Here is a 72,089-nt window from a genome sequence, read left to right on the forward strand (position 1 = left end):
GTTGTCGATGTAGTCTCTTTTCTAAGCTTCAGATTGTCATATGTCAATGGTGAGTCACTCAACTTTTTGGTTGATGTAGTTGTTTGCGTCGTCATTGTCATTGAAGAACGGAGATGATGTGCTTTCCCTAGCCATCATAAAACTCGAGAAAAGGTGAGTAGGAAATGAGATAAACAATACTAACATATCGTTCCCAAAGTTGAGGATGTATCCCATTTCACTCAATGTGAATTGAGAGGATAGTGCAATTTGTATCGGACATGTTCACTCACACCTACAAAGTAAAGCTTATTGAGTTGCTCGGTTAGGACAAGTGGCACAAAATTCAAGCAATTGTTAATCAAGATATTAAAATGTTGAGGAAGATTCACAAAATTGCAATGCAAAGCAAATATATCAATAGCTATAGTGGCACTAGGAACACACGCTCGGATAGATAAGTGGGATCCGCACAACCAAGGAATGAGCACAAAATATGAGACCCAGGAAAAGCTCGTGTTGCATGGATTTTAGTGAGACAGTAGATCGATTACTCAAATGGATTATATACTCGCTTGTGCACCAACCTAAAGAGTAAACGTGTCGTCTTCAATCCCAAATATGCTATGTATGTATGATCCAGGGGTATGTACTATGCAAAATGGATCATTGTTATTTCTATTGCTTACAAGCTCTTTTATATTTCCTCTTTTGCTTAAAAGTTTTTTTTCTCTTCTCTTCTTTACTTGATATGCTTCCTTTGCGGGTATGCTTGATGTGCTCGAATCAAGATATGAGATAAGTATGTCCGATATGCACGGGAGAGACTTATGGTAAAATGTGGATAGCAAGATGTTTGCACACTTAAAGTAGCTATGCAGAGTAGGCATATCACTACCGGTGCACAAGTAATGTGGCCCGGCGATTCTCAGCTCGCTAGTCTCAATGGGTAAGGTACGCAATAGGCTTGAGGTGATCAAAGCAGTGGCAAGGAAATGGACAATGATGTCGTCCACATTACCATTCTTGCTTACGATTGAGGTGCCAAAATGAGAAGTGGTCGTTGTCGATGTCGAGGTCGAGGCGATGATGAGTGGCGGCGATGTCGATGTTAAACTGTCCCTAGTTAGACGAAATATCTTAGGAAACAGGAACCACAACTCAAAATCTCAAACAAAATTTGGTTAAGGTGGCAAAAGTGTATGGTGGGAAGGTTGTGTAGAAGTGTATGGTGGGGAGGTTATGCGGAAATACGGGCATTCATGTCCAGAACCGCTTCTCTTTTGGTGCTCTAGGACCGGAATGTCTAGCGGGGGGCGATGGATTTTCGAACAGAGGTTGGATGTCCAACCCGACTAATCGGATCACGATTCGGGACTCACGAACTCGATTTGGGCAAAACTTGAGCTCGGGGGTCATAATTGATGGGGAAAAGGAAATTTGGGGTGGGTTTCTTGGTGGGAAAACGAGATCCACATGCAAAACATAAATTCCATGGATCAAATTCAACAAAATCTCACAAGAACCAACAAAAAATGGTGAGGTTATTTTTTGTGGGGATTTTTGATTTGGGATAAAAACAAGCAAAATTAGGCTAGAAAATGAAGGGAAGGACTCCAAATTCGTTTCAACCAAAGCTCTGATCAAGGATGATATGGGTTGGAACCCCTAGATGTTGATCTTTCACGAATCGGAGGGGGAAACCTCAAAGAACACGAAGAACACCGAGAAGAATGAGTACAATTCACAAAAGGAAACCCTCAAGAACAAGTACAATGACACATCCACTAGACTCACACCACACAAGATCCACAAAGGTACATGAACAACAAAGGGAAAGTAAGATACATGGTAAAGTTCATCCCAAATCCCATAGGGAGATGATGTCTTGAATCCGTGATGTATCTTCCCTCGAAAGGGGCCTTGACATCCACTAGGGATCTTCTCTCATGGAGGTCATCTCCATGGGAAAGGAGGTAGTGGAAGGAACAATGCTCAACTAGTCTTGAGCTAAACCATTCTAACCCTAGAAATGAGGAGGGGAATGTCAGTTTATAGTCCAAGGCGATATGGGGGTGAGAGAGGGAGATACATGGGCCTTGGCCCGGTGGTGCATGCGTGCACAAGCTGGATGTCTGGGCTGGACGCTGGATGTTTGGCCCTTCAAAAGATGCCGAATGTCCGGGGAGATAGGACGGATGTACGATCGAAGGTTGGCCCAATTCGTGTAGATTGTGTAGTCTTTGGGACGGATTTCCGGGCAGGGGACGGATGTCGGGCGGAGCCGGATGTCCATCCGTTGTAGCTACATCACGCGCTGCTCTTTGGCATCTAACTTGGACTTGCTGTCGTCGGATATCCGACCGTTGTAGCGCCTGACTCTTCTTCCTTCTCCTTGCTTCGCTCTCGCCCAAAGCGTGGCCTTGGTCCTTGGGCTCTTCATGGTGTCCTCTGATGCAACTGAGTATACACAAGGTTTGCACTTGAGGTAGCATACATGTCTCGAGTGAATTAAAAGAGGGAGCAGTTAGGAGCGAGTTCATCTTATGTCCAATGGCACTTGGGGTTTGGGGAGTAGTCGGAGTGTACATGGGACAATGTCTGCACTTGATGTAGCATACATGTCTCGAGTGAATTGAAGGAGGAAGCACTTAAGAGGGAGTTCACCTTATGTCCAATGGCACTTAGGGCTTAGGGAGTAGTCATAGTGTACATGGGGATGACCGTAGGATGCTTCGCATCATCGTTGCTTGCTACATACTTGACTTCATTTGCTCTTTCTATTGTGTTGAGTGTCACACTATCTTCACTGCACCATATGCATATTATGTTTGGTTTGTATTAAACTCGACGCATGTGTTTAGACATTTCATTCTCTTTGGTGTTGTGACTGATTCTTATGCCTAGCATAGATCATTTGTTCAGCACTTTGTGCATGTTTGCTATGACTTTGTCGTAGATGCTTGTTCACTTGTCATGCATATTGACATCACTACCTCACATTTGCATAATTGGCCCCTTAGCATGATATTGATTCTTGGCCATGATTATGATGTCGTTGATTGTGCTCAAATTAAGGATTGTAGTGTGCCACAGCCCTTTGTCACACTATATGCTATGCATGATGACGACGGTTTTTAGGTGAATCACCACTTCAATGCTTGGTTTTGCACTAACGCTAACCACATTTGTTTTTCAAAGTGTTTGTTGTCTTGAGAGTGCCCACTCCGAGCTTCAAGATGATGAGTATTTGGTGATCGTCCACTTTTACACTGCGACACTATCTTTTTCCCATGGTGATTTGGTTTCTGATCCAAGTACTGATCTTTCCCAATGCCTTGTTTGGTTTGAGCCTAATCCACGTGTATCAGCAGGGTCCTCATCTCGATCCACGTGTATTAGCCCAAACGGGGAATAAATCCCGGTTGATGCCCAAAGGCTTGTTTGGTTTAGCTGGGGCATGGATGTTCCACGGCTCAATCCACCCTCTTCCACTCTAATCCATGGTGTAAAAAGGAATCGCCCTCCACACGTGGAAGAAATCCACGACAATTGACTGCAGTAGCGAGAGGGATTGGTGACAGGATGGGTGACAACCCAATCCACGCGCTGATCGAATCCACTAGGGGATTGATTCCCTGATAACCAAACAAGGCCCAAGGGGGAGGAGATGATGCAGAGCATCCTATGGACATCGCCAAGTCAAGAGTCCATTTAACAAGTGGCATGTGTGACATTTGCTTCACATACATAAAGGTGAATCATCTTCTTTATACGTGTTCACTTGACCCCTTCGAGGATGGTATACTACTTGGCACTCCTCTCGTGTGCATACATAGGTACTGATGGAGCTTCACGGATGACGATGAGGAGTGTGAGCGCAAATTACACTTACACCATGTGCGAGGGAAGCATGGAAGAGAATACGGGAGCAGGAACGAGAGGAAGTGCAAGTCCACTCCCAAACAATCCGGCCGATGCGAGGACCATCTGGACCCCCGCGTGGATCATCGGGCTACCGCAACAAAATGCAACCAAAACTTCACCGCAAATTCAAATCGTTTGGGACCACTCCTGAATCATATGGAAGATGTCCAGATCATTCGACCCTGCCTGTGTACATGACGGGCCACTTGGCCTTACATCCCTACCTAATTTACACCTTCACCCCTAGCACCTTATATAGACCTCCTTCTCCTCATTGTTAGGGTTAGCTAAGATTAGAACTACACTAGGGCTTAACTCATGTACATCCCCTTGTGGGATCTCTCCCACGAAGATCAAGACCTACATGTGACAGGATCCTAAGGGGTTCAAGGACTCTTCATGGGAAGATCCATCCATGGATTCAAGACCCATCTCTCCTAGAGATTTGGATGAACTACCTTGTATCTTTATTTCCTTTGTTGTTCTTGAATCTTGATGCTTGTGATTTGAGGAATACTTAGTGTAAACTTTGTCAAGTGTTTCCCATTTGATTTTTTCATGTTTTCCCATCATGTTCTTCACATTTCTCCTCGAAATCACCTTTCAATTCGTGAAAATCATGACAAAATCATCCACTAGAGTTTCACCCTACACCACTCTTTCAATTCGTGAACATCAGGACGAGATGATCAACTAGAGTTTCACCCTACATCACTTGGCGCCACCACACCTCTCTACACGGGCGCCACGCAAGTGCAGGGCACAACAAGGTGCAAGGTGTGGCAAGGCGCAAAGGCCCGATGAGGTGCAGGCGCGTAGCAAGGAAGAAGTTGGGATCACATCAAATTCGAAATTCAAATGAGCAAGGTATAAATGACTATTCACACTGTTTTGAGAGAGATCAAAAAACACAAAAACATCTTATATTGAGTTACAAAGGGATAATAATACTCAAGTACTCAACAAATTCCTTAACAAGCATTCCAACATGAAATCTATGGTACTCCATCGGTTTTGAGAATCTACATGCAGTGTAACTAAATTTACTCAACTAAAAAATCATACTAGCCAGTTGAATGCACAAGCTAAATCCACCGTCCAAACGGCAAACCATGTTTCAGTTGATATAGCCACCTGGTCAGTTGAATGCACAAGCTTAACTCCTGAAGATCTTACCACAATGCTACCTTTCTTGTTTACACGCAATACAACAATCGTTTCTATGCTGCCAAGGTACAAGTATAATTTTCTCATCTTTAAACACCAGTTAAACTATATTCATTCAAAAAGAAAGTGGCAAGAATCACAAATCATGCCACCACCGGATTTATTTATTTTTTGAAACAACCCTTTGAGGAAAAGAGAAAAATGAGCAAACTGAGAAACCCACAAAACCAAAAGCCTGCACGACTCCATTTGCTACTCATTCCCGGGTTCTCATGTGGGAGATCAGAATAAAACATACCTCCCGCTCATGGCTCCTTGCAATTCATGACATGCCAAATGGTTTTATATTTTCGGTTAACCTATCTTGATGGTTTCTTACGGGTAAGGATCTCCTCTTCTTTGAGGCGCTGTTGAAACCTTGCTAAGCGTGCCTGGAGACTGACCAAGCCAGACGCCTTCCGTGAAAGGAGAAAATTCAGTTGTGCCACATAATTGCCAATAAGGCTACCTGGTTGGTCAACTTCGGCTAAGAGGTTCATCTCCTGCAACACAACGGCAAGTGGTGTTAACCAATCATGTAGTGTTGAAATAACTGCAAAACTTTGACTAGTGTTAAGCGTGATCATCTGTAATCAGTGAAAAAAAATGTTTGAAGGTACATAATTTGTAACTCCAGTGGTTGCATTACAAGTTGATGTTTGGCTAAATAAGATTAGATCTATAGTAAGTAATGGTATGAGAAGAGTGTAACAGCTTGTACCCAATGGAACAATTATAGTCGGATGATTTCATAACTGTTGCATAACAAAGAGATGGGAGGTAAGCAGCAAATATTAGATTTGCTTTTATATAAGAACTCAATTAAATTGACGCGGACATTCTTACCATTGTTACACCCACAACCCTGCCACTACACATGTTAGGTTCTAGATAAACAAGGACCAATCCCTAGAGCTCGTGCACGCCAATTAAATTATTAGGTACTTTCCTTTCTCAGAACTACTAATATTGATGAGAATATGATGTTGCCTAAATAGATATGTTTGTATTTGCTATGAAGGGCCTAGCATGCACAAGATTGATGAGCATTGCAGAATGATCAAACATGGAGATGAAGGCGCATATTCCAGGACTTTCATCGAAGATGAAGGTGAGCGCAGCATCAGTCACACTGGAAGTGGGATCGTAAAAGTCTACTCCACCCAAATCGATAGCGATCTTTCATCGAAGATCGGGACACCCTTGCCCTTGTTACAAAATATACTATATGACTACTCTCCCTAGGATTGGAGGCCTCACAATCAATTGAGGTCTTCAATTGGAATTTGGTCATCCGATTTTGAACGGGTCAACAATTTATCAAACCCTTTCATTTAATTTTTTATACAATACACTATGCTTCCAAATTTTTATATCTTCACAATTAATTGAGGCTTCAATTTAGACTTTGGTCACCCGATTTTTGACCAGGTCAGCAATTTCTCAAAGAGCTCTTCTATTTAATTATTTTAATTCTCTATGCTTAGTAATTTTAAAACTGTATTCAATTTTGGATTTGGTTTATGATTTTGATCGGGCCAACGATTTTTCAAATCAATCAACATCAACTGGCATATAAAATCATGTCAACCCCTCGCAGACTCCTATCACCCATACGAAAGCGTCACCTAGTGATACTATAGCACGAATATAGTATATGCAACCAACGATGAAAAAATATCTCCACATAAACATGGGTTCATTAGCGGATAACAAAGAATCACACCGTGAAAGACCCACCAAATAACTGCATTATAAATAAACGTAAAACACACTCCATCGTCTGCCACACCGGCCAAACTAAATACTCCATCAGTTTCAATATACAAGGGTTATTAGTTTTTGGAAAGTCAAACTTCTTTAATTTTGACCAAGTTCAGAGCTAAAAATATGAACATCCACAATATTAAACAAAAAATATGAAAATTCATTTCATGATGAATCTAATAACACCGATTTGATATTATGAAATTTGATATATTTTTCTATAAATTTGATCAAACTTAGAAAGGTTTGACTTTTCAAAAAAGTAATACACCATATAATTTGAAATAGAGTGGGTAAAGAAATTTAAGAATCCTAACAGATTCAACAGCGCAACAAAGCAGCACAACCCTTCTAGTATATATGAACTATTGTTTGATCATGCAGAAGGGGAGCCTTGGCGCGGCAGTAAAGCTGTTGTGACCATGAGGTCACGGGTTCAAGTCCTGCAAACAGCCTCTTGCAGAAATGTAGGGAAAGGCAGGGTACAAAAGACCTAAAGTGGTCGGACCCTTCCGGGGGACCCTGCACAAGCGGGAGCAACGTGCACGGGGCTGCCCTTTATTGCTTGATCATGCAGAAGTTATACAACCTCTCAGCCAGCGATGTTTCTTTCAGTATCAAGGTTACAACATTTAGCCAGGGACCCGAAAAGTAGCCCGTGAACTAAGAGATATTCAAGCACAACTGGCACCAAACATTTCTGATCATTGACTGCCTGACTAGTTGAGACAGCTGTCAGGCATTTTTTAGTTTGATCTTCTATGCAAACACGCATACAATGCTTGACAAGACTGTAATAAGCCCAATTACAGTTAGTGAACTGTTTATGTATCTAGTCAAGTGAAATTACTGTGTCCAGTCCTGTTCATATGGCAGGGCAGCACTACTCATGTCAGTGGTATGCCTAATGGTGCACCATTAGTTGGAAATCGAACACAGAATAACCAGTTCCCTTGTTATTTAGCTTTATTCCCTTATATAGGCACCAACGCCGATGGGCTGTTCGCGACACCAATTCCATTACCCGTGCTCTCGGCCATTGCAGCCCTGGTTGATCGTGAGATCCCTACAAGCTTGCAGGCCTCGACCGCCACTGCGACGCGTACAGAAATGACCGCCGCGTCATATAGGCCGCACCCGCTGCACCCTCCGTCGATCTTATGTTCATGGATCACAACCTTAGAATTGTAGCTTGCGCATTCGGCACACAGCCATACGATCGCTGTTGGACACCACTTCCGCATCCATTGTATGCCTACAAGAAACAAAAATGGCGTTGATTTGCTCGTCTGTTGTCCTCGAGACGCTAGGCTATGAGTTTGATGATTATACGTATCTCCCGGCACAAGGTACCCGGGGTGGCATATTGCTCGCTTGGAAGAGCCGGGCTGTGACCATCACGGACCCGATGTTCGCCACAAACGCCCTCACGGACAAGTTACCGACATCCTCCGGCACGCCCTGGTGGCTTTCTGTGGTATACGGCCCTCAGAAAGATGCCGACAAGATCGCCTTATTGCAGGAGCTTCGCGACATACACACAGACTGCCCAGGGCCTTGAATGTTATGCGGGGACTTCAACATGATACTGCACGATGAAGATAAGAACTGCGGAAACTTGCACCGCCGCATGATGGGCAGATTTCGCCGCGTCGTCAATGACCTCGCTTTGAAGGAAATATATCTCAACGGTCGACGATTCACGTGATCGAACGAACAGTCACCACCAACCCTGGTGCACCTAGACCGCGTGCTCTGCACCTCGGACTGGGAGGATGCGCATGGAAGCTGTCATCTGCGCTGCCTCGCCTCCGTCATGTCGGATCACTGCCCCCTCCTCCTCGACTGCTCGCCCACGCATGCGGCACACCGGCGCTTCCACTTTGAGGATTATTGGCTCAGGTTGGATGGGTGAATTGGATGGGTTTCACGACAAGGCGGACGCCACTTGGGGCTCGGTGCATGACACGGACCCCTTCCGTCGGCTAATGCTACGGCTCCAAGCCACGGCCCGCAAGTTGACGAGCTGGAGCACCAAATCCAAAGGGAACATCTGGGACAAGATGGTCATCTCCAGGGAGCTGATCTCACGCTTTGACAAGGCCCAGGAGGACCGCGTGCTCTCCCCTGCTGAAGGTTGGCTGCGCAAGCAACTTAAGATCACCTATCTTGGGCTCGTTTCCTTGGAGCGCACCATTGCGAGGCAACGCGCAAGAATCGCTTCCCTTAAAGACGGTGACGCCAACACAATGGTCTTCCACCGGCAATGCTCTTTTTGCCGGTAAAAGAACCACATATTCAGCCTCACCGTGGATGGCAACGTGATCACAGACCAGGAGGGGATGGCACATGCAGCCTTCTCACACTTCGAGGAGCTGCTCGGCTCCCCTGCCCCCCGCGACCACTTGATGGACTTGTCGCAGCTCATTGTATCATGCGACCTGACTGGCCTCGCCACACCATTCAGCCACGAGGAGATTTGGGACGCTGTCAAACGCCTCCCAGCCCGAAAAGCACCTAGACACGACGGGCTTACAGCTGAGTTCTTGCGGGCATGTTGGGACATAGTACGGCAGGATTTTCTTGATGCCTCCCAGCAGCTCTTTGAGCTGCGCGGCCGCGTTTCAGCAAACTAAATTAGGCCCTCCCGACCCTGCTTCCGAAGCGCGCCGACGCCTGCCAGCTTCGTGACTACCGCCCGATCTGCCTCATACACATTGTGGCCAAGGTTTTCACGAAAGTGATCTCGCCGCGTCTTGCCCCAAGACTTGGAGAATTGGTAAGCCGCAACCAGAATGCATTCATCCCAGGGCGGAGTCTCCATACAACTTCGTCCTCATCAGGCAATCGATGAAGCAGCTGCACCAGCTCGCTTCCCTGCAAGTCATGTTTAACTGGACCTAACGTGGGCTTTCGACTCCCTATCCTGGCCCTTCTTGTTTGAGGTGCTCCGCCAATACGGTTTTGGGATGCCAATACGGTTTTGGGCCTCGATTTCGAGAGTGGATCGCAATCTTACTCACCAACTCGAGCACCGGGATCATTCTCAATGGAGAGCCAGGGCCGCCTATATGGCACCGACGCGGGCTACGCCAAGGGGACCCGTGTCTCCGCAACTCTTTGTGTTTGTCGTGGACATCCTTGGCCGCCTCATCCGCCGCGCCCACAATTGTGGCATCCTACGACAGCTGCACCCACGACGGAACATCTCGGTTATCTCACTACACGCCGACGACGTCATGCTATTCTGCCATGCCACATCGGACGACATGGAGGCCATCAAGGGCATCCTCACCCTGTTTGGCAACACCAGCGGCCTACGAGTCAACTATGCAAAGAGCTCGGCCACCATCATGCATGGAGACCCTGACGCGACCACGATGATCACCCAAATGGGATGCACGGTGGTAGAGCTCCCCATCACCTACCTGGGCATTCCATTGACGTTGAGACGCCCCACGGCCGCTCAGCTCCAGCCACTTGTCGACTCGGTGGCTGCGAGGCTGCCGACATTGAAGGCATGGCTCATGAACAAGGTTGGAAGACTCACATTCTTTAAATCGGTACTCAACGCTATCCCGGTTCACCAAATGCTGGCATTTGCCCCCCCCCCAAAGAAAACTCTCAAGCAACTAGAGAAGATCCAGATAGGCTTTCTGTGGGCCGGCCACGTCGTGGCCAATGGCGGGCACTGCCATGTCAATTGGCCCCATGTGTGCCGCCCGATTGAGTACAAGTGGCCTGGGGATCCGAGACCTAGAGCGCGTCGGGCTGGCACTCCGACTTCGATGGTTGTGGTACGCCCGCACCAATGAAGACCGCGCATGGCAAGGACTCGACCTACAATTCTCCTATGAGTGAGCGTTATCCTTCCCATCCACTTCCATGGTCATTGTGTTAAACACCTGAAATACATATCAGGTTAAGATAGATACATATCAGGTTAAGATAGATCTAGAGATATACCAATGGTTGTTTAAACTCTGATCTGATCCTAACCGATGTAGCTTATCTCTTCCTTTCTTTCTTCTCCTCCAAGATGTATCTCAATCTTGTACGCGTATTCAGATTCGCCCCCCGCATATATAACACGCAGCTGTCTCCCATGATGGGTAATACTTTTCCGCCAACGCACATGGTAATCAGAGCCTTCCTACTTCCCATCTAGCCACCCTCGATTCCAATCGTGCCAAAGCTATGTCTTCCTCCTCCGGCGCCTCTCATCCTAGCCTCAGTGGGCAGGTTATTGAGAAACTCTCCCACACGAATTGCGTGCTATGGCGCACACAGATCACGCCACAGTTGCGTGGCACCGGTGTCTTCGGCTACGTCGACGGCACCGCGCCGGAGCCGACCAAGCATCTCGTCGTCAAGGACAAAGACGGCAAAGAGAACTTCGAGCCCAACCCTCTCCACCCTATCTGGGTCCGGGAGGATCAGCAGGTCCTTGGCTACCTGCTGAGCAACCTCTCCAAAGAGGTGCTCGTCACGGTTACCAAGGTCACCACCGCGCAGGCACTCTGGATGACGCTGGCGAGCATGTACTCGTCGCAGTCGTTGAGCCGTGTCAACAACATCCGTACCTCGCTCATCAATGCGCAGAAGGGTAACCAGTCCGCCGCCGCCTACTTCGCCTCCATACGGGGCCTTGCTGACGAGCTGGCCGCGGCCGGCAAACCCATCCAGGATGATGAACTCATCTCCTACATCCTCCATGGGCTGGACCTGGACTACCAACCTCTGGTCTCGGCCCTCGATGCCCGTGTCAGCCCCGCCTCCCTCGATGAGATCTTCTCCATGCTCAACAACTTCGACCAACGCATGGCGCGGTTCCACGGTGCAGGTGGCAGCAACTTCAAGTCTTCTGCAAACGCTGCCTCTCGTGGCCACGGTGGTGGCTCTCGCTCTCGTGGCACTGCACGTGGTAAGGGGAGGACCAACCGCGGTGGCGGCGGATGTTCCAACAACACGGGCCGTCGCGGTGGTGGTTCTGGCTGAGCTCGCCGTGACATGCCGCGCTGCCAGATCTGCGGTAAGCCGGGCCACACAGCAAAAGATTGCTGGTACCACTACGATGAAGACGAGGACTCCCAAGAGGACGACAAGTTCGCTGCAGCGGCCGACGGCTCCTATGGCATCGACACCAACTGGTATGTCGAGAGCGGGGCTAGCAACCACATCACCAACGAACTCGAGAAGGTGACCATGAAGGAAAGGTATCGTGGAAAAGATCAAATCCACACAACCAATGGAGAAGGTATGCAGATAGCTCACGTTGGTCATTCAAGTTTTAGTACCCCTCGTCGTAAAATTCATCTCAAAAGAATTATGCATGTCCCTAGTGCCGCTAAAAACCTCCTTTCTGTCCATCGTATTGCCATTGACAATCATGTCTTCCTCGAATTTCATCCCTATTTCTTTTTGATCAAGGATCAGGCAACGAAGAAAATCCTATATCGAGGTAGATGTGTTCGAGGACTCTATCCGTTGATCCCGGCGTCTCCAAGATTCAATAAACAAGCCTACGGTGTTGTCAAGCTCTCGTCAGCACTGTGGCATGATAGGCTAGGGCATGCTTCTTTTTCGTTAGTTGAAAGATTACTCAGGAAAAGTAAACTCCCGTTTGTTGGTGAGTATAATGAAACTGTTTGTGATTCCTGTCAAAGAGCTAAGAGTCATCAGTTACCATACTCTATATCCACTAGTGTTTCTACAAAACCCTTGCAACTCATTTTTTCTGACGTTTGGGGTCCTGCTCCTAACTCTGTTGGTAGACACACCTATTATGTCAGTTTCATTGATGACTTTAGTAAGTTCACCTGGATCTATCTTCTTAAACGACGATCCGATGTGTTTCAAGTTTTCCAAAACTTTCAAGCTCTTGTTGAACGCAAGTTTGCCAGCAAGATCATTGTTGTCCAATCTGGTTGGGGAGGAGAGCATGAGAAATTAAATTCCTTCTTCCAAACCCTTGGCATCTCACATCATGTGTCCTGCCCTCATGTACACCAACAAAACGGGTCTGCCGAATGGAAACATAGGCACATTGTTGAGGTCGGCCTTGCTCTTCTCGCAGGAGCCTCTATGCCTCTCAAATTCTGGGATGAAGATTTCCTCACGGCTGTTCATATCATTAATATACTTCTTAGCCATTTCATCAACAATGAAATTCCTTTAGAAAAGCTTCTCCATGAAAAACCAGACTACAAATCTCTTCGTGTTTTTGGATGTGCCTGCTGGCCAAACCTTCGTCCCTGCAATAAACACAAACTCATGTTTCGCTCTATACAATGTGTCTTCCTTAGCTACAGTCCCCAACACAAAGGTGTCAAATGTTTAGACGTCTCTACAGGTCGTGTCTACATATCTCGCGACGTTGTTTTTGACGAAACTAAATTTCCCTTTGCTGATCTTCATCCTAATGCTGGTGCGCTCCTTCGCGAAGAAATTCTTCTTTTACCTTCACATCTCACCGGTATTACTCAAGGGGGAAATAATATTGATGATCAACTGTTGACTAATTCTGCTAATACCTTGCATGAGATTACTGATGAAACAGGGATTCCCAGCGCCAAAACTGCAGAAAACAGCGCCCCAATCGGACGTTATTTCATGTGTCCCGGACCGGGAGACAGATCCTCCTCAGGATCACCACGCCGCCAGCAAATCGGATCCTCCTTGGGATCTGCAGCCCCAGGTGCAGGCGCAAGCGCTGCGGCTGACACAAGTCTGTCCCCTGCCGGCTGCGGTGGGACTTCAGCGCCGCACCCATCGTCGTCTGCCACGAGGCGTCGTCCAGTTGCCTCAGGCGACAGACGCTACCACGACCAACCCATCTGCTACAAGCGGCGGTTGCCAGGCTGCTCCAGCGGTTCTGATCCTGGTGCGGGGTACAGTACAGACGCGCCATCATTGGAGAATGATGGGCCGGTCCAAAGGCTGGGATCCTCGGCACCTGTCACAGATGCCGTTGGACAATTGGCTGGTGCAGGAAATCCAGCCGAGGCTGATCCTGATACACAGCCTGGTGGATCCTCTACGGCCACAGACTCACTATACCATCACCACGCCGCACACGTTTGCAAAAGGGAGTAACAAAACCCATAAATTACAACGTATAACCAAATATGGTATGGTCTGTTCTACAGGTGAACCAGGTGAACCAACTACGGTTGAAGAAGCACTTGGTGATGAAAGATGGAAGAAAGCTATGCATGATGAATACATGGCGCTTCAGAAAAATAAAACATGGCACTTGGTTCCTCCACAGCAAGGTAAAAATTTGATTGATTGCAAGTGGGTGTTCAGAATTAAAAGAAAGTCTGATGGAACCATTGATCGTTATAAAGTTAGGCTTGTTGCAAAAGGTCTTAAGCAGAGATATGGCATAGATTATGAAGACACTTTTAGTCCAGTCGTAAAAGCTGCCACTATTCGTCTTGTTTTGTCTATTGCTATGTCCAGAGGCTGGAGTCTTAGGCAGCTAGATGTGCAGAACGTGTTTCTTCACGGTGTTCTGAAAAAGGAAGTGTACATGAAGCAACCTCCTGGGTTTGAAAGTAAAAGTACTCCATCTTATGTGTGCAAGCTTGATAAAGCTTTGTATGGGTTGAAACAGGCTCCAAGAGCATGGTACTCTCGTCTCTGTCATAAAATGCAGACACTTGGGTTTGTTCCTTCTAAATCTGACACCTCGTTGTTTATTTACAACAAGTCCAACACATGCATATTTGTCCTCATATATGTTGATGACATCATTGTGACAAGCTCATCAAATGAAGCAATCAGAGGGCTCTTAAAGGATTTGAGTGCAGATTTTGCCTTGGAAGGACCTTGGAGACTTGCACTTCTTCCTTGGAACTGAGGTGAAGAGACACAAGGGTGGACTTCATCTCTCTCAAGAAAAGTATGCAACTGATCTGGTAAACAAGGCTGGTTTGGCAAATTGTAAGCCCTCACCTACTCCACTCCATTATCCAGCTCAGAAAAATTGTCTCTCATGGAAGGAACACTCTTGAATCAAGAGGATAGCACAAAATACAGAAGCTTAGTAGGGGCATTACAATATCTCACCCTTACTAGACCTGATATTTCCTTTGTTGTTAACAAAGTTTGTCAGTTTCTTCATGCTCCTACAACTGTGCACTTTTACTGCTGCGAAACGCATAGTCAAATATGTCAAAAACACCTTGAGCATTGGTCTAAACTTCAACAAGTCACCCTCTACTCTCGTTAGTGCCTTTTCTGACTCTGACTGGGCAGGATGCTTGGATGACAGACAGTCAACTGGTGGATTTGCTGTATTTTTTGAACCTAATTTGATATCATGGTGTGCTAGAAAACAGGCCACTGTCTCAAGATCAAGCACAGAGGCAGAATATAAAGCATTGGCAAATGCTACAACAGAGATAATATGGGTTCAATCTATGCTAAGGGTTTGTTCGGTTAATCCCTTCCACGAGGGGATTGGAGAGGATTGGAGGGGATTGACGTGGAATTTGACTTGCAGGGGATTTAATCCCTCCCAATCACCTCCAAACCCCTTCGAATGTGAAGGAACCGAACAAGGCCTAAAGGAACTTGGGGTGAAAACTAAACAAGCTCCTTGTCTATGGTGTGACAATCTTGGTGCAACCTATCTCTCTGCAAATCAGGTCTATCATGCTCGAACAAAACATATAAAGAGAATAGTAAAATAGGAAAAAACAGTAGCAGAATACGAAGATGCGACTGGGGCAAATGGCTCCGCTCCGCTCCTGCTCCGCCCCCGCCCCCCGCGCCTAGCCTAGCCTAACCTCGCCGCCCACCGCCACCGCTCGCGCCAGCGCTCCGCCCTGCTCCTCCCTCTCAGGGCCCACGTGATGGCCGCCCGCGCCGCCGCCGACCTCGCCGACTCCCGAGAGACCTCCGGCGAGCGCGTCTCCTACGGGGAGCACTGGAGCAGCTCGGAGGGAGAATCCTCGTCGAGATCGTACAGCGACGTCGCGCGCTCGCTCCCCACAGGACTGCCGGCCACCGCCGCCCCCAGGCGCGTCGCGGCAGCCCCCGGACGCGCCGCGCCCGCTCCCCGTCCCGCGGTGCAGGACCGCCTCGGCCCCCGCTCGGAGGTGCGCCGCGCGACGAGTGGGCCGGTGCTCGACGCGGACGGGTTTCAGCAGCCCCGTCGCAGGCACCCCCACCGCCGCCCGTGCCGTGGTGCTCCGTCCTGCCCGGCATCCCCGCAGCTCCGCCGCAGTCCGTCCCCGGAGGAGGTCGCCGGCCTCTGTTTCCGTTGCCTCGACCCCAGGCACCACGTGCGCGACTGCCCCAATGACGTCCGGTGCCGCCACTGCCTCGGCTCCGGCCACGCCTCGCGCGCCTGTGGCGGCCGTCGCGCCGCCGACGCGGCTCGACAGCCCGCGCGCACGGACGCCGCGCAGCACCACGCCAAGGACGCCCCCAGGCCGCAACCGCGCGCGCAAGCGGCCGCGGCCGCGCTACTCCCGCCTCGCGGCATGGTCGCCAGGATTCCCCCCGCCGTGCAGCCACGCGCCGCTCCCCCGGCGTCGGCTCTCCTCCCGGCTCCACCTGCCCCGTCGGCCGCTGATAGCCCCGCGCGTGTTATCATGGCGCAAACGACGGAGATGGACGATGCGGAGCTCGTCCTTGCCCGCGCCATGGTGGCCACCATCACGGGCAACCGGCCGCGTGTTTCTCCCGCCGAGGTGGCCGAGCTGCTCCTGAGCTCGCTGGACCTCGCCGAGGGCGACTTCACCGTGCACGCGCACCACCCAGAAGACTTTCTCATCATCTTCTCCTCCGTGGCCACCATGCGCCGGCTCAATGGAGAGCACCTCCTCTGCTCGCCGCGCTTTGCCCTCTCCCTGCGGCCTTGGTGCAAGCTGGCACATGCCACCGCAGATGATCTCGGGTATCGCGTCGAGCTGGAGCTCCGCGGAATCCCTGCTCATGCGTGGCATCTCTCCGTGGCTGAACATGTGCTGGGATCGAGCTGCTGGATCGAACGGTTGCACCCCCGCACGCGGTCGCGAGACGATCTCGCCGTCTTTCGTCTGTCCGGCCGCACCCACGACCCCGCAGGCATCCGGCGCGCCGTGGTGCTGGCCATCGTCGAGCAGCTCCCGGCCCGCGTGCCCTCGGAAGTCCCGGCCGTCAGAACCCTGTCCTACCCCGTCTCCATCGAGCTTACCAGGGCGGAGCGCATCAGGGCAGCGTCGGTTGATCTTCAGGCAACCGGAGGGCCGGCAGGTGACGATGCAGGCGAGGGCAGCAGGCGCGGCCAGGGCAATGGTCAAGGCCCGGCCCCAGGCCGCGCGCGCCGTCGCGGCCGCAAGCGAAGACGTGCCGACGAGGCCCCGGCCAGCCGTGCAGATGGCATGGCCATCGACGCGCCGGCATGGCGAGTGCGCCGCCCAGGCCGTGCAGACGGTACGGCCATGGCGGCCTCTTGGCCTGACGTGGCGGCGCCGCAGAGTGGCCCCCGTCCAGCCAGACTGGGCATGCTGGCCTGGCCCAGGCAGCAGGGACCCACGTACCGTCGTCACCACGTCAACAAAGCAGAGGGAGACCGCGTCACCAGCCTGCAAAAGGGAGGTTCGTCGGGGGCCCGCGCGCACCTACCTGTGCAGCCCTCGGACTGCGGCAGATCGGACCCATCTTCGGCGACAGCTGGCATGCAACTTGTGGCTGGAGACGCCCCAATCCTCCCTGCCGTTTCAAATCCCCGCGCCCCCACCACGACCAGCGCCATCCCGCCCGAGACAGCGCGTGCCCTCGCACCGAAGGCTGATTCGCTCGGGGCCACCACGGCTTCGGCTGAGATCACGTTCGCCAGCCTTCTGCCAAATCCCCAGCCAGACCTGCAAAACGCGCCGGTCTCGCCTGCTGCCCGGTCGGGCCAAAGCGGCGCAACACTCCCCGCGGCGCGGGCCCCGCCTGACGTCTCGGATCAGACGCCGCGGGCCAACGCGGGCAGCGCGTCGCCACGCGCGGGAACACCCTCAACGCAGTCACCGCCGGACAGCGCGGGCTTCGACCCGTCATGCGGGGGAATCCTGGCCATCACCGCCGTTCCGCCAGATTTGGCTCCTGGGCCCCCGCCCACATGCCAGCCCACAGGGACGTCCACTGTTGTTCAGAACTCCCCTGGGCCAGCCTCTGCTGGGCAGCCCTCCCCTCGGCCCACCCCTGCAGCGTCTGGCGAAGCCCCAGGCCGGCATGACCCAGCACCGATTACCATCCTGCAACGGCCCGCTCGTCCAGTTCGTGATGGTCCTGCTGTCGTGCCGCGCGCTTCTGCGCCGTGCCGGTTCGCCTCTCCTCCGATCACCTTGCGACGACCTCGCAGCCGGCCAGCACCGGATCCTCCCTCCTGGACGCTGGGGCAATTTCTATCTGCAGCCACGAAGCAGCTCGATGCAGCTCTGCCATCTCCAGGAAAGCGCCAGCGACCACCCCTGAACTTCAGCCCACGGCGAGGGCGGTCGGCTTCTGCTCACACAGCGGCGGCAACGCCGCCAAGGGCCGAGAGGCGCGCCCAAGTGCAGATCCTCCGCACCCTCGGCATCGTCGGCATCAACCAGCCCATCTCCGCTGCGGCGATGAAAGCCTACGACGATCTATTTGCCATGCCACTACAGATGTCGGTACTGCAGGCTATCGCGGCCCTCGTCGACAGAGAGATTCTGGCATGCCTGACGGCTGCTCGCAACGATGTTGCCGCCTGCACGAGTTAGCGGCGCCGCTCGTCACACGTCGAATCCTTGTTCATGGATCATGGCCTGCAGATTGTAGTTTGGAATGTTAGAGGCCTCAACTCACGCGCTAGGCGTTGTGCGATTCGTTCGCTCCTCTGTACCACCCGCGCATCCATTGTATGCCTGCAAGAAACTAAGATGGCTTTGATCTCGTCCTCTGTTGTGCTGGAAACGTTGGGGTCTGAGTTTGATGGGTCAACCTACCTCCCGGCCGATGGCACGCGTGGCGGCATTCTCCTGGCTTGGAAGACCAGGGCTGCCACACTCTCTGACCTCCAGTTCACGCAGCACGCGGTGACTGCGAAGGTGCGCGCGCCCAATGGTAACCCCTGGTGGCTTACCACGGTCTACGGGCCGCAAAGCGACCAGGACAAACTACTATTCCTCCAAGAGCTGCGCGACATTCGCGATACCAACCCCGGTCCATGGATGTTGTGTGGGGACTTCAACTTGATATGTCATGCCTCGGACAAAAGTTCGGGCAACGTGAACCACCGCATGATGGGCAGATTTCGCCGAGTCATCAACGACCTTGCCCTCAAGGAGGTTTACCTCAATGGGCGTCGCTTCACGTGGTCCAACGAGCAGTCCCCTCCCACGCTCGTGCGCCTCGACCGAGTGCTTTGCACCGCAGACTGGGAGGACAGCCATGGCGAGTGCCACCTCCGCTGCCTGGCATCCGTTGTCTCCGACCACTGCCCTTTGCTTTTGGACTGCTCGCCCATGCCATCAGCCCACAAACGCTTCCACTTCGAGGAGTTTTGGATGCGTCTCGACGGCTTTCATGACACGATAGCCGCGGCCTGGGGATCGGTGTCTGACCCAGACCCCTTCAGACGGCTGGTCCGGCGCATGCAGGCCACGGGTCGCGCCCTCACGAGCTGGAGCGCCAAGTCCACGGGCAACATCAGGGACAAGCTCGCCAACTCCCGCGAGCTCATCCTGCGCTTCGACCAAACCATGGAGACCCGCATGCTATCCCCCCCGGAGGACTCGCTGCGCAAGCAGACCAAGCTTTCCTACTTGGGCTTGGCCTCGCTTGAGCGCACGATTGCCCGACAGCGTGCTCGCATCTCCTCCCTCTCGGACGGCGACGCGAACACGAGCTTCTTCCACAGGCAATGCACATATCGTCGTCAGAAGAACAGAGTGTACAGCCTGCTCATTGATGGGCAGATGATCAGCGAGCACGACGAGATGGCCCAGGCGGCCTTCGCTCACTTTGATGGGCTGCTCGGCACAGCGGCCGACCGCACCCACACGCTAGACTTCGAGCACCTCATTCAGCCAGTAGACCTCTCTACCCTAGAGGTGCCGTTCAGCCCCGATGAGATCTGGGAGGCTGTGAGGCGCATGCCGGCGCACAAGGCACCAGGGCCGGACGGCTTCACCGCGGAGTTTCTGCGAGCGTGCTGGAGCACCATTAAGCAGGACGTGTTTGAGGCCTTTGAGCAGCTCTATGCGCTGAGGGGGCGTGGATTCCACAAGCTTAACCAAGCTCTGCTCACCTTGCTGCCAAAGCGCGCCGATGCTCACAAGCTTGGTGACTACCGGCCGATCTGCCTGATACATATTGTGGCCAAGCTCTTTGCGAAGGTCCTCTCCTTGCGCTTGGCACCGATGCTCGACGGCCTGGTGAGCCGCTATCAGAACGCTTTCATTGCCGGATGTACCCTCCACGACAACTTTATCCTAGTCCGGCAATCCCTCAAGCTCCTGCACCAACTAGGCGAGCCAAGGATCATGCTCAAGCTCGACCTAACCCGGGCCTTCGACTCCATATCATGGCCCTTCCTCTTCGAGGCCTTGCGCCAATATGGCTTCGGAGCGAGGTTCCGGGAGTGGCTGGCCATCCTCCTCTCCTCGGCCAGCACCCGCGTCTTGCTCAATGGCGTGCCGGGACCCCCGATCTGGCATCGCCGCGGGCTCAGACAGGGCGACTCGACATCCCCGCAGCTCTTTGTCCTGGCCGTCGACATGCTCAGCCGCCTCATGCAAGGGGCGCTCCAGACCGGCATTCTCCGGAGATTGCACCCCCGACGCAACATCCCGGCTATCTCACTTTACGCCGATGATGTGATGTTGTTCTGCCACGCCTCGACCGACGAGGTCCTTGCCGTGAAGGGCATCCTAGGGGTTTTTGGCTCCGTCTCCGGCCTGCACGTGAACTACGGCAAGAGCTCTGCCACTGCGCTTCATGGAGATGAGTCGACCGCCGAATCATTAGCGATTCTTGGCTGCCAGACGGCGGCTCTGCCCATCACGTACCTGGGTATCCCTCTCTCCACGCGCCGCCCCTCTGCGGCTCAGATGCAACCTCTAGTTGACAAGGTGGCCGGTCGCCTCCCTTCGTGGAAGGCATGGCTCATGAACAAGGCCGGGCGGCTGGCGCTCGTCAAGTCCGTGCTTAGCGCCATCCCCATCCACCAAATGCTGGCCCTAGCCCCCCCGAAGAAAACCCTGAAGCAGCTTGAGAAGATTCAGCGCAGGTTCTTATGGGCAGGACGCGAGGCCGCCCACGGTGGGCACTGTCACGTGAACTGGCGCCGGGTATGCCGACCGCTTGAGTATGGCGGCCTGGGTGTCCGCGACCTTGAGCGCACAGGGCTCGCCCTTAGGCTCCGCTGGCTATGGCTCTCGCGGACGGACTCTAGCCGCGCATGGCATGATCTGGGCCTGCAGTTCACCCCCGAGGAGCACGGCCTCTTCTATGCCTCCACCACCATGCAGATTGGAGACGGTTCGACAGCGCTTTTCTGGGAGGACCGATGGCTCCTCGGCCTCTCCATCCGCGAGCACGCGCCCTCGCTGTACTCTTGCATTCCCAAGCATCGCAGAAAGTCCCAGGCGGTGGCCCAAGGCATCGCCGGCAACGCTTGGGCGAGAGACATTCACGGCACTCTTGGCCTTCAGGAGATTGGGCAGTATCTCCAGATTTGGCAGCTGGTGTCCAGCATCACCCTTTCCTCAGAGCCGGACACGCTCTCCTGGAAATGGACAGCCAGCGGCAGCTACTCAGCCAGTTCCTGCTATCTAGCCACCTTTCACGGGTCCATCACTTGCCGGTCCTGGAAGCTGATCTGGAAGGGCTGGGCCCCTGCGAAGGTCAAGTTCTTCCACTGGCTCGCTAATCAGGACCGCTGCTGGACTGCCAAGCGCCTTGCTCGCCATGGCCTAACGCATCACCCTCGGTGCCTGCTCTGCGACCAAGAACCGGAAACGATACAGCATCTGCTGCTCTCTTGCCCATTCACGAAGCAGACTTGGCACGGGACCATGTCTTGGCTGCGACTCCCGGCACCGGTGCCCGACCAGGACGCCACGCTTCAGGACTGGTGGATGCGCGCTCGCGACGCCACACCTCACCCGCTCCGCAAAGCGCTGGCCTCGATTGCGCTTCTCGTGCCTTGGATGATCTGGAAACATAGGAACGCGTGTGTATTTGATCATGTAGCACCATCGCTAGTTGAGCTCGCTGATGCGATCAAGGACGAGTCCAGGAATTGGGCGAAGGCAGGGGCCAAAGGGCTTAGGGTCACCCTGCCACCCACCTGGGACGTGCATTGATCCGGCTGTAACACCTCTGTACTAGCCTTATAGGAGGTTATTCCTCTCTCTTTTCAATACAATGAAACGCAAAGTCTTTTGCGTTTTCTCGAGAAAAAAAAACATATAAAGATAAATTTCCACTTTGTCAGAGAAAGGGTTGCTCAGAAGAAACTTGACATTCGTTTTGTGCATTCCAGAGATCAGATTGCAGATGGATTTACAAAGGCATTGCCTGTACGGAGTTTTGAAGACTTCAAACATAATCTCAACTTGACCAAGTTGTGATTAAGGGAGGGTGTTAAACACCTGAAATACATATCAAGTTAAGTAGATACATATCAGGTTAAGATAGATACATATCAGGTTACAATAGATCTAGAGATAAACCAATGGTTGTTTAAACTCTTATATCCTAACCGATGTAGCTTATCTCTTCTTTCTTTCTTCTCCTCCAAGATGTATCTCAACCTTGTACGCATATTCAGGTTCGCCCCCTGCATATATAACATCTCCCATGATGGGTAAGACGTTTCCGCCAACGCACACATTGGAGATGGATGGACTGCCCTGTTTTGGGACGACCGCTGGCTACATGGACAGTCTGTGCGCGAATTTGCACCGACATTATACAAATGCATACCCAAACGGTGCTACAAAACGAGAACACTGGCGGAGGGGCTCCACGGCAACTCATGGACGCGCGACATCCAAGGAGTCGCGGGATGCACGAGATTGGACAATACCCACGGCTTTGGCATGCCGTGTCAGAATGATATGGAGATGGACAACAAGGACAGAATGATATGGAGATGGACAACAAGGACAGAATGATATGGAGATGGACAGCAAGCGGCACATACTCGGTACAATCATGCTACGCCGCGACGTTCCACGGCTCCACGCGTTGCCCCTCATGGAAACTGACGTGGAAGAGTTGGGCGCCGCCACACGTCAGGTTCTTCAACTGGTTGGCAGGCAAGGATCGATGTTGGACGGTGGAGCGGCTTGCTCGACGCGGCCTAACACACCACCCCCGATGCCTACTGTGCGACCAAGCCCTGAAGACCAGAACCTACTGTTGGTATGCCCGTCTGCCCGACAAACTTGGCACGACATCCTGGCCTAGACACGCATACCAGCACAACCCCCCACCAGCAAACCTACACTCATAGACTGGTGGCAGAGGGCTAAGGAACAGACACCCTCGACGTTGCGCAAAGGCCTGCAATCAATCGCCATGCTCGTCCCCTGGATGATTTGGAAACACCGAAACGAATGCGCCTTCGACAATGCGCGACCCTTAGTAGACACATTAGTGGATAAGATCAGAGATGAGGCCAAGTGTTGGGCACTCACTAGGGCACAAGGACTACGGGTTGTCCTGCCTACATACATCCTAGGATGTACACTGACCGGGCACACGACCCATGTATAACCAGCCTCTTAGGAGGATTGTACTTTCCATCTTTTCAATGAAATGAAACGCAAAGAGTCTTTTGCGTTTTCTCGAAAAAAAAAGGTACACATCATATGCAATAGAGATGAGTTTCATTAGAAGAGATGGAGATTATTTTTAGGGCCATCTTTCTATTACCATTATGATGAATTATGAGCAACGAGAATTCACGCTCTCCCGTCTAAAGTATATTATTCCAGCATATGATCTCTTCTTTAAGCTTACACTTAAAAGCTCCTGACAAATAAAGATCTTTTCCAATCATGATCATCGCACTTAATTAATACACCACAAACAACGCGATGCTCAACAACAGGGAGTAAGACGACCGCAAGAATATCACAAAATAAAAAGATAGTTATGATGTAAATTGAGTAAATGGAACTTACTTCCCGCACTATTTCCATAGTATTTTCAATTTCCTTTCGGTGAGATGCTATTAATGCCTCCTCTTCCTAACATAGAATAAACGTTGGTATCAGCTCCACTTTGGTAAAATAAAACAATTTTGACGAACTAATATAATACCGTTTAGACCACTACTTTAGTGATCTAAATGATCTTACATTAGTTTACAGAGGGAGTATTATTTTACCTCAAGTATTGCATTTACTTCCTCATCACACGAACTTTCCTTTTCAGATTGTCTCGATGAAACCTGTGATGCCGAAGTAGACGACGGTCTTTGCTGCTGCTGTTTCAGTTGATGTTTGTCGACAATCCGACTTACATCTGCCCCATTTTCCTTTTTCACATAGTTATTCTGCTTTTCAGATTTGTCTTCCCTATTAGCTTTTCTCCGAGGAGGTGAGACTTTTGTAACTTTATTTTTGTCTTCTGAATTAACTGAATTCTGAAGTGACTGTGCTTTACTACTATAACCAGACGGGTTAGATTTGAAATCAACTCTCTCCCTATCATTCAAACTAGATGTTGAACTAGTTTCTTCCCTTCCTCTATGTGGATAGCTTGGAATCATACTAAATGAGTTCCTATCAGGTTCCACTGAAGAACTCGTACAAATTTCAACAACTCTCCTTGAAGCATCAATATGTCTGTTCTCTTCAGTCTCGTCCATAGTTTCTTCAGCTTCACCTGATAATGGATATGATGTATGGGTAGATTCCTTGCTGGAGGACACAATCTGTCCAGTGGGCTGCTCTTTTTTTGAGTTACCACTTTTCGAAAGACTTTTAACCCTGCTTGTTGAGCAGCAATATTGTTAAAACCTGACAACTCAATGTATATCCAAATTATCAAACACAACATGTAAATTTAAAGTCATTTAAAGGGAATATCACCTGTCAGCATATCTTAAGGTATTTAGTGTGTGTTCACATGAACCTGAGCCCGGTGAGATGCAAGAAATCATTACTGTTCGAGAGTTACCAACAAACGAATCACGAAGCACCTCTGTTAGCTTGCTTCCTCTGAAAGGAATATGTATCTGATCATTATCCAGTGCCCGAATGCATTCCTTGAGAGCCAAAAGGCTCTTGTTTATTTCTGCACCCTCAATTCTGGCACAAGAAGAAAGTTAGAAGGCAGAGGACTGTAGTATGTTGGTATTTATGGAAAGCATAACAAGTAAAGGAAAAAAGATACAGCTGGAGCATGCCAGAAAGACATGATTCAATATCTATCAGATGAAAATAAGCACCTTGTCTGTTTGTCATTATCTGTTGTATCAGCACCACGCTCGCTTCCAGCAAGGTCAATAAATGACAATTTTCCCACAAGCTTCGTATTTTTAGCTTCATTAGCATCACGATCTCTTTGTCTTCTGGTCTCTATCGCCGGGATATGCTTCTTCACAGCTAATTGCAGAATGGCGTGAGATCGTGATGACTCTTCGTTGGCCCCAGTTGATCCTGTGCTTCTCGAGGCATTTCCTCTCTCAATGTATTCTTTGACAATCTGGACATCAGAAACCTCAAATTCATGCAAGCCAACAATGCAGACCTGTTTCTTTCCATCTTCCCTAATGCAGAGCGGCCTAGAAAAACATGAAGCTCAACTTCAACCACAAGTCCCATTAATTAAGCATACAAAAACAAGTCACGAAGGGAAAGTTACTGAGGTGTGTGTGCAAAGAAAAGTTTAATTTCAATGCTGAATTTAAACAACTACTAATTAAGACTTGACTAGTAGGCTTCTAAAAAAATATTCTAGAAGCCCAATCAAATTTATTTTTTTAGAAGTCTACTAATTAAGACTTCACTAGTAGGCTTCGAAAAAAATATTTTTTGTTGGGCTTCTAGAATAAGCTGGGTAGGGGGCAGCTTATTCTAGAAGCTAATTAAGACTTGACTAGGCTTCGAAAAAAATATTTTTTGTTGGGCTTCTAGAATAAGCTGAGTAGGGGGCAGCTTATTCTAGAAGCTCAAAAAAGCCACCAAAAGAACTGGCCCTAAGGTAGCTGAGTGGTACCATACTTCCTCCAATCCAAAATGAAAGTCTTTGTGCTGGAACTTGTGGATGCTGTGCCGCTCCGCTCCGCTCCTCCCAGCGCCCGCGCCCCTAGCCTAGTCGAGCACCCCCGCCGCCGTCCTGCCCGCCGGCTGCCCCCGCCTCCCCCGCGCCATGGCCCCCTCCGACGACGGCCGCGACGCGCGCCGCCACCACCGCGAGGATCGCTGGAAGGATTCAGACAGCTCCTCCTCCGGCATGCGCTCCTACCGGGACGTCGCCCGCACCACTCCTCCGCCGCCGGTGCGCCAGATGCAGGCGGCTCCCGCCCCGCCCCTACGCGCACCTGCATCGACCCGGCTGGGCCCCCGCTCGGAGGTCCACCACGTGAAGGATGCGGCGACGCCCGCAGCGGACGCTGGCGGTGTCTGGGAGTTGCCGAGGAGCAGGAAACGCCGCAACGCCCGCCGCGCGGACGCTCCCACGCCGCGGCTCCACCGCAGCCCCACGCCGGAGGAGTCGGCGGGCCTCTGCTTCCGCTGCCTCGACCCGGGCCACACCGTCCGCAACTGCACAAACAGGCTGCGGTGCCGGCGCTGCCTTCTCCTCGGCCACGAGTCCAGGAACTGCACGCCTGCGCGTCGGGCCCGTGACCGTGCCCTGCTGACGGCGTCTGCTCCACCCCAGCGACGCGCAACTCCGACGCCCCCCCCCCCCCGCCGTCGCCTCGCGCCGCGGCGCCCACTGTCGGCCCCTCGGGTCCGGCGCGCGTCCTCATCCCTCGCTCCGTCAAGATCGAGGAGGCTGAGGCGGTGCTGCAACGCGGGATGGTGGCCACCATCACAGGCTCCAGGCCACCCGTCGCTGCCGACGAGATCGCAGACGCGCTCTTCAACAACCTCGAGCTGCACCCCGGCGATTTCTCGGTCCACCTCAACCACCCTGAGGATTTCCTCATCATCTGCGCCTCGCAGGCAATCAAGGACAAGATCTACGACAATCACCACATCGAAGGCCCCTCCTTCGATGCTGCTCTCCGCCCCTCCAGCAAGCTCGCCCACGCCGGCTGCGATAGCCTGGAGCACCGCGTCGAGCTCGAGCTCCGCGGCGTCCCGGCGCAGGCTTGGAACCTGAGCACTGTCGAGCACCTCCTCGAAGACTCATGTTGGGTGAAGCGCCTCCATCCGGAGACACGGTCCAGAGCCGACCTCGCCACCTTCAGGCTCTCAGGGCGCGCCCATGACCCGGCGTCCATCCGTCGCCATGCCGTCCTCGAGTTCGTCGAGTGCATCCCGCCGCGCGCCCCCTCCCAGGCGCCTACGGTGCGCACCCTGACGTACCAGGCTTCCATCAGGGTGGTGCGCGAGGAGCTGGGCCGGCCTGCGCCACCGCTGGAGAACCACGCTGACGGCCATGGTGGCGCCGGTGGAGCTCCTCCTCCTGGGCGCAATGATGGTCGCGAGCCATGCCGTCGCCGTGGCCGCAAGCGCCGCCGCCCCCGCTGGCCGCGCCGACGACGCGGCGCTCGACGCCCTGACCTGGTCCGCCGCTGGAGGCTCGCGCCGTTCCGACGGTGTCGCCATGGATGCCATCTGGCGCTCCGCTGATCACCGCTTCCATACGGCGCAGCCGCCATCGCCGGTGGAGGCCACTGCCAGCGCGAAGGGGATGTCGCCGTGGTCTGGGCAGGCCGGGGCCCATCACCATCGTCACGGTCCTAAAAAGGGAAAGGGCGTCTGGCAAATGAAGGGCCAACGGCCTGACGATGCAGGGGCTGGGCCCTCCACGGTCCAAGATGCGACCGGGTCGCTTTTGGCAGAGATAGCTGGCGCCTCCCGATTGCCCAGGCGCCTTTCCTCGCCAGGCACGGGGCCCGCCACTCACCAGCCGCGATTGTCGCCTTCCGTGCACGAGCAGGATCCGTCCTGCTCCTCGCCAGGCACGCCCGATGCTCTGACCCCATCGACTCCAGATCCGAGGCGGGACGGTTGCGAGGCGGCCCCTGATTCGCCGCACTACAAGATGGTCCGTGATTCGCAACCCCTGCCGCGTGCGGTGCCCGAGGAGGTTGCCCTGTCGGGGCAAAGCGCAACCTTGGCGGCGTCACCTGCTGCCAGCCCGCGCTTGGACCGATCCCTGGTCATGCCAGCCCGATCTTTTGGCTCGGAGCTGGATTCAAATCCCGCTGCCCTTGGGCTGGGCCCCTCGCCGCTGCCACTCGAGACGCCCTCCCCCCTCGGGCTGGGCCTTGGCAGCCTCTCCGCTGGGTTGGGCCTCGGCGCCACCATTGTGATGGATAAGAATATGTACTATGGTCTTTGTGGGGCTGCAGCACATAGTCCTTTGTGGGGCTGCAACACATGGTCCTTGTGGCTGTTAGGATAGAATCCTTGACCATCAAGGACTGGCAGTTAGGATAGCATCTTAGACTAGCATCTTAGCAGCATCTTAGACTAGCATTTTAGCATATGCTTGGCTGGCTAGCAGCCTATAAATATGTATCCCCAACCCCTCAGGTTGGCATGGCATTGTGTGAGAAATAAACCAACGAAAATTGTCCCAACTCTCCTAGTGTCATCCACAACTATCAATGCTCAGGCTGAAAGGTCTAACAAGTGGTATCAGAGCCTCGTTATCTTGTACCCTGAGCATTTCCTGCTCACCTCTCTCACCGGGAGCTGAGCAGCCTAAGCCGGTAGCAGCAGCTGCTCCGACTGCCCCTAGTTACCTCCCTCCCTCCGGACTGTCGAGCAGCAGCTCGTCAGCAACAGCCTCCTCTTCACGCAACAGCCGCCCTGCAGCGAGCCATGTCTGCAGGTCGCTCTCAGCACACGGCTACCTCGAGCATACGGCGCCGGCAGGAGGCCAAGCGCGCCGTGGCAGAGGAGCGTGAGCGAGCAGCTGTAGCAGCAGCTGCTGCAGCAGCAAGGGTGTCGAGGCTGGCTGCAGCGGAGCTGGCAGCAGCCAGAGCGGAGGTAGAAGCAGCCAGGGCGGAGGTAGAAGCAGCAGCAGCAGCGGAGGCAGCACGTGAGGCTACGGCGGATGCCAAGGCACTCCGCGTCGGCTCCGGCAGCTCCAACGGCTCCGCGCCTCCGGACGATGGCGCCGACGCAGACCGCGCCAAAGTGGCGCAAGAGCGGACAGCGCAGTGGGCAGCCGAGCACGCCCGCGCTCCAGGTGGAGGTGCGCACGGCGACGGCGGCTGCAACAACCAAGACCGCGGCCTCTACGAGGTCCGGACTGAGGTCAGGGATGTTGGTCCCAATGTTGGGTGGCCTACCCTCACTAAAACCAACTACGTCGAGTGGGCCGCGATCATGAAGATCAGGCTCCAGGTGCGGCGGCTGTGGGAGGCAGTCCAGGACAGCAACGTCGGCCACCAAGAAGATCGACGGGCGCTGGACGCCCTCATCGCCGCAGTCCCGCCCGAGATGCAGTTCTCGCTTTCCAACAAGCGGACTGCCAAGGAGGCTTGGGACGCCATCGCCGCGGCACGCATCGGCAGCGACCGTGCTCGCAAGTCCACACTGCAGGCACTTCGTAAGGAGTGGGAGAGCCTGGCTTTCAAGCCAGGTGAGGACATTAATGACTTTGCTCTCCGTCTCAACACTCTGCTGCAGAAGATGGTGAAGTTCGGCGATGCCACCTACACCGAGGAGAGAGCTATCGAGAAGCTTTTCCGGTGCATTCCCGAGAAATACAAGCAGATGGCCCGCTCGATCGAGTCTTTGCTGGACCTCTCCACGATGACGATCGAGGAGGCGATAGGTCGCCTCAAGGTCGTCGACACCGACGAGCCATAGCCTCCCTCGGGGCCCATCACCACCGGCGTGAAGCTGCTCCTAACTCGGGCGGGAGAGCCTTCTTCCACGACGGGCGGCCGCAAGCGCGGCAAGCAGCGCAAGGCGCGAAGGGGCGGCAAGGCACAAGGACGTGCCGAAGGTGACGCCCGCGGAGGCGCCAAGGACGGCGCCGCTGGCAAGCCCAAGCCGGCACAGGACAACAGCTGCCACAACTGTGGCCGGCTTGGCCATTGGGCCAATGAGTGTCGACAACCACGACAAGGCCAGGCTCACGTCGCACAGGCGGAGGAGGAGGAGACGGCTCTGTTCATGGCGCATGCAAGCATCGAGCTACCTTCAGCGACACCAGTCGCAAAGGCTCCCCTCCACCTCGACGAGCCAAAAGCACACGCTCTTCTCGGCGATGGCTCCGGGAAGGACAAGACTGCGGGGTGGTGCCTCGATACCGGCGCCACCCACCACATGACCGGTCGAAGGGAATTCTTCGCCGAGCTCGACTCCGACGCGCGAGGCTCCGTCAAGTTTGGGGATGCCTCAGCTGTGGAAATTAAGGGCGTCGGCTCCGTCATCTTCACCACCAAGACGGGAGAGCACCGGCTGCTCACCGGTGTCTACTACATCCCCGCGCTAAGGAACTCCATCATCAGCTTGGGACAGCTGGATGAGAACGGCTCACGCGTGCTGATTGAACATGGGGTCCTACGCATCTGGGATCGCCAGCGTCGCCTTCTCGCCAAGGTACCCAGAGGTGAAAATCGACTCTACGTCCTTGATGTGCAGGTGGCACAACCGGTCTGTCTCGCTGTCCGTCGGGACGACGAGGCGTGGCAATGGCATCAGCGCTTTGGGCACCTTCATTTTGAGGCCCTGAAGCGTATAAGTGCCAAGGAGATGGTGCGAGGCCTGCCATGCCTCGACCATGTGGAGCAGTTTTGCGGCATCTGTGTGCTGACGAAGCAGAGACGACTCCCCTTTCCCCAGCAGGCGAGTTTTCGGGCCAAGGAGAGGCTGGAGCTCGTGCACGGAGATCTGTGCGGCCCGGTGACGCCAGCCACACCAAGAGGTCGACGCTACTTCCTGCTGCTCGTCGACGACCTCTCTCGCTACATGTGGGTGATGGTCCTCGGCAGTAAGGGAGAGGCGCCGGACGCCATCAGGCGCGCGCAGGTTGTTGTGGAGGCGGAGAGCGGCCGCAAACTGCGCGTGTTGCGCACTGACAACGGCGGCGAATTCACGGCAGCTGAATTCGCGTCGTACTGCGCTGATGAGGGCATCCAGCGCCACTACTCCGCGCCGTACAGCCCGCAGCAAAACGGCGTCGTCGAGCGGCGCAACCAGACGGTTGTGGGGATGGCTCGGGCTCTCCTCAAGCGGAGAGGGATGCCGGCTGTTTTCTGGGGAGAGGCGGTGCTAACGGCCGTCTACATCCTCAACCGCTCGCCTACTAAGGCACTCGACGGCAGGACGCCGTACGAGGCCTGGCATGGGCGGAAGCCGGCGGTCTCCCACTTGCGGGTCTTTGCCTGCCTTGCGTTCGCCAAAGAGCTCGGCCACATCGGCAAGCTCGACGACAGGAGTACTCCGAGAGTCTTCATCGGCTATGCGGAGGGCTCAAAGGCCTACCGCATCCTCGACCCAGAGACACAGCGTGTGCGCACGGCGCGAGACGTCGTGTTCAACGAAGGGCGAGGGTGGAAATGGGACAAGGCGGTGGACGACGGCTCGACGCCGACGTATGACGACTTCATTGTCGAGTACGTCCACTTCAAGGAAGCTGGGGGAGCAAGCAGCTCCTCTTCGCCAAGCACGTCTACCCCAGCCCCCAAAACTACATCGACTCCGGTGCCTGCTACGCCGACGGCACCACAACCGGCGACGCCGCATACTCCAGCCCTGACAGTCACCACTCCGGGCTCGTCTTCATCAACACCAGCTCACGCAGAGCACAACCCGATGAACTTCGCTTCCCCGCTCACTCACGACGAGGAGCGCATCGACGCGTATCATAGCGGCGAACCGTTGCGGTATCGTACGATGGATAATCTACTCGGCGACCAGTCGGTGCCGGGACTGGTGCCACGCGACCTGGAGGCGCAGCTACAACTCGCGTGTGAGGACGGCGAACCTCGGTCCTTTGCAGAGGCCGAGAGAGACGCGGCATGGCGTGCCGCGATGCAGTTGGAGATGGATGCGGTCGAGCAGAACCGCACCTGGGAGCTCGCTGACCTCCCTCGTGGTCACCGCGCAATCACCCTTAAGTGGGTGTTCAAGCTGAAGAGGGATGGAGCCGGCGCCATCATCAAGCACAAGGCTCACTTGGTGGCCCGAGGCTTCTTGCAGCAGGAAGGAGTCGACTTCGACGACGCTTTCGCTCCCGTGGCATGGATGGAGTCCGTGCGACTTCTCCTTGCGCTAGCTGCCCAGGAGGGCTGGCGTGTCCATCACATGGATGTCAAGTCGGCATTCCTCAACGGCGACTTGAAGGAGGAAGTCTATGTGCATCAGCCACCGGGATTTGCGATCCCCGGCCAGGAGGGCAAGGTACTCCGCCTGCGTAAGGCTCTCTACGGCCTACGGCAGGCACCTAGGGCGTGGAACGCCAAGCAGGACTCCACGCTAAAGAAGATGGGCTTCGAGCAAAGCCCGCATGAGGCGGCCGTCTACCGACGGGGTAGTGGAGGAAATGCCCTGCTGGTGGGCGTCTATGTTGACGACTTGGTGATCACCGGCATCAAAGATGCATAAGTGGCGGCGTTCAAGGAAGACATGAAGGCCACCTTCCAGATGAGTGATTTGGGGCTCCTCTCCCTCTATCTAGGGATCGAGGTGCACCAGGATCACTCCGGGATCGCGCTTCGACAGTCCGCCTACGCCAAGCGCATCGTTGAGCTAGCTGGGCTCATCGACTACCACCCAGCTCTCACTCCGATGGAGGAGAGGCTGAAACTGAGCCGCACAGCACGACGGAGGAAGTGGACGCTACGCAGTACCGACGCCTTGTGGGGAGCCTTCGCTACCTCGCCCACACACGGCCGGACTTGGCATTCTCCGTGGGCTATGTTAGTCGGTTCATGGAGCGACCGACGTCGGAGCACCAGCAGGCAGTGAAGAGGATCGTCCGCTACGTGGCAGGGACACTCGACCACGGCCTCCAGTACCCTAGGTGTCCGGGGACGGCACACTTCGTCGGGTACAGCGACCACGCCGGCGACATCGACACCAGCAAGAGCACGAGCGGGATCCTCTTCTTCCTCGGCAAGTGTCTCGTGAGCTGGCAATCGGTCAAGCAGCACGTGGTGGCCCTGTCCAGCTGTGAGGCCGAGTACATAGCGGCCTCCACCGCCTGCACTCAGGCGCTCTGGCTCGCTCGACTGCTTGGTGATCTCCTCGTCCGAGACACCAGAACGGTGCAGCTCCTGGTGGACAGCAAGTCCGCCCTGGCCCTGGCAAAGAACCCCGTTTTCCACGAACGGAGCAAGCACATCCGACTGAGGTATCACTTCATCCGCAACTGTTTGGAAGAAGGGAGCATCGAGGCGAGCTACATCAACACCACGGACCAGCTCGCAGACCTGCTCACCAAGCCTCTTGGGAGGATCAAGTTCCTTGAACTCTGCTCCAGGATTGGGATGATTCGACTCTCCCACAACACGACGTACAAGACTTAGGGGGAGAATGATGGATAAGTCTATGTACTATGGTCTTTGTGGGGCTGCAGCACATAGTCCTTTATGGGGCTGCAGCACATGGTCCTTGTGGCTGTTAGGATAGAATCATTGACCATCAAGGACTAGCAGTTAGGATAGCATCTTAGACTAGCATCTTAGCAGCATCTTAGACTAGCATCTTAGCATATGCTTGGCTGGCTAGCAGCCTATAAATATGTATCCCCAACCCCTCAGGTTGGCATGGCATTGTGTGAGAAATAAACCAACGAAAATTGTCCCAACTCTCCTAGTGTCATCCACAACTATCAATGCTCAGGCTGAAAGGTCTAACACATTGAGCCCCGCTCTGAGCTAAGGCCGGACAGCCCCTCCACCGTGGAAACGACCTGCCCCACTGCATGCCGCTTCGCCTCGCCGCCTATTACGCTGCGGAGATCGCGCCCGAGAACAGAAACACGTCCAACCTCCTGGACGTTGGAGGATTTTCTCGCAGCTGCCACTGGCCAACTTAAGGCTGCCCTGCCGGCCCCTGGGAAGCGCCCTCGTCGCCCCACCTTATGTTTCTCGCCACGCCGTGGCCACTTTGCTACTTCGAAGGTTGCGGCCTCGGTGCCCCCCACCGCGGAGCGGCGGGCTCGCGTGCAGGTCCTGCGCACCCTGGAGATCATCGGCGCCAACCAGAAGATCACTGTTGATGCGATGGAGGCCTATGACGGGGTGTTCGCGACGGAAATCTCGGTTGACATGCTCGCTGCCATCGCCAAACTGGTTGATCGCGAGCTGCCCGAGATCACTGCCTCGGCTCCTTGCACGCTTGTGCCTCCTGGCTGCCTCGCGGAGGTTTAGCCCGTTGTTGTAGTCCGATCGTCGAACTAGTTGCTTTATGGCTTACAACCTCAAGTTTGTGATCTGGAACGTGCGCGGGCTGAACGCGCGTGCGCGACGCCTGGCGATTCGCTCGCTCATTGCTACGGCCGACGCGTCGGTAGTATGCCTGCAGGAAACGAAGATGGAACTTATCGGCCCCTCGATCATCTTGGAGGCCCTGGGCCTCGACTTCGACGACTTCCTGTTCCTGCCCGCGGAGGGCACGCACGGGGGCGTCCTCCTAGCGTGGAAGAGCAAGGTCGTGACTATTTCCGACCCATTGTTCACCACCAATGCCCTCACCGCTAGGGTTGCCACGTCCGAGGGCACTCCGTGGTGGATCTCCATAGTATATGGCCCCAGGATGACGACGACAAGATCGCGTTCCTCCAGGAGATCCGGAACGTGCGTCGCGACTGCACGGGCCCGTGGATGAATCCTGCGCGACGAGGACAAAAATAACGGGAACTTGAACCGAAGGATGATGGGCCGCTTTCGGCGCTGCGTTAACGACCTCGCCCTAAGGGAGGTGTATCTCAACGGCCGCCGGTACACGTGGTCTAACGCGCAATCCCCGCCCACGCTGGTTCGCCTGGACCGTGTCCTCGGCTCGTCGGACTGGGAGGACGTCGTCGGCGAGTGCCACCTGCATTGCCTCGCTTCTATGGTATCCGACCACAGCCCCCTCCTGTTGGATTGCTCCCCACGCCTCCAACCCACCGTCGCTTCCGCTTCGAGGAGTTTTGGCTGCGCCTTGACGGGTTCCAGGAAACAGTTGCGCAGGCCTGGACGTCGGTGGATGATGCCGACCCTTTCCGCCGCCTCCTGCTACGCCTGCAGGCCACCGCCAGGAGATTCACCAGCTGGAGTGCGAAATATGTTGGCAGCGTCAAGCACAAGCTCGCGCTCTGCAGGGTGCTCATCCTCAGCTTTGACAAAGCTCAGGAGGATCGGACGCTGTCGCCGCATGAGGCTTGGTTGCACAGGAGCCTGAAGCTTGCCTTCTTGGGTTTCGCTTCGCTTGAGCACACCATCGCCCGACAGCGGGCGCGCATCGCCTCGCTTAAGGATGGGGACGCCAACACCGCATTCTTCCACCGGCAATGCTCCTACCGACGGCAAAAAAACACGATCTTCAGCCTGTCCACAGGGACCAGATCCTCACCGAGCAGAGCGAGATGCCACGGCCCCCGACCGCGAGTGCACGCTCAACCTGGAGCACCTAATCGACCCTGACGATGACCTCCAGGACCTCGACGCTCCGTTCACAGAGGAGGAAATCTGGGGCACGATCACGCGCATGCCGGCGCGCAAGGCGCCGGGACCGGATGGCTTCACCGCGGAGTTTCTCCATGCCTGCTGGGGCACCATTAAGCACGACGTCATCGCTGTCTTCCACCAGCTGTACCAGCTGAGGGGCAGAGGATTTCACCGCCTCAACCAGGCCATGGTTTCCCTCCTCCCCAAGCGCTCGGATGCCCAAGCCATCGGCGACTTCTGACCCATCAGCCTCATCCACCTAGTCGCCAAGGTGTTTGCCAAGACGCTATCCCTCCACCTGGCACCGAAGCTGGACAGGCTGGTCAGCAAGAACCAGAACGCCTTCATCGCCGGTCGTTCCCTCCACGACAATTTCGTTCTCGTTCGGCGCCTCCTGCACCAGCTGTGCGCGCCCCGAGTCTTGCTCAAACTCGACCTCGCGCGCGCTTTCGACACCATCTCATGGCCCTTCCTGTTCGAGGTGCTCCGTCAGTATGGCTTCAGGAGCAGATTCCTGGACTGGCTGGCCATCTTGCTGTCGTCCGCTTGCTCGCGGTGCTGATCAACGGCGAGCCGGGCCCCCCCATTTGGCACCGCCGAGGGCTGCGGCAGGGCGACCCTCTGTCGCCCCAACTGTTCGTCCTCGCCGTGGACACGCTGGGACGCCTCTTTCGGCGGGCCGTGTCCCTGGGCATCCTGGAGCACCTGCACCCACACCGCCCCATCCCGGTCATCTCGCTCTAAGCTGACGACGTGGTACTGTTTTGCCACCCCTCCCCGAACGACCTCGCCGCGATCAAGGCGATCCTGGAGCTTTTTGGGCGAGCCACGGGCCTCCATGTCAACTACAGCAAGAGCTCAGCCACCATGCTCAACTGCGCTCCGGGTGACACTGCGCTGATCTCGGAGCTCCTTGGGTGCAAGATCACGGACCTGCCGCTCACGTACCTTGGGATCCCCCTCACCATTCGACGGCCCACGAGCGCCCAGCTGCAGCCCCTGGTCGACACGGTTGGCGGCATGCTCCCCAACTGGAAGTCCAGGCTCATGAACAAAGCGGGCCGCCTAGCACTTGTCAAGTCCGTGCTCTACGCCATCCCCATCCACCAAATCCTCGTCTTCGCCCCTCCGAAGAAGACGATCAGGCTCATTGAGAAAATCGAGAGAGGATTCCTATGGGAGGGTCGCGCCGCCGCTAACGGCGGCAGCTGCCACGTCAACTGGCGTCGTATCTGCCGGCCCCTTCCCCTTGGCGGCCTTGGCGTCCAGGACATGGAGCGTGTTGGGCTCGCCCTACGGCTGCGGTGGCTCTGGTTCAGCCGCACTGACGAGGGTCGCGCTTGGCACGGCCTTGACCTCCAGTTCTCCAAGGAGGAGCATGCCCTGTTCTTCGCCTCCACCTCGCTCGCCGTGGGAGACGGCAGAACGGGCAAGTTTTGGGAGGACCGCTGGATCAATGGCCGCTCCGTCCAAGAGATTGCACCACAACTTTATGCTTGCATCCCCAAGCACCGGCGCAAGCAGCGCACCATTGCGGAGGGCCTCCTGAACTATGCTTGGACTTGAGACATTCACGGAGACATGGGCATCCACGAAATCGGTAAATACCTGCTGCTGTGGCGTGAAACAGAAGGCGCTGCCCTCAACGACCAGCCAGACCAGCTTATCTGGAGGTGGACCTCGAGTGGCTCTTACTCTGCGCGCAGCGCCTACCTGGCAACCTTCCACGGCTCCGCTAGCTGCGACTCATGGCAACTGACATGGAGGAGTTGGGCTCCACCACGCGTGAAATTCTTCCTCTGGCTCATTAGTCTGGACAGGTGCTGGACAGCGGACAGATTGCGCCGCCGCGGCCTGCGACACCACCCGCGCTGCGTCTTGTGTGACCAGGAGCCTAAGACGATGCGCCACCTGCTCGTCACCTGCCCCTTCTCGTGACAGGTTTGGCATGAGACGCTCTCCTGGCTACAGCTGACATGCCGGCCGCCAGACCAGGAGGCCACGTTGAACGACTGGTGGACGCACGCCAAGCTGGAGACGCCAAAGCCCATGCGCAAGGGGCTGGCCACGATCGGCCACGATCACTCACCTGACGGCATGGATGCTCTGGAAGCACCGCAACTCTTGTGTGTTCGACGGCGAGCAGACTTCCATTGCCCTGCTAACGACTAGGATCAGAGAGGAGGCATCCCTTTGGGTTAGGGTTGGGGCAGCTAGCCTTGGGGTGGTCATGCCGCTAACCTGGGACGTTCACTAGTTCCTGCTTTTTTTTCCCGATGAGCCTCCTCCTCGGAGGCATGTAATGCTAAACTATCTCCCTTTTCAATGAAATGAAACGCAGAGTCTTTGCGTTTTCTCGAGAAAAAAAATGCAAGTCTTTTAGGACATGGCACAATTTTCAAGATGGTAATATCAATCTAGACTATCAATTTATGTGCAAACATGTTCCCTGTACATCACAAAATTATATTTCATGATAAATCTAGCAGTGTCGGCATAGAAGATCAAACTTTAAAATGTTTCACTTGTAAATTCCTAAAAAGACTTGCATTTTCGATCCAATGTACTAGTATCTTTAATAAGAGTTGCATTAAATCCCCCCCCCCAAAGTAAAAAGTGGCAGTATTTCTTATGATCAGCAAAAGTTTTCCCAGCACTCCCAAGATAGTCTTATCAATGTGGCAACAGTAACATGGGCGCACATATATACATGCACAGAAAAATGGGCAAAAGTAAATGCATCATAGCTGCATACTATCCACAGATAATATGCATACAATTTATTTCAACATCACATTGACAACACACAAAGGCAATGATGACCTATGAAGTTTACTATACCAAACTAGATGGTATATAAAAATGGAGTGCAGCAATCAACCTCCTTTCGCTCAAAAGATCATAAAGCTTCCCACCATATATCTCAAAGTAGCTAAGCCACAACTTGAAATTTTGACTCAGGTACCCAGGTTGATGCAAAAGATGAACCATATCCTGTGCTGCCCTTAGAGGTAGGGGTTGCATTGTATATGTCTTGCCACTACCTGCACATGGAGGGTTAGCAATGCTCCAAAGCGAGACTGAGAAATCAAACTAGGAGCAGGAGTGCAGGAATGATTCGTAATTCCAAAATCATGAGCTCGGTACCATCTACAGCATAGCATCCAGATCAAATAGATGAAGGACAGCATCAAGCATATATAGCACCTTCAGATACCATTCAGATAGAAAGTCCAGGCTGTATTAATTTTAAGCACCTTTTTAATTATGCTTCTAAGATCAAGGATCACATATTTAACTATCAAACTGTCATGTTACAATCAATTTCAAATACTAAACTTTCTGGATTTATTCTTTCCATTAAGTATGAAATCATGATATGTGTGTGTAGGCCATGTAGAGCCAAACACTTGACAGTCAGGACGTTCACAAATAAGCACTGCAGAGAACTTTAAGCACAATAAACAGCATTGTAGGAAGAATCTATAGGAAATACTGGAAGAACTTGAATTTCTAATTACTCTAGGCAGCTAAGAGCCCAAGACAAAGAAAACACTTTGAATTGGCTTCCTTTATTCATCGGGATTAAGTCCCATCTTACAGGCGAACTAACTTGGCCATCAAGGCATAACTAAACTGATTACAATCTGGACTCTTTCTCCTTTTATCTAAACTGACTCTGCAAGATTTTAACTAACTGAATTCTGACTCAACTCGAGGCTACGAAACAGAGTCTCCCTGTTACTCACGCCTGTGGTGGTTGTGGATTGTTGTGGACACTACAGCTATAGGCCTTGCCCCACATAACAAATACCAAAACATAACTAATCATAAGCACACCGAGGACAGGATTTACCGGAACTTCCACATAAATTGCAACTTAAGTGTTTTAGCTTGAAACCAGCATTATCTAACCTGTTTGGCCATATGCAAAGCATGATGCTTTGGTCCTTTGGAAAATTATTGGTATGATGGGCTCCACGGTCTCTCGGTACACCTGCTCAAATAACCGAGTAACTTATATACTAAGAATAACATGTTTAAAAAGAGGAAAGAAGACAGACATGGATGATGGTTAGAAAAGTAATACCTCGTCATTAGTTACTGCCTCATCCAGGACAGCATCAAAGCAGAATTCATGTTTGTCCACATAAGCCGTCAAATCCACCTTCCAATGGAGACTTCATGTTAGCCCAACTCACATGGATAAGCTAAAAAGGCTTCTGATTGGCAGTTTTATTATTGATAAGTATGCAGGACAGTTGAGTGTTGCATCTTATACTGGCACGCTTCTTTTTGTCAGCAAAATGAGGACACACTACCGAGAAAATAGCAACACATGGAATAGTTCGTCTCCAGCAATCCTGTTATGTTACTCCTCCACTCCAAAATATAAGTTTATTTGTCAAAAAGTCAAACTTTTCTAATTTTGACAAAGTTTATAGAGAAAAATATAGATGTTTCCAAAACCAAATCATTATCATTAGATCGCCATGAAATATATGTTCATATGTTATTTATCTAGCTCTGTATAGACGTTGATATATGTTGCTATAAACTTGGTTAAACATAGAAACGTTTGACTTTTGAAAAAACTAATACACCTTATATTCTGGAACAGAGTATATTTAACCTAAGTGATAGTGTAGTTTATGCCAGTCATACAGGATACATAGCAACAATGTTACATAGAATATTTTATCAACCCATAGAATCTTCAAGACCCCACCTTGTGTGGGAGCTTTCAGCACTGGGTATGCCCTTTTATGTCTAAGATACTACTAGCAAACATACCCGTGCATTACATCGGGAAAGATAATTAGCGTGTCTACCAAATCGTCCATCAACACGACATGCATCATCCGAAGAGTGTCACCCAAAGACAGGGAGGCGTCCACCAAAACGTCCATCAGCACATGATTGTAGCAGGAAGGTGTACCCCGAGAATGCATTAAGAACCATTCGAACTTTTGGCATGCCTTTTGGATGACACTTCTGATCACACCAAACATGAATAAATGAAAGCCCATCAAATTTACTAAGTTCACTATCTAATTGGATGTAGCCCATCGAAGCCTTCCCGTCCTTTTTTTATTTATCAAATTTTAAATATTTATTGACCTGCCATGCAACCCACAGACAGTTTAATTTTATCGGGTCTTTCTTTCTTTTATTGGGAGAGCGTCACACTTTATGTCTTCATTAGGTCTTTATTTTATTTATTAGCATATGGAACCACACCTCCGCATCACATGTTAAGTAGGTATAGATAATTAGATATAATAGGCATTTCCAAAAATACGACATATAAAGAAGACTATTAATTAAGAATACATCCTAAACATAATTTTAAAAATAATTAACATGCAGGATGATAGCATATTTGAAATCTACACATTTTTTTGAGGGATTTCCATATATAATATGTTTAATTTGAAGTTAGGGTTTCAGAGATATGATTTTTTTAAAGCATTTGATTTGTTTTAAGATGAAAAGCAACATCAGTTGTACCAGGCGTGGGATTCGAACTCAGGTCTTCCGGCTGGAGCAGCAAGACTGAAACCACCATGCTACTTGGTTGTTTGTGACAGAAAAAGGTCTCGCGCTAAATAACATAAATCCGACGGCAACTTGCGAAGAGAAATACGAATCGTTTTTTATCCACTCACCGGTGGCATGGTGGGTAATTTATGCCAACTTCAGGTGCAATTTCCATGATGGACAACCAGAAGCACAATGCCCGTGCGTTGCTACGGAACCATAAGAGATCATCAAAAGATGATGATGACGTACGGCTATTACATGGTTTATAATTAAAAAGAGAGCGTAAATATAATAAAAGGGCATGTTGTAGGCATTGATGATTTTTAAGCAGCCATTGTAGGTCCTTCGCGAGACTTACAGTGAGATAACATTTTAAATTTTAAAACATATGTGAATGGTCGTAAGTAATTTGAATGCAAGATCGTGGATTTGGTAGGAGGACAACATCTACAACCACATTGAAGTTGCAATGTGCTCGCTCTCTCCTCCGCAAAAATAAATAAATGTGTTCACTCTCTTCTGTTATGCTATAGAACTGGGAGAATTGGTTGGGCAGAGAAATTAATATAAAGACCATAGTTTTGAACTGGAGTCGTATGCATTTATAATCTATGTTTTTATAAGAGTGTTATTCTCATATTAGGGTAGTAGTGTATTTGTTTATTTGGGATAGGTCTCACAAAAGTAACATTTGTTTATTCTATCTTTTGAAAAGCTGCTAGTCTCACATGTGGATATAAGTGCATTTGTCTATTTGTGTGGTCCCACATGTGAACTCACCACCAACTCTAACCTTTATAAGTAGGAAAGATTTGTTTATTTGGGATAGGTCTCACAAAAGTAACATTTGTTTATTCTATCTTTTGAAAAGCTGCTAGTCTCACATGTGGATATAAATGCATTTGTTTATTTATGTGGTCTCACATGTGAACCCACCAACTCTAACCTTTATAAGTAGGAAAGATTTAAAACATATGTGAATGGTCGTAAGTAATTTGAATGCAAGATCGTGGATTTGGTAGGAGGACAACATCTACAACCACATTGAAGTTGCAATGTGCTCGCTCTCTCCTCCGCAAAAATAAATAAATGTGTTCACTCTCTTCTGTTATGCTATAGAACTGGGAGAATTGGTTGGGCAGAGAAATTAATATAAAGACCATAGTTTTGATCTGGAGTCGTATGCATTTATAATCTATGTTTTTATAAGAGTGTTATTCTCATATTAGGGTAGTAGTGTATTTGTTTATTTGGGATAGGTCTCACAAAAGTAACATTTGTTTATTCTATCTTTTGAAAAGCTGCTAGTCTCACATGTGGATATAAGTGCATTTGTCTATTTGTGTGGTCCCACATGTGAACTCACCACCAACTCTAACCTTTATAAGTAGGAAAGATTTGTTTATTTGGGATAGGTCTCACAAAAGTAACATTTGTTTATTCTATCTTTTGAAAAGCTGCTAGTCTCACATGTGGATATAAATGCATTTGTTTATTTATGTGGTCCCACATGTGAACTCACCACCAACTCTAACCTTTATAAGTAGGAAAGATTTAAAACATATGTGAATGGTCGTAAGTAATTTGAATGCAAGATCGTGGATTTGGTAGGAGGACAACATCTACAACCACATTGAAGTTGCAATGTGCTCGCTCTCTCCTCCGCAAAAATAAATAAATGTGTTCACTCTCTTCTGTTATGCTATAGAACTGGGAGAATTGGTTGGGCAGAGAAATTAATATAAAGACCATAGTTTTGAACTGGAGTCGTATGCATTTATAATCTATGTTTTTATAAGAGTGCTATTCTCATATTAGGGTAGTAGTGTATTTGTTTATTTGGGATAGGTCTCACAAAAGTAACATTTGTTTATTCTATCTTTTGAAAAGCTGCTAGTCTCACATGTGGATATAAGTGCATTTGTCTATTTGTGTGGTCCCACATGTGAACTCACCACCAACTCTAACCTTTATAAGTAGGAAAGATTTGTTTATTTGGGATAGGTCTCACAAAAGTAACATTTGTTTATTCTATCTTTTGAAAAGCTGCTAGTCTCACATGTGGATATAAATGCATTTGTTTATTTATGTGGTCCCACATGTGAACTCACCACCAACTCTAACCTTTATAAGTAGGAAAGATATAGACTGACGGGGGGTGAAAGGAAAGATAGCGCACCATTGCAAGATGTAGATAGACGCTGATAAGCACATAAAGGAATTCAAATGCCCGTAAGAAAGATTCTTTTGCATTAAATGATTTAAACTCTTCATATAAATGTTGCATGAAAAAGACAGGTCAAACTATCTATAGGCTGTACTACTTCAAAATGTACTTGTTGATGCACATCATAATTCATGACCTCATATTGGCGTTAAAATAAATTTTATGTTTATCACACACAGGCAAGGAATAAATATTGCAATAAATGTCATACTGCAAAAAAACTACAATAGGCGTGACGGAAAACATGGAAGGAGTAAATGGATTTTCTCTCTTAATACATTTGCCTCTACTGTATCACAAGACATCTACAAGTCCCATAGAAAGATGGAACACAATAACCAAATAATCTTATCTATTGAACTATCCATGCAGAATTCCAGACATAATGAAGAATACCAATGAATGGATGACAGGTGGTACCTTTAGTTTAGGTTCATGAACAGTCAAGAATTGAGCATTATGTACATCTATTACGTCATCCTCCTTTCGAGATATCTCCTTTCTGTTCAGAGGCCTCTTCCTTACCTGACATCGTTACTAGTATTAACTGAATAATATTTTCACTAACAATAAGAAACAAAGAAAAGACTGGATTATGACTTCACTGCATAACTGTAGACATAGTAGAAGTACTTGGAAGTGATCAACATACCACAACTTTAATCTTTGCTACATTACTTTCTTTATTAGTATTGTTCTCTTTTTCGGTTGTGATTGCACCACCGTAATTTTCTGATAGACCTTGCTGGTTTCCTGTTATAATATTGTCCTCATCGTCATCAGTTTCCTTTGGCACGAAGGGTGAAGCTTCAAATGGTTCTGATGCTACATTCTGACAACAAAGAAACCATAGCTCGATTAGACCACGAAGAAGTTATTGCAGAGCAGAAATTAAGATTTGGACATCACATGTGTTTGAATCCCTTTGCCACATGCAACATCACCCTAGTTTCTAAAAGGAGCAGGCATGCAAAATGAGCAGATGCCGATGTAACATTTATTTTGTGGGCATATAAGGTTATTCTGTTTATACTAACAAGAGTAATACCTCAGAAAGAAGCTCACTGTCATCCATAGCATGAAGATCCAAAAGGCCAGCTCCGAATTCACCTCTAAGTTCGGGTGAATAGAATCCATCTATGGGGGGGGCACCACTGAAGCTCTGGGTTGTCGGTGTGTATGGCTCAGATATAGGTGCAGATGTTGATTCGCCATTAAAATTCAGGCTCCTTAATAGCATGTAAAGCTTCTGTTTTTCTTCGATCGACTGGGGCCCATACCCCTACCAAATAAATAGCAACTGTTGTAAAACTGTATACAATCACTTGGCAACATCATGCATGTGTATTGATAAAGCGCTTATTGTTGAACGAGTCAGAAGTCCTACAAGGCTTTAACAGTTCAAGATTAGCACTATTAGACATGATAAGCAATACCAAAGGTGCAAAGTGCCCAGTGTGGAATACGAACCGAAACACAAATAACTAACAAGACCTCAACATGAAAACCTCATGCATATACTGCCGATGGGTCACCCAAGCACGGGAGTAAGATCATACCTTTGCACTAGATGCCATAATCAAAGTTGATATAATCATATCGGCAATGCCACGTAACATGAATATGTAATACAGTAGGCGTTCCTTAAAACTCAAGACGAGAAATTTGACAGTTCCAAAGAGCATTTAATGCAAAAATGAAAAAACAGCAGACACATTATTTTTCTGATTTTTTCACTAAGTAATATTCAATTGTTTGCATCATAATAGATCAAATTGCTAAAGTTTCAGCTCAATATACTTGGCATTCAAAGCAATCTGATGTGAATTCCATTTCATATGGCACAAAATGCATCCTCTAATTTGCAGAACTATCAACCTAATCATTAAGTCTGGCTGTGCCAGCCTTCATACCGAGAAAGGCTTTCGCCCCGCTTTATATATAAAGCAACGATCATCAACAACCCGGTACAAACGCACGCCAAAACAACACACGCACACACCCAAGGCAGGATACATGATACATAGGCACTGAGCACAGCAACACCACCCCTAGCACTACAAGATCAACTGGTGCCTTCAACCATAAACACGCCACCACGAAGAGATGAAGCCGCATACGACGAACTGTGGGCTCCAAGGCGGTGCCTTCGGGAAGGATATGACACCGGAGAGCCGGCACCCCCCGATCCGATGATCAGAGTTTCCCCTAGAGCAACACGACAGGCGCCGCGACGACGCCTTCAGGAAGGGAACGAGCTTCGCCGCCGCCAGTCAGTCCGAAGATAGAACAGGTTTTCACCCCGGCCAACACTCACAACCACCGACGCTCACCCCGGCTACCACGCCGCCCACACGGCCATGGACACCAGGCAGCACCGCGCTACCACCACCAGGGCCGCCGCCCCAGCATCCAAGACCTAGACACCACCTCAACCGAGACCCCGTAGCTATCCCTGCCTTTCGCACCCCTATTGGCAGCCCCCAACGCCGAGACCCAATAGGCCGGCCAATTGGCCTCCATGGACTCGTCCTGCAACACCGAGTGCGAGACGAACTCGGTCCTGCAGCACTGGGCGCGAGACAACGATAGACCGCAGCTGGGAGAGGGCCAACCCTTCGATAAAAGTAGTGCCCGGACAACGAGGGGAGGGACTGAAGGCCGACACAAGCCACCTACGGACGAGCTGACCTGCCAAGTTGTCGTGGAGCCACTCACGGCCGGAGCAACAACCACACCCGGTCATTGCCCAACCCATGCCGCTCGGCGAGCTCCAAGCGTCGGAGCCGCTAGGCACGCTCACCGCCACCACGGCGCCGCCTCCCCCGCCTTGAAGAGGCTGACGACCGCAGCCCAAGCCACCACGCAGCCCGCGCCATCCATCAGGAAGAACAAAATCCACCCGCTGGACACACACCAACCACCACGCGCTTCTGGCCGCCACAACCACCAGCCAGGTCACCGCCGACCAGCCACCCACAAGAGCTCAAACGAGCTCCCTCCACCACCATGCGCCGCCACCAACCGGCCACCCCCAGGCGCGGACGCTAGCCAGCGCGCCTCCACCCACGCCAGACCACCCAGCAGTCGCCGCACCACATCCCTGCGCCGCTACCAGACGGCTGCATCGCCGCCCTGCACCACCAGCGTTGTGTCGTTGGGTCCTGCCGAAGCCCAGCGGCGCTGCCCCGCGTCGGACCCCGCAGGCAGAGGAGGAGGAAAGGCCCCGCCGCCGCCGCGCCGACCGGGCTTTGCCTGTCAACACCGGCCGGCAGCGGCAGGGAGGGGTAGGGAGGTGCGGCGGCTAGGGTTCCCTCCCTGTTGCTCGCGGGAGCGACGCGGGCTCGTTTGACAATAACCTCCATAACAGGTTTAGAAACAGGTGTGTCAGCCATGTAATTTCATAAGGCAGACTTGATAATCATGAGCTCAGTTTTGAGTTTTTAACGGATTGATCCTTCAGAATCACAAACCCAACTTGCCAGGCTCAGAAATACCAAATTTCCCATATGACTCAAAAATTTATACATCAGTCATGCCGCAATGTGGCTTCAAACCCAACAATTGGTCGTTGTACAGTACAGCCGGCAACTCTAACTAAACTTGAATCGATCCCTGAATGTGAGCGACGAATAAACTCACTGGTTTCCGTCCATTTCTTCACCGATCCACAAAAATATGAGTAACTTGAACGAAATACATGCGCGCTGGCATGGACACGTACAAGATCCGCGTGCCTAAGCTACCGATCGTGCAATTGCAGATGACTAACCGAACATATACAACGAGGTTACCAAAACGTGCGGAAGGACCACGCCTATTGGAAACGATGAATAGCTGGAGGCGATCAGAAGACGCACGAACCTGCATGAGAAGGTTCGGGAGGATACCGCCGCGGAGGTCTCCGGCCATCCCCATCGCCAGCCCGGGCCCAGGAGCGGAGGAGGACACCGCGAGGTGCTGCAGCCCCGCGGACTGCAGCCACCGCGCCATCACCGCGTCCCCCGAGTCACCCGCGGGGGACGACGCCGCGCCACCGCCCCCGCCGACGCGCTGTGGCCGCTTCTGCGGAGCCAGCTTGGCGTCAGGGGCGGCTACGAGAGAGCGTGGGATCTGGAGCTTCTGCAGCTGGAGCCCAGATCTGGGGGTGTAACGAGAAATGTGGGTGGGACTGGCGCGGGGTGAGGGGCAGGCAGGGTTTGGGACGAATCGGGATTGGTGCTTGATCGAATTTGTGGTGGATTGCAAGAGGAGTTTGAAGGTGGTTCTCAATAGTAGTTTCCGTCGAGAGAGACGTTCCGGTTGTGACGTTGTTGGTGGCCGTGAGGCAAATTTGAAACGAGTAGTAAGCTTGCACGGAAGTCTCAAACATTAATTTAAGGCCACTACTACTGATCAACCGGTTGATAACGTGCAAACGTAAACCTCCTCATCAACCGTTAGATTATCCGTCGCATAACCGTTAGATAAGGTCAACACAGAGATTGCATGCAGCAGCTTTGAAATGAACACAACGATGGTGCTCGGCTGCTCGTCATCAATCCCATCTCATTGTGGCGCTCGTGAGCCACCGGCAGTGTTCCAACGTAGTAGTATCAGACCCAATGGAAAATAAAAGCTTCAACGCAACTCCGATGACCCCGGGGAAGCTCCACTGCAGGTCCATGTTAGCAACGCGGCTCGAAAGAAAACTCCAACGCAGGACCATCGGCATTCCGGCGAAGCTCCACTGCAGCCCCGTCTGCGCTCAATTGCAGCCGCGGCGGAACTCCATTGAAACCACCGATGCACCCCATTCCGACCAAGCTCCGTAGCAGCCCCGGCGCGAGGTCCATTGCTGTCGTCGACGCGTGGAGTTCCGACGAAGCTCCGTTGCAGCCCCGACCGCGTTCCATTGCAGCCGCGGGCGAAGCTCGATTGCAGCCACCAGCACACGGCGTTCCGACGAAGCTCCACTGCAGCCCTGGTCGAGCATCATTGCAGCCACCCGCGCGCGGCGTTCTAACAACCGCGGTGGAGCTTCATTGCAGCATCGCCGTCGGCGAGGTCTGGCTCAGTCGCTGGATAAGAAAAAGGACTTGGGGCAGCGCTCTCCGGAACACTAAGAGCTCCGGCGACGACCGAAAGATGTTGCATCGGCGCGCTCGACCGCAGCACCGACGATGATGCACTGTCATGCTCTACAACACCGTGAGAGCAGCAAAGACCGGAGCAAGGAGCTGCAGGTCGGCGCAGCTGCTGCAGGTTAAGGGAGCGCCGCAGTTCGCCGTCGGGTGCTACAAGCCGGTCCGCGGGGAGGCTGTTGCTGCAACGAGAGCTAGTGCGAGAGAAAAATACGGGCCATGTGTAGAGAACATAGCTAGGAGACTGGGTTGTTTTAAAATCGGATTTACACATACCTCTACTCTCTACCTAATATTATTATTATTATTATTATTGTTATTATTATTATTATTATATATATAAAAAGTCTATTCATCATCAAGATGCAGAATAAGTTATTCTTCAGCCAAGATAATCTTACAATTGTTTCATAAAAAAATAACATTTGAAATGCAAATAGTTATATTTACATTGATTCACTATGTAAAGTTTCACATAAGAACATAAAAATATAGGTCATAAGACCAGAAAAACCGTATTTTATGTATATTTTACACTATATTTTTGTGTTTATAATTACACCTGATATAAATATTTTTTTATGGTGATTATATATTTTCTTACGGTCTATTTTTACATATGAAATAAGAAAAAAAATACGAAACGTAAACTATGGTGCATTGATATGAAAATAAAGGAGGTGAAGAATCAATATTCCTCACCAGGATGACGAATAATCAATCCCTATATATATATATATATATATATATATATATATATATATAATAAAGCAAATAGTGTTTCTCGTGGTACGTCATTAAAATTACCCGTGAAGTTGGCAAAAATTATCAACCAATGCCATCCATAAGTCAAAAAAATGATTCATTCTTCGCATTTCCAAAAATCGATGCACCGTGTTATGTTCTCACAAACTAATATATTGAAAGACCATCAACACTGGACTAGCGGGATGGCTAACGCTGCAACCCTCCACACTCGAGACCAGGGTTTGATCCCTGGTTCTCACCCCTGTTTCTCTTCATTTTTTCTTCTCATATGCATGGGCCAGCCCATGTGCAGGTCACGGCATCCATGTTTAGTAAAAAATTACTTTATTATTTCGAGAGCAACTAGTTAGCGAGCACTCCTTCGAGAGCCTCCCAGCGATCACTCTCGCGCGCCGCCGTTTGGCGCATTCTCAGCCGACGCCACATGTCGCGCTTTGAACATTCCCTTCGTATTTTTTTTTCGCATGTGTTTTCGGCTTTTTAGAGTGATTTTTTTCTGGATTTTTTGGTGTTTCGGTTTTTCACCGGCCTTTCTAACTTTTGGATGGAAAAAATCGTGAAAAAAACGTGTATCCTGTTTGTTTTTACGAAAAAACACGTTCTCTATTTTTTTGCGAGAGGCACGGTTTTGCTTCCGCGAGAGGCACGCTTTTGCCTTCACGAGAGGCACGGTCGTGCCTCTTGGAAAGAAAAAAATGTGTTTTCTTTTTGCGAAAGGCACAGTTTTGCCTTCGCGAGAGGCACGCCCGTGCCTCTCAGAAAGGGGGAGAAATGTGTTTTCTGTTTTTTTGCGAGAGACACGGCTTTGCTTTCGCGAAAGGCACTGTTTTGCTTTCGCGAGAGGCATGCCCATACCTCTCACGATAGGGGGGAAAACGCGTTTTCTGATTTATTTATTTTTGTGAGAGGCACGGTTTTGCTTACGCCGAAGGCACGGTTTTGCCTTCGTGAGAGGCACGCCCGTGCCTCTCTCGAAAAGGAAAAAACACGTTTTCTGCTTTCTCTTTTCTCGCGAGGGCCACGGTTTTGCCTTCGCAAGAGGCACGACCCGTGCCTCTCGAAAAGGAGAAAACTGTTTTCTATTTATTTTTTCTATCGCTTTAGGCACGTTTTTTTCATCCGGTTTTTTTCTTTCGGTTTTTTCCGTGAAAAAAAAAGTTCGTCAAAACCTATCAACATGGGATCTAGTTTTGAAGATGTCGACGCGAGAAAGCCAACGGTGAAAACAATTCGAGATTTGGACGCACGATTTAGGAGATAAAACGTTTTGAAAATACAGATCTACGAAAAAAGGAAAAAACTCCGAGGTTGCGACAAGTGGCACGCATGCAGTGCGCCATTTGTTGCAACCTGTGGAGGTGGAAGTAATCGTTGGAAGGTGTACTCGCTAACTAGAGATTTCGGAGGCTTGCCCCAAGCCTCTTCTTCAAGGAACCAATCCTATAGCACTGCTTTGTCTTCCCATGTCATCCCCATGTTCGTGTCGGTCGACCAGCACACAAGAACTTGTTCCACCATTGCGCCATTCTTTTTGAACCAACGGGACTTCAACACTTCCACATGAACAACAAGTCCATGAGTACAGAGAGGTAGCTGAGATTGTACATGCATACTAGAGAGGCGTGCCTTGTGTAATTAGGAGACGTGGAAAACTAGGTGGATCGACGCCTGGGCTGGTAGGGGCACCTTGTACGCTACATCATTGATGCATGGAATCACCTGAAAAGGGCCCAAAATACTTTAACAATAACTTGTGATTGGCTCGAGGTGCCACTGATGTGTGTATGTAGGCATGTAGCTTGAGGGAAACTTGATTGTTGTCCTGGAAACTGTGCATAGATCTCTTCTTGTCTGCTTGGGACTTCATATACTTCTTGGCCCTGTTGAGATGTTGTTGCAGTAATTGTTGCATTACTCCGCGCTCCTTGAGCCAGGACTGAAGCGATGGTACCAAACAAGTGGATGTTGCCACGAGCCCTCAATGCTTAGGCTCATATCCAAACATAGCCTTGAAAGAAGACATTCCTATAACAGAGTGTATTGTTGAATTGTACCAAAAATTGCACCAATCGTGTCCAATAACTCCATCGTTTGGTCGCAGCATGAGTGAAGCAACGGAGAAAAGTCTGTAAGCACTGATTCACACGCTCAGTTTGGCCATCGTGTTAGACTAGTGAATGCATCAGTAGTTAGTTTAGCACAAGTGTGTGTGTGTGCTCTGAGGGTCAACACACACGATCACCACCTCACGTACATGCATTACGTGGTCTAGCGCACGTCCTGATGATCGTGTGTGCCCTCTGTAACCTATATATTACTGGCACCGGATGAATTGAAAAGTTGTGTTGGATCCTCTTTTGTGCTTTCATGGTATCACACGACCAGTTCATGCACAACCCATTCGCTTCCACACCATGGACTCCAACTCCGTCGTCTCTCCCACCTCCTCCCATAATGGCGACGCTGATGCTGACGACGATCTTCCTACTGCTTCTAAAGTCGCCGGCGTCATTGGCACCGGGTTTCTCTCTGCTACACCCATCGGCGCGGTCACCGCGGCGACCCCTCTCCGTGCCTTCCCTGCCTCGGTGCTGCAGACGATCAACATTCGTCATCACGTTCCAGCCGTCCTCGACCTCCACGCCGGCAACTTCTCCCAGTGGCGGCGTTTCTTCCTCACAGTCGTCGGCATGTTCAGCGTACGCGATCACCTCACCGCCGAGGTTGCCGGTCCTCCCGCGACTCAGATTGGACGATGATCGACCACTGCATCGTGCATTGGCTCTACACCACCGTATCCGCGGAGCTACTCGACGTCGTCATGCAGCTAGAGGACACCGCCGCTACAGTGTGGGCCGCGGTCACCAGCATCTTCCACGACAACCAGCTATCCTGCGCCGTCTACATCGATGCTGAGTACCACGCTCTCGTCCAAGGCAATCTTACAATCATGCGATACTGCACGCGCCTCAAGTCCTTCCCCGATCAGCTGCACGATCTCAGGCAGCGTTTCACCAAGACCCAGCAGTTGTTCAACAAGTTGCGTGGTCTTGGGCGGCAGTACCATGGTGCTATACCTCACATCACCTCCCGTACTCCACTGCCCACTTTTCTACAGGCCCGTTCCTTCTTGCTCCTTGAAGAACATCATGCAGAGCAGGCGGCTCGCCAACACACTGCTCACGCGCTCGTTGCCACGCGTTCGCCGCCGCAGGCTCCAGCGCCTGCACCGGCTCCTCCCCCAGTCTCCAACGCGTCGTCTCTCACGGGTCGAGGTCGTGGTCGCAGGGCCGCCACGCTGGCAAGGCCCCAACGCAGTTTTCCTCGAGCCAGCCTCCGGCTCCCCACCCGTCGGTGTTCCTCGGCCCTACACGAGGCGCCAACTCTTGGATCGGCATGGTGCAAGCCTGGTGAGTGAAGTCTGAAACAAAACCTGTGGTGTATTTCTAGTTGATGCTGATCTTGGAGGTCTGAAGCTAGAGGTGGCTGGTTGTGAGCTTGTAGTTGCTGCATGCTGAGTACTGTTTGCAGGTTTTGAAGATCTAGTTGTAGCTGCCCTACTTTTGGCAGCCTTAGTCTCTGCTTGCTGCAAATAGGAAAAAGAACAAGCATTGGTCAGGTACATATTAAATATTTAGAACAACCAAAATTGATAATGTTGAGTTCCATAGTACCTCAGTGGACCTCTGTTTTTTCCCTCTCTTTGCAAGAAAAGCTTTAGTTTTTTTGTTTCTATCAGCATTCTGCAAACAAGGCCCTTTGTTGTGTCCCTTACCCCCACATGACCCACAAGTGATTTGAATTCCATGCTTGCTAAGCTTCTTTCCTTTGGGTGCTTCCCCCTCTTCCCTCCTTCTATCATTGTTTTTCTTCCTTGCTCCTGGCATGGCAATATAGCTAGGTGCCACTGGCCTAGGGTTCTGAGAAACTGGCCAACATTCTTCTCCTTCCACAGGTTGGAGACAATGCTCATATATTTTCTTGAAGGTCTCAATGTAGTAGCATGGGTCAATGAATTCTTCTATTTTTCTGCCACTTTTGTATATAGCACAGATTGCATGACAACAAGGGAGGCCTGCCAGCTGCAGATATCCACATGAACATGTCTTTTTATCAAGGTTAACTGTATACCTCCTTCCTCTGCCAGTCAAATGCTTGACCTCAAATCCATCCTTGCCATTCCAGAGCACCTCACAGAACTGAGTTCTCTTGATGTTTCCCTGTAGTTTCTTAAAAATGTTAGGGCAAACTGTTCCATGCCACTTATCACTTTTAGTTCTTTGTTCTTGAATTCTGACATACATCTTCTTCCTTATCATCTCTTGTTGTGATATTATGGGGTAAAACCTAGATTCTATGATGGCATTGTTGAAGGACTCACATAGATTGTTATCCACTGACTCACAATTAGATCCATATGGAAAAAAGGCCCTAGCCCAATGCACTGGTTCTGTCCTCATAATGTATTTTGCACCATCAGGGGTTATCTGAGCAAGTCTGGCCTTGTTGTAGTTGAAATCTTGTTTGTTTGAAGCCTTGGCAATTGCCCAAAATCTTTTTTGTAGTTCATGGTCCCTGTGTTTCTTTCTCCAGTTGGCATAAATGTGCCTGGCACACATTCTGTGTTGTGCCCTTGGCAAATAATCTCTCATGCTATTTATTAAGCCCTTTTGCTGGTCAGAAATAAAAACCCACCCAGCTCCTTCATCATTGATATCCAGATCTTTGATTAGCAACCCAATAAACCACTTCCATGTCTCATTAGTTTCCTTTTCAACAACAGCCCAAGCAACATGATACATTTGGTTATTTGCATCCCTAGCAATTGCAGCAAGTAATTCACCTTGGCATGCTACCTTGAAGAAGCATCCATCAAGCCCTATTACTTTCCTGCAGCCAGCTTTAAACCCTTGTTTCAGAGCATTGAAACAAACATAGAACTGTTGGAAAACATTAATTTCCATTTCTTTTGGATCCAAACAAACAACAACTGTACTTCCAGGGTTACTTCTCAGCAGCTCTAGCTGATAGTCAAAGATTTTGGTATACTCACTCTTCATACCACACATCAACTTATCCATGACAATCTTTTTTGCTGCCTTACACTTTGAAGTGGAAACATCAGCAAACATATCTTTTAGCACAGTTGCTTTGATGCTATCAATCTTCCACATTGGATTGGCAAGGATGAAATGTTCATATCTTTCTTCTATGACCTTTGCAGAAACAAGCCTATTTTCCCTATTCTGTGCACAGTGGTGCTCATCCTCATATGTAATGATTTGGAACCTTGAGCACCTGCTAGTCTTTGCTCCATACACAAGCCATGGGCATCCAGGCCATGCACATTTGGCTCTAACCCTCACCTCCTCAGACTTTAAGAACTTGATGCTTCTTTTTGTAGCAAGACCATATCTCTTAATTGCTTTCACAAATTGAGTTTTGCTTCTGAAAACCATCCCCAAACTAAAATGTGGAATATCAGTGTGAGAGTCAAATCTAGGGTATTTGCTCTTCCTTCTAACAAAGTGCCCCTCCTCATCTTCATCATAGGAATAATCTTCATCACTGGATTCAAACTCCATTTCCTCTACTACTTCTTCAACATTTGCAATGAAATCAATAGGAACAGGCCCTGATGCATCTGAAGTAACCCATTTCCTGGAGTCTTTCATCTTTTTGTGAACTTCCTTGCATGCTTTCTTAATTCAACTACCTCTGATTCCTCTCCACTATCATGTGTTCCTCAATTTCATCCTCAAAGTCAGAACCACTTTCCTGCTCTACTTCATCTTGTTCCCCATTGTACTCCACAAAAATATCAGCAACTCCACCATCTGTTGTATGATCCGACATACTCATGCAACTAACATCATCATGTAGAAACAACAACCCATTAATCAAGTCTCTGTCGGGCATAAGAAAATAATACTTCATGCTTTCCTTAACTGTCAGATGATCTGCAAGGAAACCTTTAATTTCCTGCAAAGACAACTTATCTCTCTCAATCACAGAGTAGGCTACACACTACTGGAATCCAGAAATTTGCCGTCTGCTTGGCCTTTGCCGTCAGCTCACACATGGCAAAGGTACTCTTTGCCGTCAGCTGCCACAGTGCTGACGGCAAAGAGGTGGCAGATGGAAAAAGATTATTTTGCCGTCGGCCACTTCTTTGCCGTCCACTGGCCGACGGCAAGGAAGCCCTAAGCGGACGGCAAAGGGAGGCGGACGGCAAAGCCCCGCCACACAACGGCCGAAACGTCACCCCACACACCCCTCCCTTTTGCCGTCTGCTTGGGGCCCTTTGCCGTCGGCCTGGGAGCGCGGCGGACGGCAAAGGTGTCGGTGGCCCACCAACCCAACCACCCACCCGGTGCCTCCCCCCCGGGACCTTTGCCGTCGGCCTTGGGGGCCTTTGCCGTCAGCCTAGGAGCGCGGCGGACGGCAAAGGGCCGGCAGCCTAGCCACGTCCACGCGCACCCCCGCCCCCTTCCAACCGTTCCCACGTAGCCCCCCTCCAACCCCCGCCGCCTACCGACGTCCCGCGCCGCCGCTGCCCTGCGCCGCCGCTGCCCCGCGCCGACGCCTGCCCCGCCGCTGCCCCGCGCCGCCGCCTGCCCCGCGCCGCCGCCTGCACCGCGCCGCCGCCTGCCCCGCGCCGCTCCTCCTCCCTGCCCCGCGCTGTCGCCTGCCCCGCGCCGCTCCTCCTCCCTGCCCCGCGCCGCCGCCTGCCCCGCGCCGCCCCTCCTCCGTGCGCCGCCCACTCCCCTGTCGCCTGCCCCTCCCGGCGCCGCCCCTCCTACACCGCCCCTCCTGCGCCGCCCCTCCTCCCTGCGGCACCCCTCCTCCCTGCGCCTCCTCCCTGCGCCGCCCCTCCTCCCTGCACCACCCTTCCAAGATAGGTAAATTTATTTCTGTCTTTTTGTTTTTTTCTCTTTTGTCATTTTTAGGTTCATGGTAATTAGTTTGTTAGGTTATACTATATATGCTAATTGTTTATGGTAAAATTAATGACACGAGGATGATAACATTAGTTGTCAAGCATGATGTGTTTTTTTGGTTTTGTTTCTATTTAATGGTATTTGTAGTTTGAAAACGCCGATGTGTTCTGTGTCACACATGTGTTCTCATAGTACCTCTTCATCGGAATGGCTAAAAAACAATATTTTTTTTGACTCGGGAGTACTGATGATGTGTTTCAAGAAAAAAGTGGTGTCATTAGAAAAGAAAAAGGTTTAGGGTTGAGCACATTATTCTATCTTCGAAGATCGACCCGGTACCCTCCCAAAAAAAAGATCGACCCGGTCCAGCTGATTCATGAGCACAGCGACGTGGGAAGCACTATGTTGTGGTGTGTGTGCTTCCACCGGACAAAACAATGAAATTTTGAAACATGGACGCGGCGCCGGACCAGGCGTTGACGGCGGAGGCGGTGGCCGTGCTCTCCCCGAGCGGGCCGGTCAGGTAGCTGATGAAGTTGGAGGAGATGCCGTAGTACGCGAACCCCCGACCCCCCGACCCCCGACGCCACTGACCCCTGACCCCCGACGCCACTAACCCTCGACCCCCGACCCCCTACCCCGACCGTGACTCCACTGACCCCCAACTCCCGAGCCCGGACACCTCTTTGGCCTCTTGTTGACCGAAAAGACCCCAACCCCCGACGCTAGTGACCCTCAACCCCCGACAACACTCACCCTCGACCCCCGACCCCCGACCCCGACCCCCGACGCCACTGACCCCCGATCCCCGACGCCCGACGCCACTGACCCTCGACCCCCGACCCTCGACCCTCGACAACACTCACCCTCGACCCCCGACCCCTACCCCGACCCCCGGCGCCACTGACCCCCGACCCCCGACGCCCGACGCCACTGACCCTCGACCCCCGACCTCCGACCCCCGACAACACTCACCCTCGACCCCCGACCCCCTACCCCGACCCCCGACGCCCGACGCCACTGACCCTCGACCCCCGACCCCCGACCCCCGACAACACTCACCCTCGACCCCCGACCCCCTACCCCGATCCCCGACGCCACTGACCCCCAACCCCCGAGCCCCGACACCTCTTCGGCCTCTTGTTGACCGAAAAGACCCCAATCCCCGACGCCAGTGACCTTCGACCCCCGATGACACTGACCCACATAGTTATGAGTTAGGTCATATAGTTATGTTAATTATAAAAACATCATATTTGTGTTGATCGGGTGAATTTCAATGTGCAGTTGTTCGACGACCTCCACGTGCGTTGGACGAGCTCCGCCCTTGCGTTGTTGGTGAGCACAAATGACTTCTCCTCCTACCCCCTTAATTTGCTCTGTCCCAGTCTTCGTGCCGATGAAACTTGCTAGCTATAGGTTTCTTCAATCAAGAGTATGCGTGACCAGTATGCGTCTCCCATTCAAAAGGGCGACATCTATAAATATGCATTTCTTTGCATATTTATAACCGCCATCCTTTCGAACTGTCCAACATTATCCATGGACAGCCCGAGTATGTGTAGATTGGGTTTGTTTTCCCGTATACTGTGCTCCGGATCTGATGCGGAATTTCGTCAGTGCCTCCCCTGTTGTTCTCCGGGTACACATCCTCTCTGCTTATTGCCGAGACGTGTATCAAAGAACAGCGGGGAGGTGCTGTCGAAATTCTGCGTCGCATCTGGAGCAGAGCATGGGAAAACGAACCCAGTCTACACATACTCGGGTGGGATTAGGACCTATCTTTACCTATTAGCATGTAGGTTGCATGGACGTAATAAAACTGACAAACTTGATTAGCGTATGAATATAGATGATGAATTATATATTTATTTCTTGTGCCCCCATAGGTAGCTAGGCAACATGAGTGATCGTGCTTGGATGTACACTGGTCACCCTAGTCAGAAAGACATGACCCATGAATGGTTAACAAAAACCAGGGGGTTTGTGAGAGCCGCATTTGCAAATGGCCAGCATAAAACATGGTGCCCCTGTCCCAACTGCGACAACTGGAAAAAGCAGACAGAGTTTGAAATGGGTAAACACCTACAGAAGTGGGGGGTTTTACGCCTAATTATACGGTGTGGACTTTTCATGGTGAGTCTGACCAACGTGCTAGAGCTGAGGTGATTCGTCGTCGCACCGACGAGCATGGTACCGGGATTGAAGACATGGTGCAAGACTTTGATGATGCTCGTGATTCGGACGATGAGATGGAGTAATCTGCAAAGGCCTTCTATGAAATGCTGGAGTCTTCAAAACGTCCTCTCCACGAGCAGACTGAGCTTTGTCAGCTGGATGCCATCACGCAAGTAATGGCTCTGAAGGCTCAATTCAACCTAGGCAAAGAATGCTACGACGCGATGATGACGATATTTGGACGCTTTCTACCCAAAGGCCATGTACTGCCTGCAAACCTGTACCAGTCAGAGAAAATCCTCCGTGCACTTAAGATGCCCTATGAGAAGATACATGCCTGTGAGAATGGATGTGCCTTATTTAGGCTTGAGTATGCGGCCTTGAACTATTGCCCCATTTGCAATTCTTCAAGGTATATTGTGGTAGACAACGGCATGGGTGAGAAGAATCAGACCAAAATCCCCATTAGTGTTCTTCGATATCTGCCAATCGTACCAAGACTTCAACGTCTTTTCATGGTCGAAGAGACGGCCAGACAGATGTCATGGCACAAATTGGGCAAAAGAACCGAACTAGATGCGGATGGGAACAAGATGCTGGTACACACTTCAGATGGTTTTGCGTGGAGGCACTTCGATGCATTACATAAGGATAAATCGGAAGATCCAAGGCAACCTAGAGTTGCCATCAGCACGGATGGGTTCAATGTTGATAATTCCAGGGCCCAACTATCCGGGGAAGAATATGAATGTGTGCATGCAGCCGCTTAAGGATGAGTTGCAAGAAGCCTGGGATAATGGGATCAAGACCTACGACGCGGCTACCAAAACAAATTTCAAAATGCATGTGTGGTACATGTACTCGACGCATGATTATCCGGCGTTTGCGCTATTCGCTGGCTGGTGTGTGCATGGAAGGTTCCCGTGCACCACATGCAAGGCAGCTCTTCAGTTCCGTTGGCTGCAGGCTGGTCGCAAGTATTCTTGCTTCGACATGCATAGACAATTCCTGGATCCTGACCATAAGTTCAGAAAAGACAAGAAGAATTTCATCAAAGGTAGAGTTGTCAAAAACACTGCACCAGCTGCGTTGACAGGCCAACAGACCCTTGATCAGTTAAACGCTCTTGAGCCTGATCCTTTGCGTCCAGGATACTTCAAAGGGTATAATACGGAACACGCCTGGACTCACAAGTCATGCTTATGGGATCTCCCTTATTTCAAAGACCTCCTTTGCCCACACAACATTGACGTGATGCACACTGAAAAGAATATTGCGGAGGCCATTTTTGGTACATTGTTCGGCATAGAGGGGAAGTCAAAAGATAATCCTAAGGCTAGAATCGGCCTGGAGGCTCTATGTGATAGACCGTTGCAAAACTTGCGACAACGGAAAGGAAAGCAAAGCATAGCGAAGCCAAAAGCATGGTTCAATCTTGAAAGGCCAGCTATGAGGGAAATGCTATTGTGGGTGAAAATGCGGTTGATGTTCCCCGATGGGTATGCTGCGAATCTAAAGAGGGGAGCGAGTCTTGAGAAATTGAAAATATTTGGGCTCAAGAGTCATGATTGGCACATATGGATTGAGCGGGTAATGCCGGTGATGTTGCGTGGCTTTATCCCTGAGGATGAATGGCTAGTACTGGCAAAGCTGAGCTATTTCTTCCGTTCTCTTTGTGCGAAAGAACTATCGCCTGGCGTGCTAGATGAAATGGAAGAGTTGGCGCCGGAGTTGATCTGCAAATTAGAAAAGATCTTTCCACCGGGCTTCTTTAATCCAATGCAACATTTGATTTTGCATCTCCCGACCGAGGCAAGAATGGGGGGCCCGTTCAAAATCGATGGTGCTACTCAACTGAGAGGATGCAGAAGACGCTTCGAGCTAAGTGTGAAAATAAACGTAGAATTGAAGCATCGATGGCCGAGGCATTCATTACTGAGGAGGCAGCAAACTTCGTGACAGCACACTACGAAGCCAAAAATCATCATTTGCATAACCCGAAGCCTCGGTACAATAATGGCGATCGAGAAAAAGTTCGATCCAACCTCAGCCTATTCAAAGGTAAGCTCGCACCATCCGGTGCTTCGAAAGGGAAATCGTTGGATGTCGAAGAATGGCGGACCATTTCATTGTATATCTTCACCAACCTAACAGAAGTGCGGCCGTATATCGAGTAAGTTCTCGGTAATTTATTGTTCCGCAACTTCTAATTGCTTTGAACTACTCTTATTCCCGGATATTTGATATAGTCGATACGTCGCCGAATTCTCGGATGGAGCGGTCATCGAAAAGGATTCCGTCGAAGAGTATGAGCTTCTCGCAAAGCATGGAGGCGACTATCCTGGTTTCATCTCTTGGTTCAAACAAAGGGTAATTAATTACCATTAAGGGCCCATTTGATTTATTGGTCTAATTTGCGGCTAATGCATCCATTCTTTCGTATTAAACTTGTAGGCTGATGCAGAGTCTATGGACGCCGAGTTGAGACAAGTCGCTAATGGTTTTGACTATAAGGTCCGTTCATTTGACAAATACAACATCAACAGGTATCACTTTCGTACCTTTGGCAAAGAGCTATCTATGCCCGACCTAAAGACTACAAATTGTTCTGTCTCTGCTATCGGCGAAGGAGACACCGAGTATTATGGAAGGGTTGAAGCAATTTATGAACTTCTATTCTATGGTGAAAACCCACCGACCGTCGTAGTCTTCAAATGTTATTGGTTTGAGCCGAGGGAGACTAGAAGGACTCATGAACATATAGGACTAGTCGAAATCAACCAAAACACCCACTTAGATGTTCCCGATGTCTATATTACGGCTCAACAGGCGACACAAGTTTTCTATCTACCGTGGGCCTGCCAAACTGATCCAAATCTCAAAGGTTGGGATGTCGTTTATGAAGTGCCACCACATTTTAGACCACCTACCCTCAATGAAGAGGATTACGAACCTCACATTAACCCAGACACATATGAAGGAGAATTCTTCCAAGAAACACGTATGTCCAAGAAACGTTTCAAGAACCGCTCTACTTCACCCCAGAACATTGAAGTAGACAGCGACAGTGAATCCGTCTTAACCCCTGAGCCCGAACAGGAAGAGCTGGAAGAAGAAGAGGTTACTGCTGCGGATGACCTGTCACTTCTTGACCGATTACATAATGGTGGCCTTCCACATGTTCTTCTAGATAGTGATGATGATGATGCATTTATTGATGATAGTGATGATCATGATGCATTTATTGACCCCGAAGCATATATAGACGAGGACGATTGTTATTAGTTCATGTCAGGTATTCAACTATTATACTATATATAAATTTTGAGTTCATGTTAGGTATTCAATTTTTATTAGTCATGTTGGTATTTATGTTGTACTAATTTCATTTACTCTTTGTCATGACAGGTGTTGAAAGATGGTGGGAAAGGGTCGAAAGCACGCCGCGGCTGCTTCTTCGTCGGCGGGTGATGGGATGGGTACTTCCATTCCTGCCTTGCCTCTTCGGAGAGTGTTGCTCTCTACTATGCACGGAGCGCCCCCCGTGAGAGGAGGTCGACCACCCGGGAAGCCGAGAGGCACTAAAGGTACACGTTGTATTCATGTTGGTATTTATGTTGTACTCATGTTGTATGCATATTGGTATTTATATACATTTTATTACTCATGTTGGTATTTATGTTGTACTAAAGGTACACGTGGCCGCAGGAGAGGTAGGGCTACACGGTCTCCGCCACCACCCCAAGCTGATTCACCTGAGCATAGGAGGACTTCTAGGGTGGATTCGTCTGAGGTGGAGGCTACACGGTCTCCGGTTCACGAGCCTCGGGTCGACGAGCCTCAGGTCGACGAGCCTTCGACCCACGAGACTCGTGTCCCAGAGGCTTCCTTCCAGACGACTGCGGAGCACAGCAGGGATGAGGGTACGTCCCAAGAGACCGAGTGGGATACCTGGCCTGAGCCAACTGGCCATGCTGGTAGCGACGAGGAGCTGGGTGAGGGGGATACCGTCTACCAGCGTGGTAGTTCGGGGCTCCCGCTCGTGCCAGCGACCCCCGACCAGAGGTGGTCGATTAGGCCAAATGGGGACAAGTAAGTTAATTTACTCTTATTTAACCTTTTGCCTTCGCGTTTTCTCAAATATCTAATGTTTTGGCTTCAATTTGTCATACTGTAGGGGTTGGATTGTTGCCAAGGGTGTCCGCAAGCCCAACAGCGTCCTTGGTGTTCTTTGCCGTCAAAACTTCCCAGGGTTTGTTACGTTGCCCGGTCGGGAGCGAGAGGTAGGGATGACCTGGGAGCACTACTTGGGTGCCCCGGCCCCGCCGGAGGTGGAGATCGACGGTGTTTTGTGTGACACGAGGGCGGACATGGTGATCCGAAAGTTCTGGGTAATTTCTCTTTCACACAATTATAAATTAACCATAGCTATTTATTGTACTAATCGGTGTTGTCTCGTTTGCAGACCTTCTACAGGTGTGAGGAGGGATACGAGGACGACGCGGCAAAGGTTATCGAAACCGAATGTCGCCGCCTACTTCAAAACTTTCGGCACGAGGCTCGGGTGCAGGCTGTTCGAGACTACTATGCCACGCGGCATATTAGGATTGATAAGGCGAAGTGCCGTGATGCTAAGATGGAGAAGGAGAATTACATGAAGTTAATTACATATTATTAAGGCTTTGTAGTTAGTTTCCTTGATTTGGTTCTTACGCACTCAAATTTCTCTTTATTAACTTAGGTGCCCCCGAGATGGTGTGTGGATAAGATGGATTGTTGGGAGGCCTTGGTGGATCAGTGGTGCTCTGAAACGTGGGAGACCAGCCACAACAACGCCAAGGAGAGGCGTGGCAAAATGGTTGGCGTGCCACACCATCAAGGGAGCGTCAACTTAATCCAATTTGGCGAGAACTGGGTATGTGGTTTGCTTCATGCCTCATGCAGTTCATTCTTAATGCTATCTTAAGCCCTTTACCAATACAATTTTCTGCTCTCTCTCTTTTAGGCGCGTCACAATAAGACAGAGGCGCCACAGATGTACGACCTGTATGCGATGGCCCATACTGCCTCGTACAAGAAGGTCAAGGCATTCTCTGAGTCTGACCTCGAGCATCTAGAAAACTTCACCAACATCTCCTCCCACGACAAGCTCGTGAAGTACAGAGATCACGGGAAGGCGAGGAAAGGGGAGGACTTTAACCCGAGCGAGGGGCCTATTGATCCAGAGCTGGTGATGATAGCTGGCAACGGGAGGCCCCATGGCTCGATCGCCATTGGAGACGGCCTTATACGTTGTCCTAGCACTCTCCGGCAGATAAAGGCACGCCAAACGAGCTCTTGTCCGGAGATAACACGTCGTCCACGGCCACTCGAGCTCGCCATCGAGGTTAGTTTAATGGACTCAACTATCTTTCCGCATTATGTTGTGCGTTGGAACCAATATGATTACATTGCTAACAATGAGTTGTGTTGCAGGCTGCTATTCAGAAAGAGAGAGCGGCAATGCAGGCGGCTATGGCGGAGAAGGATAAGGAAATTAGGGAGCTGGAGGAGAGGACGACTGCATTGGTGGAGGCGGAGAGGGCACGGAATGAAGCGTCTACCAGGGCCATATACGAGCTCTTCGTGGTAAGTTTCTTCTTCATGTTATTTAAAATCTTGCATTTGAATGTCCATTTCATTAATAAATAAAAAGTTTGACCCGTCGAAACCAAATGTACAGTCTATGTGCGAGAAGAACGGCCAAGTCCCTCCGCCGATGCCAGTCATTAACGTGGCGAGGACGGTGAGTTTCATTTCAGTGGAGTGATCTTAAGAGTGTCCTCATGCTAACTACACATTGCAAACGACGTTTGGTGCAGAATATGTCCCGAAACGCATCGCACGACCCTTCTACAGTCGAGCCTTCTCCAGGGCAGCCTTCTCCACGTGAAACAAGCCAGAGCCACCGTGCTTCACCCTAACTTAGGTATGTTATTTCTAGTGTTTTAATAAAAAATAGCTAGACTTCCATCTAATGACATAATTAGCTTAGTTAGCTCCAAAATAGCTAGACTTCCATCTAATGACATAATTAGCTTAGTTAGCTCCAAAATGGCCTATTTAATAAAAAATGACCTATACTTAGCTCCAAAATGGCCTTCTTCCTCCTTCTCCTTCTCCTTCTTCTTCTCCTTCTCCTTCTTCTTTTCTTCTTCTTCTCCTCTTCCTTCTTCTTCTCCTCCTCCTCCTTATTTTACTTCTTCTTCTCTATCTCTTCTTCTACGTAGCTTAGACTCCTCCAAGAAAGGCTAAATTGGCTAATTATCCTACGAAATGACATAATTAGCTTAGTTAGCTCCAAAATGGCCTATTTAATAAGAAATGACCTATACTTAGCTAATTATCCTCGAAATGACATAATTAGCTCCAAAAAGGCATTCTTAGCCAATTTAGCCCGAAGAAGGGGACAAGAAGAGAAAAAGAGGAAAAATGAAAGGAAGGAAGAGGAAAAATGAGGAGAAGAAGAAGGAGGAGAGGGAGGAGGAGAAGAAGAAGGAGAAGGAGGAGAAGAAGAAGGAGAAGGAGAAGGAGCTCCTCCTTCTCCTTCTTCTTCCTCCTTCTTCCTCCTTCTCCTTCTCCTTCTTCTTCTCCTTCTCCTTCTTCTTTTCTTCTTCTTCTCCTCTTCCTTCTTCTTCTCCTCCTCCTCCTTATTTTACTTCTTCTTCTCTATCTCTTCTTCTACGTAGCTTAGACTCATCCAAGAAAGGCTAAATTGGCTAATTATCCTACGAAATGACATAATTAGCTTAGTTAGCTCCAAAATGGCCTATTTAATAAGAAATGACCTATACTTAGCTAATTATCCTCGAAATGACATAATTAGCTCCAAAAAGGCATTCTTAGCCAATTTAGCCCGAAGAAGGGGACAAGAAGAGAAAAAGAGGAAAAATGAAAGGAAGGAAGAGGAAAAATGAGGAGAAGAAGAAGGAGGAGAGGGAGGAGGAGAAGAAGAAGGAGAAGGAGAAGGAGCTCCTCCTTCTCCTTCTTCTTCCTCCTTCTTCCTCCTTCTCCTTCTCCTTCTTCTTCTCCTTCTCCTTCTTCTTTTCTTCTTCTTCTCCTCTTCCTTCTTCTTCTCCTCCTCCTCCTCCTCCTCCTTATTTTACTTCTTCTTCTCTATCTCTTCTTCTACGTAGCTTAGACTCCTCCAAGAAAGGCTAAATTGGCTAATTATCCTACGAAATGACATAATTAGCTTAGTTAGCTCCAAAATGGCCTATTTAATAAGAAATGACCTATACTTAGCTAATTATCCTCGAAATGACATAATTAGCTCCAAAAATGCATTCTTAGCCAATTTAGCCCGAAGAAGGGGACAAGAAGAGAAAAAGAGGAAAACTGAAAGGAAGGAAGAGGAAAAATGAGGAGAAGAAGGAGGAGAGGGAGGAGGAGAAGAAGAAGGAGAAGAAGGAGGAGAGGGAGAAGGAACTTCTTCCTCCTTCTTCCTCCTTCTCCTTCTCCTTCTTCTTCTCCTTCTCCTTCTTCTTTTCTTCTTCTTCTCCTCTTCCTTCTTCTTCTCCTCCACCTCCTCCTCCTCCTTATTTTACTTCTTCTTCTCTATCTCTTCTTCTACGTAGCTTAGACTCCTCCAAGAAAGGCTAAATTGGCTAATTATCCTACGAAATGACATAATTAGCTTAGTTAGCTCCAAAATGGCCTATTTAATAAGAAATGACCTATACTTAGCTAATTATCCTCGAAATGACATAATTAGCTCCAAAAAGGCATTCTTAGCCAATTTAGCCCGAAGAAGGGGACAAGAAGAGAAAAAGAGGAAAAATGAAAGGAAGGAAGAGGAAAAATGAGGAGAAGAAGAAGGAGGAGAGGGAGGAGGAGAAGAAGAAGGAGAAGAAGGAGAAGAAGAAGGAGAAGGAGAAGGAGCTCCTCCTTCTCCTTCTTCTTCCTCCTTCTTCCTCCTTCTCCTTCTCCTTCTTCTTCTCCTCTTCCTTCTTCTTCTCCTCCTCCTCCTCCTCCTCCTTATTTTACTTCTTCTTGTCCATCTCTTCTTCTACGTAGCTTAGACTCATCCAAGAAGGCTAAATTGGCTAATTATCCTACGAAATGACATAATTAGCGTAGTTAGCTCCAAAATGGCCTATTTAATAAGAAATGACCTATACTTAGCTAATTATCCTCGAAATGACATAATTAGCTCCAAAAAGGCATTCTTAGCCAATTTAGCCCGAAGAAGGGGACAAGAAGAGAAAAAGAGGAAAAATGAAAGGAAGGAAGAGGAAAATGAGGAGAAGAAGAAGGAGGAGAGGGAGGAGGAGAAGAAGAAGGAGAAGAAGGAGAAGAAGAAGGAGAAGGAGAAGGAGCTCCTCCTTCTCCTTCTTCTTCCTCCTTCTTCCTCCTTCTCCTTCTCCTTCTCCTTCTCCTTCTCCTTCTTCTTTTCTTCTTCTTCTACTCTTCCTTCTTCTTCTCCTCCTCCTCCTCCTCCTCCTCCTTATTTTACTTCTTCTTCTCTATCTCTTCTTCTACGTAGCTTAGACTCATCCAAGAAAGGCTAAATTGGCTAATTATCCTACGAAATGACATAATTAGCTTAGTTAGCTCCAAAATGGCCTATTTAATAAGAAATGACCTATACTTAGCTAATTATCCTCGAAATGACATAATTAGCTCCAAAAAGGCATTCTTAGCCAATTTAGCCCGAAGAAGGGGACAAGAAGAGAAAAAGAGGAAAAATGAAAGGAAGGAAGAGGAAAAATGAGGAGAAGAAGAAGGAGGAGAGGGAGGAGAAGAAGAAGAAGGAGAAGGAGAAGGAGCTCCTCCTTCTCCTTCTTCTTCCTCCTTCTTCCTCCTTCTCCTTCTCCTTCTTCTTCTCCTTCTCCTTCTTCTTTTCTTCTTCTTCTCCTCTTCCTTCTTCTTCTCCTCCTCCTCCTCCTCCTTATTTTACTTCTTCTTCTCTATCTCTTCTTCTACGTAGCTTAGACTCCTCCAAGAAAGGCTAAATTGGCTAATTATCCTACGAAATGACATAATTAGCTTAGTTAGCTCCAAAATGGCCTATTTAATAAGAAATGACCTATACTTACCTAATTATCCTCGAAATGACATAATTAGCTCCAAAAAGGCATTCTTAGCCAATTTAGCCCGAAGAAGGGGACAAGAAGAGAAAAAGAGGAAAAATGAAAGGAAGGAAGAGGAAAAATGAGGAGAAGAAGAAGGAGGAGAGGGAGGAGGAGAAGAAGAAGGAGAAGAAGGAGGAGAGGGAGAAGGAACTTCTTCCTCCTTCTCCTTCTCCTTCTTCTTCTCCTTCTCCTTCTTCTTTTCTTCTTCTTCTCCTCTTCCTTCTTCTTCTCCTCCACCTCCTCCTCCTCATTATTTTACTTCTTATTCTCTATCTCTTCTTCTACGTAGCTTAGACTCCTCCAAGAAAGGCTAAATTGGCTAATTATCCTACGAAATGACATAATTAGCTTAGTTAGCTCCAAAATGGCCTATTTAATAAGAAATGACCTATACTTAGCTAATTATCCTCGAAATGACATAATTAGCTCCAAAAAGGCATTCTTAGCCAATTTAGCCCGAAGAAGGGGACAAGAAGAGAAAAAGAGGAAAAATGAAAGGAAGGAAGAGGAAAAATGAGGAGAAGAAGAAGGAGGAGAGGGAGGAGGAGAAGAAGAAGGAGAAGAAGGAGAAGCAGAAGGAGAAGGAGAAGGAGCTCCTCCTTATCCTTCTTATTCCTCCTTCTTTCTCCTTCTCCTTCTCCTTCTTCTTCTCCTTCTCCTTCTTGTTTTCTTCTTCTTCTCCTCTTCCTTCTTCTTCTCCTCCACCTCCTCCTCCTCCTTATTTTACTTCTTATTCTCTATCTCTTCTTGTACGTAGCTTACACTCCTCCAAGAAAGGCTAAATTGGCTAATTATCCTACGAAATGACATAATTAGCTTAGTTAGCTCCAAAATGGCCTATTTAAGGAAGAAATGACCTGTACTTAGCTAATTATCCTCGAAATGACATAATTAGCTCCAAAAAGGCATTCTTAGCCAATTTAGCCCGAAGAAGGGGACAAGAAGAGAAAAAGAGGAAAATGAAAGGAAGGAAGAGGAAAAAGGGATAAGAAGGAGGAGAGGGAGGAGGAGAAGAAGAAGGAGAAGAAGGAGAAGGAGAAGGAGAAGGAGCTCCCGCTCCTTCTCCTTCTCCTTCTCCTTCTTCTCCTTCTTCTTCTCGTTCTTCTCCTTCTTCTTCTTCTCCTCTTCCTTCTCCTTCTCCTCCTCGTCCTCCTCCTCCTCCTTTTTCTTCTTCTTCTCCTCTTCCTTCTCCTTCTCCTCCTCCTCCTCCTTCTTTTACTTCTTCTTCTCTTTCTCTTCTCCTATAGTTAGCTAGGGTTCCACCTAAATGACATAATTAGCTTAGTTAGCTCCTAAATGGTCTATACTTAGCTAATTTCTATCCGAAATAACCTATATATACACTACTTCATCTAGTATTATTTTTCTAACTTTCTTATTTGTCATTTTGCAGATTACCTTTACTTCACGGGAAGCTTGGTTGATGGAATGCTTGAAGCTGATTTCTTGTACCATGGGTTGTATTGAAACTATTGTAGTATATGAATATATGAAACTTTGTATGCACGTGGATGAAACTGGTGTAATATATGGTTTGGTACGGATGTAACTTGCATAATATGTATGCACTATGGATGAGAGTTATTTTAATATGGTTATGAGTACGGAAAGAAATTTATTTATGTCAAATATATATATATATATTCTGATTATTGTTAAAAATGCTGGATATAACAAAAAATAAATAAAAAGGGGCTGGTTCCCCTCTTTGCCGTCTACCAACACATGGCAAAGGGGGGAAGGCACATGGCAAAGGGGGAATCTGCCCCCTCTCTCTCCCCCCTTTGCCGTCAGCCCCCACATGGCAAAGGGGGGAAGGCACATGGCAAAGGGGGAATCTACCCCCTCTCTCTCCCCCCTTTGCCGTCAGCCCCCACATGGCAAAGGGGGGAAGGCACATGGCAAAGGGGGAATCTACCCCCTCTCTCTCCCCTCTTTGCCGTCTGCCCCCATATAGCAAAGGGGGGAGGCACATGGCAAAGGGGGATTCTGTCCCCTCTGTCTCCCCTCTTTGCCGTCTGCCCCCTCATGGCAAAGGTGGGAAGGCACACGGCAAAGGGGGAATCTACCCCCTCTCTCTCCCCTCTTTGCCGTCTGCCCCCTCATGGCAAAGGGGGGGAAGGCAGACGGCAAAGGGGGAATCTGCCCCTCTCTCTCTCCCCTCTTTGCCGTGAGCCCCCTCATGGCAAAGAGGGTATGGCAGACGGCAAAGAGAGGAGGCCTGCCGTTAACACTTAACGGGGACGTTGCAATATATGGTGTCCCATTTATTTTGCCGTCTGCCCCCTCATGGCAAAGATTCTTTGTCGTCCGCTTTGTGAAGGCAGACGGCAAAGAGCCTCTTCACCGGATTTTTTTTACCGTCTACTTTGCCATGAGGGGGCAGACGGCAAAGCCTTTGCCGTCCGTGGTTGCCCCCTTTGCCGTCCGCCTTGGCAGACGGCAAATTTCTGGATTTCAGTAGTGACATCTCCTCCAACATAGTCCACAGAAGGACCAATTCGAACAAATTGCCCCCTATATGAAATCTGACGTTCAACATCTCAGTCGGGTCCATGGATTCACCCAAAAAAACCTACATTGCAAGCATCATAACTGATTACTATACTGGTCAACAAAAATCACCAACAAATACACTGATTTCGAACTATAATAACTGCAGCTTCACCATTAAAAACCCTAAACGTAACCAAATTTGAAACGAAGAAAACACCTGCCATTGGAGAGGGGGATAGACCAGGCATACCTTTCTATTTGCTGCCGGAGTTGTTGCCGACGGTCGCCGCGATCATCAACTGGTCGTCCCCGTCGCCGCAGAGGAGGAGGAAGAGAGGTGCATCGGGGTTCGCGCAGAGGAGGAGGAACAGAGGCGCGGAGGGAGTAGAAGACGAACAGAGCCGAGCTAGTCCGGCTTGACCAGGTAATGGTCCGAGACCCCACCTGCAGGTGCCGAATCAGCCTGTTCCCGGCCTTTCCCGAGCCATGTAGGAATCCCGGTGTTTGGATAAGCACACAAGGATGAAAAAATCCGGGATTAGAGAGTTCAGGGCGTGGACTTCAGGGATTTGGAGGTGGGGGTTCATTTGCGACTGTGCCTACAACCACAGGGTTTGTTTCAGACTTCACTCAAGCCTGGTCGATGGCCTAGCGTGCCCCCGGTGCTAGCGTCCTCGTCATGCGTCCTGACACTCATCCGCAGGAGGCTCGGCTGGCCTAGCACCAAGTTGCATACGCCCCGTACAACTACACTGCACCACCACCTGGGTTCTACTACGGCTCTCCGGGCGCCGGCTCCAGCACTGCGCCCGCTCCACTCCAGCCGTGGGACATGGGGCCGCTGCACACTGCCCTCCAGAGCGCATCTGTCACGTCTGGCGCGCCGATCAGTACCTCTGATTGGTACATCGACTCTGATGTCACCGCCCACATGACGTCGAACTCTGGTAACCTCTGTGCTGTTTTTCCCTCGTCCTCCTCCTCTCATATCATGGTGAGCGATGGTTCTCGCCTTCTGATCACCCACACAGGCCATGGGTCGCTTGTCACCACATCTTCTCCCCTTCAACTTCGTAATGTCCTTCTCTCTCCCAAACTTATCACAAGTTTATTATCTGTTCGTCAGCTTACTCATGACAACTCTGTTTCCGTCGAATTTGACATGTTTGGCTTCTCTGTGAAGGACCTCTGCACACGCCTCGTGATTATCTTGTTGGGGAACGTCGCATGGGAAACAAAAAATTTCCTACGCGCATGAAGACCTATCATGGTGATGTCCATCTACGAGAGGGGATGAGTGATCTACGTACCCTTGTAGATCGTACAGCAGAAGCGTTAGAGAACGCGGTTGATGTAGTGGAACGTCCTCACGTCCCTCGATCCGCCCCGCGAACAATCCCGCGATCAGTCCCACGATCTAGTACCGAACGGACGGCACCTCCGCGTTCAGCACACGTACAGCTCGACGATGATCTCGGCCTTCTTGATCCAGCAAGAGAGACGGAGAGGTAGAAGAGTTCTCCGGCAGCGTGACGGTGCTCCGGAGGTTGGTGATGACCTTGTCTCAGCAGGGCTCCGCCCGAGCTCCGCAGAAACGCGATCTAGAGGAAAAACTATGGAGGTATGTGGTCGGGCAGCCGTGAGAAAGTCGTCTCAAATCTGCCCTAAAAGCTCCATATATATAGGAGGAGGGAGGGGGACCTTGCCTTGGGGTCCAAGGGACCCTCAAGGGGTCGGCCGAGCCAAGGGGGGGAGGACTCCCCCCCCCAAACCGAGTTGGACTTGGTTTGGTGGGAGGAGTCCCCCTCCCTTCCCACTTCCTCCCTCTTTTTTTTTCTTTTCCTTTGATTTCTTTTTCTTGGCGCATAGGCCCCCTTGGGGCTGTCTCACCAGCCCACTAAGGGCTGGTGTGTCTCCCCAAAGCCTATGGGCTTCCCCGGGGTGGGTTGCCCCCCCCGGTGAACTCCCGGAACCCATTCGTCATTCCCGGTACATTCCCGGTAACTCCGAAAACCTTCCGGTAATCAAATGAGGTCATCCTATATATCAATC

The 72,089-nt window shown here is 50.5% G+C and overlaps 1 protein-coding gene across 1 annotated transcript; it reads right to left on the reverse strand.

Annotated features, from left to right (window-relative positions):
* Positions 1-4,812: 4,812 nt before the first annotated feature.
* On the reverse strand, positions 4,813-47,739 carry LOC123443592 (kinesin-like protein KIN-13A). The gene is made up of 12 exons (XM_045120033.1): positions 47,283-47,739; positions 44,467-44,700; positions 44,071-44,250; positions 43,839-43,943; positions 39,738-39,815; positions 39,563-39,644; positions 38,529-38,691; positions 25,301-25,636; positions 24,942-25,160; positions 24,236-24,839; positions 24,030-24,095; positions 4,813-5,615 (listed from the first exon to the last, which is right to left on the reverse strand). The coding sequence occupies exons 1-12, from the start codon at positions 47,409-47,411 to the stop codon at positions 5,433-5,435; spliced, it is 2,379 nt and encodes a 792-aa protein (XP_044975968.1). The 5' UTR covers positions 47,412-47,739; the 3' UTR covers positions 4,813-5,432.
* Positions 47,740-72,089: the final 24,350 nt, after the last annotated feature.

The sequence above is a fragment of the Hordeum vulgare genome, chromosome 3H (genome assembly GCF_904849725.1).
Source record: "Hordeum vulgare subsp. vulgare chromosome 3H, MorexV3_pseudomolecules_assembly, whole genome shotgun sequence".
Classification (NCBI taxonomy): Eukaryota; Viridiplantae; Streptophyta; class Magnoliopsida; order Poales; family Poaceae; genus Hordeum; species Hordeum vulgare.

Bases quoted from the DNA above. Each gene is read 5' to 3' on its own strand.
- LOC123443592 (XM_045120033.1), bottom strand. From the start codon at position 47,411: ATGGCGCGGTGGCTGCAGTCCGCGGGGCTGCAGCACCTCGCGGTGTCC. The intron at 44,701-47,282 runs GTTCGTGCGTCT...TTTATTTGGTAG, and splicing joins TCCCGAACCTTCTCATGCAG to GGGTATGGGCCCCAGTCGAT. The intron at 5,616-24,029 runs GTAAGTTCCATT...GTTGTGTTGCAG, and splicing joins CTATGGAAATAGTGCGGGAA to GAGATGAACCTCTTAGCCGA.